General features: G+C 43.9%; 1 protein-coding gene across 1 annotated transcript; it reads right to left on the reverse strand.

Annotated features, from left to right (window-relative positions):
- Nucleotides 1–8,269: 8,269 nt before the first annotated feature.
- Nucleotides 8,270–40,293, reverse strand: MYL3 (myosin light chain 3). Its single transcript, XM_009958475.2, has 6 exons — nt 40,171–40,293; nt 16,795–16,822; nt 11,658–11,807; nt 10,350–10,523; nt 9,319–9,396; nt 8,270–8,298 (listed from the first exon to the last, which is right to left on the reverse strand). The coding sequence occupies exons 1-6, from the start codon at nt 40,291–40,293 to the stop codon at nt 8,270–8,272; spliced, it is 582 nt and encodes a 193-aa protein (XP_009956777.1).
- Nucleotides 40,294–72,089: the final 31,796 nt, after the last annotated feature.

Raw genomic sequence — 72,089 nt, forward strand, 5'->3', positions numbered from 1 at the left:
CTGCTTTAGAGAAGCCACAGAGAGATGCTACTGATGTTTTATTTCTGTCAAGCCAGCACGAAATTAGGTGCTAAGTGGTGGGCAAAGATGGTGCCCCATAAGTCTACCTAAACCGAGTGAAGCTCTTCAGAAGTTTTGAGCTGGTTTGAAGACACACAGTGAGTTTACACTGGAGACGTAGTTGGTGTTGCATGACCATGGGGTTTGGGGTTGGTCATCTTTAAAAACAATCTGTTCCTACGCTCCCAAAAGCCTAGGATCACCGAACTAGAAATTTCATTCCAGAAATGTCAAACCACATCTTGAGAGATTCTGTGTGAGTCCGAGTTATCTATGTGTTTGTGTGCTTACCCCAATGCACCCATTGATTCTTGCTGGTGGGAACAGTAGCACAGCTTCGAATGCTATTGCTGTCCCAAATGACACACGGTTGTTTCAATTCAGTATAGGTCTACCTACTCACACACATACTTTTCTTTCTTCATTTCTGCTGTCTTTTATCTTTGGCATGCATCGTAACTTTCCTCTGGCACTTTTATTACAGGAAAGTGAAGGAATTCACAGAAAGCTAGTTCAGAAACACAGGCACTTTCGGATTTATAAATGAAGACATTCATTTTGCTGTCCTGCTGAGCTTTTGACATATTTCAACAACCTCACCAGATAAATGGGAGAAGAAGGATAGATGGACACAGGCTACATAAGAAATTTTAAAGAATCCCAAGAATGTCTATGTTAAATAAAACTGAGAAAAAATAACTATGCTGAATCACAAGGTGTTCGGTGAATTCATAGCTCACATTGTCTACACCATGCAGCGTGGTTACATCTCTGCATAAACACTCGTCGGTATTTAAGATCGGTATCATATAATCAGATACTAATTCTACCAGTAAACATGAATTCACAGATATTTTCACATCATTACTCCTCCAAAAACACTGCTGCTACAACCAGATAAAGGCACTTCTTTTATCTCAGTAGGGCTTTATCTCGGTGGGGAGGAGAAGGGGTGAAGTAGAATGCAGGCAAGGTCTATGAAGCTACAGTCTATGAGCAAATTTGTCATGCTTACAGGTTGAATAAGACAAATCTCATCCATAAAAACTCAAAACAGAAGTTGAAGAAGATGTGCATATTTCTGAGCAGCAACTAGAGCATGGGGCAATAGCCTAGAGCACTGCAAGTGACAAGGCACACCACTGTTTAGGTCACTGAATTGAGTTAAAATAACCTATTCCTGAAGAAGTCGTTTAGGGTCATTTTATTCTCAGTGGTGGGAAAAACAGTGTTTCTAAGGGGCAATTAAGCTCGTCATAAGAGCAAAAGCTATGAAAAACCAAATGGGTCAGCTAAGAAAAATTAATCCTCAAACCAGTTCTGGGAAAAATTGCAGATTCTCTAGGGAATGGCATTATGGAGGAAATTCATGCTTAAAATCAGGTGTAATTTTGACAACAGGTTTGGCTGAAAAAAAAAAAAAATCTGCTCATAGAAGAAAACATTGAAAATATAAAAGTGTTTCATTTCAAAATGATGCAGATGGATGCATTTTGATTTTTCACTCCAAAGCCGTAATTAATTATTTGAGATTAAAAAAAAATAGCTTTTAGAGTGATGAATAAGTAAAAAAAATGAGCTGGAACATGCCACTAGGAGGCAAAGTATTTTTAATTGACCTCCAGATTAAATTATTCATGTATTTACTTGTTTATTTGCTTGTGGACATCACTGAAAAAATATTACAGTATTCACTTTCCTTTTGGCTTCCGGATCAAAAAAAAAATCCACGCTTCAACCCCTGCTCTAATGCAGGCTTGGGTGGGTTTAAGGAGAGGGTAAGGAAATGCCAGCCAATATCCTTGCTCCATCTGAAACCCCTTCTGCACGACTGGGTGTCGCAATGAAAGTTACTGCTGGAATGTACTATGTAATTCTGGCAAGAAGTCAATAGGGCTCGAACGCCGCAAATAACCGAAGCGTGGTACTAAGAAACCAGTGGAGCAGGCAGCAGCCCAGACAGCCAGTCCATTAGCAGCTTAACCACAGCAGATGTAAAGTCACCAGCAAAACTCCCTACGGAGTCTCCCAAAGAGCCAGATGCTACTGCTATAAAAAGAACTTCTAGAAACTTGGCATGTCTCCCGCCCACATCTTTTTTTTAAAGAAACATTCTTTAGATAGGAGGTTGTGTTTTGGTGTTTTTTTTTTTAATTTAGGGTTAGGGGTAAGGGAGAGGAGGAGGGGAAGGGAAGGAGGAGATATTGCTTATTTATTCTGGTTTGCTTGTGAGTGAATGTTGTGCTCGTGAAAACAAAATTCAGCGATAGCACGTCCTGAGACACGGAAGACAACAGGCACAGTTCCAGCCTTCTCCCACACACAGCTTTGCTTATCCACCTCGGGCTGACCTGAGGATCCTTCCTCCAGGAGCCCTGCCAATGCCCTTGGGGTGAAACACCGGCTGTCGTTTTGTTCTGCCCCGCTTCACTGAGCCACTGGTGAGCCCGGCTCGCCCTGTGTGCTGCTCGTTGGCAGTCCTCTTGCCTTGCACGCTTGGCTGGTGCCCATCAACTCAGGGGGTTGTGTTTGGCCTGTTGGTCTCTGCCTCTCATGTTGCTCTACCAAAGGACTTGCCTGCTCACTTGCAGCACTACCAGCCCTTCAGGTTTTCCTGAAATAGGTGTGAGCCTCGTGTTAAGTCCCAACGGCCGGATTCATGTGACGAGTGTGTTTCAACTGCGAGTTTTAGTAACAGCAATGACAAAACCAGTAAGAAAACCAGTAATAATGTGTAATCCTCATGGTACAAATGCCATCTATGCTAGTAAGAACTGAAGCCTGGGACAGATGAAGACATCAACTCTAGAGGTATCTGCACTTAGATGGGTGAATGCCACCCACGTGCCCAGATGAAAGGCTCACCTTTACGAGTCCTAGAGCTCAAGGGGTCTTTAAACTAGAGATACTGTTTTAAGAGTATCACAGAAGACATTCCCAAGTGATTTGTTGCACCAGCAGGAAAGGGGGAAAGAGCTGCATTTTCCAATACTGTACACTTTTTATTCAAACCAGGATTAAGCTGTCATTTAGACAAGGGTCTAAATATATATTTACAAGATGGTGAAGGCAAGATGCCTGTGAAATGGTGTTTGCTCCAAGACAAACTAGGCCCTAGGAAATCACAGGAAGCAATGTTGGGAGTGGAAGTGGATGCCCACAAAAGGAACCCTGAGGAAGAGACGGACCACTGGTGGTGGCTACCTCTGGTGTCTGTCTCTGGCATGTTAGAGCAGGCCTGGTTGCTAATCTCATGGCCTTGTCAATGGCCTGCTCAGCGCATGGCTCTGTTCAGGACTGGTGCTTCAGAGGTGGTTTCTTCAAGGGCAGTGACTCATGGGGACGATTTGTTTTGCCACTTACTTGCACCTTTGTGTACAGTCAGCTCCAGCTGGATATAAGATGTTCCTGTCATTATTAACGTCTTTCTACCCCTCCCTCTGCACTTAGCTTTTTGAATTTCCTTTAACATTTTCTTGTTATTGCCATCAGCACGATGCTGCCTTTAGCTCTCTAACTGCTGATTTTCTATTACGATTATTCAACGGCACATTTTGTTACAGCTCGTATATTCATGTAATTTGATAGTTTGTGTTCTCTTGTTTATAGTGATTTTTCTCTGTGGGGATGACCTATTCAGTCATCGCTATGCAGTTTGTATCCTGGTATTCCAATGTTCCGCTGACTATCTTTCCTCCACTCACCATATTTCCAAACTGTCTGTTTTAACAGTACCTCTTGCTTAAACGGAGTGTTGCATATTCAGATTTTTTGGTATTTCCTAACAAGCTGTACCAGCCTCTAGCTTCTCCTTTTTCCTCCCCCAAAGGATATATCTTTTTTTTTTTTTTTCTACTTTTAAAATTATTATTCACCAGAAAACGAGCCAACTTAGTCCACGTGCTTTTTCACGCTTCTTAACTTTTCTTTGCCTCTACTGAGGTTTATCCCAAGAGCATTTATTTCCCATTTCTCCTTCCCTCACACAGACACAGAAACGATGATGAAACCAGGTGACAAAGACTCCCATGTTTTACTGCAAAAAGCTACAGGACCAAGATATGTGTATTAGAGCAATTTCCAGTTTGCTTGTTCCGTAGGTCAGACTGTCAGAATGGGAAGTAATCCTTGTGGAGAAGAGATGCATTTTAGCAAACACTATATATGCTTCTGTTTTGCTTTGTGGTTTTTTTTTTTTTCTTTTACAACTTATATGTTAATGGTGATATCTTCCAAAGCTGAGAAACCCGTGAAGAGAGTTGTGTTTGCTGAGCGTTCTACTTTCACTGTTTTTCTATAAAGACTAAGAGTATTCCTTGCATACATGAGATTTACACAACTGGTTTCGTTTCTTTTCTCTCTTACTCTCTTACAGCTATATTTTTACAAATGCAATGAAGGCAAAGGGAAACGTTCAGTTGTTTCGGAAGGAAGAACAAAGGTGAGGGGAGGCTATGGCTAAACGACAAATACATTTTTGATTGATTTAGTCATGAGAAAAATTACTCCCTTTTTCTCCCCTCTCATTTAACAATTTTGTATTACTGTTTATATTCTGTATCAGAAAAAAAAATGACAATGCCCAGGTATTCATAGCTCAGATTCCAGTTTCTTCAGTTTCCTGAGTGTATTGAAGCTCCAGAAAGGCCACCCTTTTCCCATGAAGAAACAAGACAAAACAAACAACAAAAAAAAACATTTATCCAAATAACTTCAGGAACAGCACGTTTTGTAGCTCTGTAATGGGAATTTGGGCTGAAAAATGAGAGGACATTCCATTACATCGAAATCCAAGGCCAGCATCTGTGGTTCTCGGCGCCTATCTTGTCCTAAAAGTAAAGTTATTTTTAAGCATTAGAGGAAGAAGAGGAAAAAAAAACCACAACACCACCAGGAATCAGCCTCAGTCATCCTCATGCATCTGCTCTCAGCTTATTGGCAGCGAGGCCTGCAGCTGAGTGTCTCTGCACTATGTAGACGCCAACTGACATCAAGGATCAATTGCACAACATGATAAAATATCCTTAGTCAGTCCCAACCCCACAATCTTACACTCAGTGTGTAAATGGTGGACAAACCATGGGGAGCAATGATATGAAGAGGCAATATAGTCTCCCATCAGCAACGTTTTAGCACAAGGATTTATCTTAGCTAACGTCTAGATTTCAGGCAGGATTCAGTTCCTGAGCTATAAGCATCCCATGCGATTTGAGAGCCCCAAGTCATTTAGAATATTCCCATAGAGATGGCAACTATGACGTAGTGTTCATAGGAGATTTGTCCTTCTCAGCGTTAGCAGCTGGACTCACTGCATCTATGTCCCTTCTTCAGAGGTGAATCACTCTCCATGCTCTGCCCAACTGGACTTCCTTTAGGTCTGGAAACAGAGATACCCTGCTTTCATGTACACACCTACTCATACCCATCTTGAACTGATGGGAACTGGGGAAGACTATGTCAGCCGGTCAAATACTGGTGGCATGTTCTAGGATTTCACCTACAGTCACATAAATTCAAGCCAGAGGGTTCAATTCTCTTCCCCAGGACCTAAAGCCATTTGAGATGTCCTAGAGTACCCTGCCTGGTTGCCAACTGCCAGAAAGCACTAGTCTGCCATGGGCTCTGCATCTCGTCTGTGGGGCCATGGATATATGAGACACCCGGAGCATCTCAAACACCATGAACCTACCTGTGGGACACTGAATTCAGCCTCTGCGTACACACTATGGACTGTATCTCCAGCTCTACTGCTCTACTGCTTGAGCTTATCTGTTTAAAATAGGGTGGTTTTGTAACACAAGGTTTGTGTTAAAGAAGTAGGCATCTGAACAGCTCTGACAGCATCCAGCTTGCTCCCAAAGATGTTCTTTCCCAGCATTTTGAGCCGTTTGATCAGCTCCCATGAATGGACATGCATCCAAGAGATACGCCGTGAGATAAGGTTGACTCTGCTCATCACACATTCAGTCACATGGCAAGGGGGAGTTGTGTGCATTGTCTTCACAGGGCGTCCGTGTAGTCCACTGCACACATCCCACTGCTCTGCTTCACTCTGCAGTGGTCACTGGACCACAAGTAGGGTATAGTTCTTTTTAGCTATGTGATAAAGCTTGATGTCTCATGTCTTTCCCACTGAATAGTGTCAGGAGTAGATGCGTAGCCGATCTAGAAGTGTTTTCTACAGTGATGTCTACTGTGAAGGAAGACTAGTTGCCTACAATCCTGCAGAATGCTTGACCTGGGGAGGTCTGAAAAACCAGTGGAAGAGTCACTAATTGAAGAGTTAATTGATTACTCTGATATAAATAGTATGTAGCACTTGAGGACAAGCCAGTGGAGAGGCTGTGTGTAAGAAAAGTCAATACAGAGTAGTCACAACAATGACGCTCAGAAAATAAAGAGAAAAGGAAAGACACAGTTCAGTTCTCACACTGGGATACAGCTCTAGCTCTACTCCAGCATATGGGAATGGCCAAGAAACACGAGTCACTACTTTAGTTTTGGACTCAGATCCAGATTCCCACTGAGTTCAAATTCAGTGTTTTGGGATTCGTTTGTTATATGCTCTATGGCAATGGGCCATCACCCTTTCAAGGGAAGACTGCATTTGTCTTTCCCTAAACATGCCATCAGCAACACAGCAGGGAGTGGGAGATGCCACCACTGAATGACGCCCATCATGGCTCACCAGCAAATCAGTGGCACATTGGTTCTCTGTGAGTCAGGAGCTCTCAGCTCCCTTTCCAAATCCATCGTAAGCAAAGACACTCTTGCTGGTCCCTGTGCTGCAGCTCCCAGCCTTGTGCCAGCTTTACAGCTTACCACTGCTCACTTGTCTTCTTCAGTGGCTGTTTCTTTAGATGACTAGGAAGACTTTTGGTGTGGGCGTGAAATTTCTCATGGCAGTGGGTTTAGGATAAGATTAAGGATTGAAAACATCCCTGAACAACAAGTAAGGATCTTGCTAGCTGTGGGGTTCCCACTATGGCTGTGGGCCAGTCCAGATCTTTGGAATTGAAAACTGGGAGCCAGGGTTGGAAAACGGAGTGTATGTTCAGAGAAGATAAATACTTTTAAGAAAGAAAACTGGAGTATAATAAGAAAAGAAATCCAGTCATCTTTTTTTCAGTCAGTGTACACTTTGTTCAACTATGTCTTGAAAAAAAAGTTCCCAAAACCTGGATGTGACTCCTACTTAACTTCCTCCCTGGCATGCCAGTGAACATAATCAAAAGTCACCATGCAACAGACAGGTCTTGGTGGGCTGGGATAATGTTATCTCCAAAAGCAAAACAAAGCCAAGCCTGGTCAGGACAGGGTAGAAAAATAAACCAAAGCGGAAGAGAAAAAAAACACAACAAATTCAACCAAGCAAAACCCCAAACAACCAGAACAATTCTGAAAGAAGCCAGTGCTTTTCCCAGTTTATCAGATACTTTGCAGAATAGATGCAGCTGGTTACATCTCAGGTCAGATCTTCCCCAGGAGCTGAACAGAGATAAATAATGGTGAATGCCAGCTGAAAACAGCAGGCACCTTTTCCAGGAATACAAAAATAAACAATGACCATGAAATACTAGAAATAAAGTTCAGCTCATTTGCAATGGCGAGACACAGACACCCTTAATGGTACTGTGGTTTGAAGAATACTGCTGAATAAAGCCAGAACCAGAAGATGTGCTGGACAAAGCTCACGTCTTTTCCTGGAAAACCAGCCCGTTTTCCAGGAGAAATTCAGAGACAGATTTATGGACGGCCAATAAATATCCTCCTAGTGACATAAGCATGTATTACTCCTTCTTATCTGCTTTTCCTTGTACTTTTTGCCCACTCTTTCTCCAGACAGCTCAGCTCTGTCTCCTTGCCTGTTTAGTAGCAGGGACTTGTAAGTGGACATGAAAAATATGCATCCTTTGAAGGTTCCAGTCGATCATAAAGGAATGAACACTTGTTCCTTGGAAATCAAATCCTTTTAGTATATATTATGTGGGACTTCTAAAATAAAGGCATCCAGATCTACTAGACAGTTGCAGAAAGGTCATCAAGCTTCTGTGCACTTGATAAGATGAACATAACATTTTACTCGTTCTTGTGTTACTTCCTTGTATAGTCACTGTCTTAGTTACTTACACATTCTTCAAGCCTATCTCAGATGCCAAAACCGAAATAAAAGCGTATGCAAGGAGGACAGAATAGACTCACCTGGTGTTCAGTTAGCCATAATGTGTTTCACAAAAGCTGGAAACAAGAAAAAAAGAAGAGTCATTTATCAATTCCTTTCACTGAACGTGGTAAAGAACTCGGCACCTTAGCTTCATTGTTATTTAAATTCACTCTTCTTGCTTCTTCTGACGCAAAGAAGACCATACTACTTTGTAAATACGATTCCAGGTGCTAAATGTGGGGGTTTTTTTCCTTCCCAATATTTCCCCCATGCTATGAATTTCTCTGAATTCAGCGTAAGTTGGCTAAATCTACAGATTTCTACCAATACACCACTCGTGAGAAATGCTTCCTTGAGCTCAGATCACTGGTGTTTGTAAATAGAAGGAGACCACTGACCCAAATATTCATAAAAGGCTCAATGAATATAACAGACTAGCTACATCACCAAGGTGAACAGTGGTCAGTCACCAGTTAACGTTAAAGGCTCAGCTGCATACAAAAGCGTGTGTTTATGATCCCTATCAGAATACGGTGGATTCGTTGAACAGCCTGGAGAATGTAGGCTTGCAAGATGCAGGAGAGAACCACGGTCCACATACTTAGGGCTAAATCCTTTTATTCTGGCTTTCTACAATAGCAATGAAATAAAATGGAAAGTCTTTGGAGGATCTTGTAGGATTCTTAGGACACCAAAGGGGATGCTAAGCATAACATTGCTTTGCTGAGTATTTGAAGGAAAATTTAGCGATTTTTTCTAAGGAAGTCTCAGAAGGGATGTGTACCTCTTTTTGAGAGGACAAGGAACTGTCGGAGAAGGCAGAAAAATAATGTAAAAATTGAAAATAATGGCAAACAAAATAAGAATATACTGCCCCACTTCCTGAAAGGGCCATGGTCATTTACCTGCGGAAATTACAAGTGACCTTCAACAGGTAGGATATATGGGATGAATTACAGAATCTGAATTGGTCTAAAATTTGGAAAAGCACACATCCTGCCTCAGATCTTCCACAAATTTAAACTTTGTCAGGACAATTGCAACAAAGCCTTCAAGCACATGAGGACTGCTCAGACCAGAGTGCTCATACCTACCTTCATAGTTGATACAGCCATTGGCGTCTTCCTGACCAGCCATTAGCTTATCAACTTCCTCTTCAGTCAACCTCTCACCTGGGTGGAAAACAAAAAGTCTGTTCAGTACCCAGGCCCTTTTTTTTTAAGAATTTATGAAGCACAGATCAAAGAACCAAAGAATACAGATAGAGTGGGAGAGAAGAGGGTGATATTTTCTCTTCTGTTTAATTTGTGGTGCTGACTGCTAGGAAAGCTACTTTTGTACTTGCAAACTGAGAAAATTTGATCTGAAAACCAGAAAGAGAGAATAAATATGGAAACCACATGATATCATGTTCACATACTCATTCTTCTAAGAATAAGCTCTCTCTAAGTGCCAAATCTCAAAGGCTTCAGCCACTTTTTAACCAAGTCCTCACTAAGCAAACTCTTAGTAGAATCACCATATGGTTTGCCTCTGAGTTTGAGGTTCAAAAAGATTCCAGTGTCAAACTTCGGACCAGTGGATGCATTCCATTTAATTCAATTATCTAAATATTAGGTGCCTATTTGCCTGTAAGGCTTCATTTTGGTTAAGCAGGTCAACTTGCTTGGTCAACCCGCTTGGTCGACCCAATCCATTGCCTTATTCTGATGGAAGGAAGGAAGGAAGGAAGGAAGGAAGGAAGGAAGGAAGGAAGGAAGGAAGGAAGGAAGGACGGACGGACGGAAGGAAGGAAGGAAGGAAGGAAGGAAGGAAGGAAGGAAGGAAGGAAGGAAGGAAGGAAGGACGGAAGGAAGGAAGGACGGACGGAAGGACGGACGGACGGACGGAAGGAAGGAAGGAAGGAAGGAAGGAAGGAAGGAAGGAAGGAAGACAAATACTTGAGCTGTCAGTCAGTGATTTTTAGCTTCATTGTTAAAGAACTCTTTTTAGTCTTTATAACCAAGGACAACGTGATAGCTGAAATTTTGCCCAGTCATCTTCTCCATAAAGGTTACCCATAATGATACAATCTGTATGGGAAAGACCTCAGCGATGAAACTGCATGAGGAAAGGTTCACCTTACCCAGCGTAGCCAAAACATGGCGGAGTTCAGCCCCCATCACCGTTCCGTTTCCCTCCTTGTCGAACACGCGCAGACCCTCCACGAAGTCCTCGTAGGTGCCTGTGTCTTTCGTCTTGGCAATATGCTGGAGCATGGGCAGGAAGGTCTCAAAGTCGATCATTTTGGAGTTCATGTCTACAAAGACACAGATGGAAATGAAAGTTTTAGTGGATTCTGGGAGAGCTGAGGACTAACCATGGGGCTTCCACTGTGGGTAGGTGATGAAGGCAGAGCTGTGTCAATAAAGGCCAGCTAAAGGGGAGAGAAGAGCATAAAAACATCGTAATTACAGATGGAAGAATGGACAGAGTGAGAAAGAGGTCTGGCAAAGAAAGAAATATGAATTTTTAACAGATAAATACATAAATATCTCCTAGTACCTGACATACAAACATCAAGGAAAAAAACCTACCGTTAGATTTCCAAGGCTGTTTCATGCAACATAAAAGAATGAAACTAAGCAGAAGACAGTAAAAGAAGCTCATTCCCAATACAAAATCAGCTTTGCTTTGCAGCCCTGTAATGCAGGGGTGTTTAAAACCATACTGGGAAAGGAGCTTCAGAGCAAACAGGTAGGACCAGGGCTCTGTATCCCGTTTTCCGGATTCTTTGCCTTTCAAGAGCATTAGAGGACATTTTGTTCCCGTATGACTCCTTGTCCTACCTACCACTCTGGCACTGCCGTATCCTGACATATCGTGGTTGTTGAATGAGGGCCTCATTGTCGGTTCCACCTTAGTGGAGGGAAAGGGGAGAGAAGTAAGCTAGAAAACACCTACATTTAGATATGATCTGAGAGAGGTTTCCTTTGTTCTGAAGACATATTCAGTGTATGGGGAGTGCTGAAGGGAGATATTACTGCGATCATTACAGGCCTTCTAACACACACTTTTGTAGAATAATCTGTGTCCTCACAATCAGTCTGCCCCTTTGTTTCTTTGGATGTCTTCAAAATGTCTGCGTTTTTGCTAAACACATGTGAATGCCTGTCATCAAAGCAATTTTAAAAGGCAAAAACTTGTCGTTGTAAAACACATTGACGCACAGGGCCATGAAATTAATTCATTCTCCTAATTTTGAGACAATCATATTGACTGCAAAATCAGGTTTTTTCCTCATTTACTTTTCTGCTAGTGATTTGCAGAGGCTGTTTCATATCCTTTGTTATTTCACAATTAATCTTTCCATCAGAAAATGGAGACCTCATTTGCTTCACGAATAATTCTTGGAGCAATCTTTTTCAAAACCAACACAGAGGATGACACCAACCTTCTGGTTTGGGTCTACCAAGCACTTTCATGACCTCAGCCTGGGTTGGATTCTGCCCCAAAGCTCTCAAGACATCGCCGCATTGTGCATATGTGATTTTCATCTCAGATTTAGGAGTCCGGTCAAAGAGTGAGAACGCTTCCTTGAATTCTGGAAGACAAAAATATGAAAAGAAAGGCATGACATGTTCCCTCAGATAACGCCAAAGCAAGCCTAGACCTTCGCCCTAACTAACTCTGCCTAACCTTTTTATTTTGCAGTTTGGGAAAAAGTTTGACGAGCTTTGTTGTTGCTGTTATCTGCAATGTTTGTGTTCCTCCTCCCCTGCATTTTCCGGTTCAATCAGGGAATGGAATCGGAGAGGTCAAATGCTCTTCTCATGGTATTTCTGTCTCAGCTAACATCAGGAAACGCGGAAAACCTTATAGAAATGATTGGCCTTAAGAGCTTTCCAGCTCATCTGGAGCACTCAGGATTCAATAGCAGTTCTGCTCATTAGCTAACTGGATATTGTATTCAGCATTATATGCTTAGAGAGCACTGACAGCCCACTGAGGTAAAAGAGCACCTCTATTAGCAGGCAACAAGATATGCCATCATCACCTACTGGAGTAATCACACAACAAACAGTCTAATGGTGGGGGAGGCTGAAGATGTACAGAAAACCTTATAACAGATCAATTGTTATATTTGACAGTGTCACGGAGCAGATCTAGAAGAATCCTCTGATTTTGCTTTTTTTCTAGCACCCAATCCAACTGTATCTGGAGAAGTCAGGTTTGGTATGCCGTCGGCTACCGACGCCAGGCCAGATCGTGGAGATGCAATCGTTCCCTCCAGTGGTTTCACATCTGCCTGCTTTCCCCTGTGCACCCTCGCAGAGCCCTTCCCCTTGCAAGAAAGACATCTCCCCTCCACTACATCCTTGTGAACAGATCCTCATGTCCTCTTTTTCCTTCTGGCCAAAGAGGGAATCTCTTACAACTGCGAGCAGCAATACCTTGACAAGCATTCCTGTTGGAAAGGATCCCTGTTCTACCACTAATTAACCGGAGCCAGTGTAGGATCCCCAGGGACACTTCCCCAGACACTACTTGCTCGGGTTCCCTTCTCCTTACTGGAGTTGCAGACGTGCTGCAGAGACAGAGGAGCATGTCAGGGCACCTGCAACAGTCAGAGGTTGTTACCCTTTACTGAACACCCCGCATAGTGCACGGTCTACGAGTGATCACAAATATCCCTTTGGCTTTAAAGCTGTGAATCCCTGAATCTGCCTCTTGTCCTGCTGTTCCTTTTCTGTATACATTTCACTCCCACTCTCCAAACACAGAAAAGCTATCTTTTTTTTCCCCCTAGATCGTGACTTATTCACCCATTCAGCCATGCACTCTACGTGCCAGATTTTCTCCATCTTTCCCTTCTCAGTTCCTTCTCCTCCTCATTATGCCCCCTCCCTTTATTTTCTTTCTTCTCCTTTGCTTATTTCCCTCTCTCCTTCCTTTCCCCAGTGTTGCTGGGTTTGTCTCTCCTCCTTTCTCCCTCCCTTTTCATTTTTGTCATTCCACTCATACCTTACTCATTTCCTTCCTCATCCAACACTTTCAAACAATGATGCATTTTCTCATTTAGGATTAATTAACCCTCCCCTTGCTTTCTTCTTTGCATCCTCCACTTTGCTCCCTCTTTCTTTCTCTCCCTCCCTTTGTCTCCTGGATCTTTGCCTCCTCTGTCACCGTCCGGAGCCCAGGTCCCATTGGCAGCCCTCACTCCAGCAGAGGGCAATAGTGGATTTTCATGGGCTCCGCTGCCAGTGGAAGGGGGCCAGAGCCCCATTCCCAGCTCTGTCCTTTCCTGGGGGTCCCGGCAGCTGAGGTGGGTGAGAAACACACCTACCTCCCTGAGCTACTCGTGTGCCTGAAGCTTATCGACTCCCTGAGACCAACTGCTAGAGCACCCTTCACATCACATCCTAAAGGTTCAAAATTTGTCGTAGTTGCTGACAGCTCACATTTCTCTTTATTTACCTTTTTCTTTTTTTTTTTTTTAATTTTAAAGCAGATGTAACTGCCTCTCATCAGAGCATTGGCCTGTGGGTTTGGTAACCCCATTTCTGTCATTATACAGGAGCAACCTTATTTTTTTTTTTTAATTTGCATTTTCATTTGCTGGCTTAAAGCAAATTTCCATCAAAGCAATGAAACCAGCATGGCTATGGTCTCCTTTGTCCTCCTGCTAGCCATTAAACCACCAGCAGGAGCAGTGTATATTTTCATATGCCTAATTGCTACCTATCTTCTCATCTTGAATAGCTCATATTCTTCTCCTTTCAGCATTTTAGGGGGCTGAAGAGGCCAGAAACCCAGTTTCATAAATACACATAACCACAACCGATGAATTGCACTCGCAGTTGAGGCAGGAGGACATGTAAAGATGGTCATGTTTCACATGGCTTCACCCACAGACCATTCTTCTCCTTTTGAGAGTAACATTTTGGGAGCTAACATAATAATGAATCCTCGCAAAGAAGCAAGCCTGGTACAGCAAAGTCTTTTCCTTAGCAAGAGGAAAAGATTCAGAGTGTCCTTGAAGATAGGGCTGGAAAAGACCATGAGATGCTGGATTGTCTGTTTCTCCTCCAACAACTCAATTCAGAATCAGCTGCCAGAAAACCAGTCAGGGTCAACGGTTTAATATCTAACACATAGGAGGGACTTCTTATTGATCTAGTTTCAGCTGACAAATGGGGAAGCATCTAGTCCCACTGAGACACCTAGGTACTCATCTGGTCAACAGAAAGAGGGAGAGGTGATTATTATACACGAGAGAGCTATTTAAAAAAAAAAAAAAACAACACATGTAAAGGTATGACAAGTGACTATGACCTCCCAGTGACTCCCTGAAAGAGGAAATTTGACAAAATTAACAGTGCAGCACTGAGCAGAAAATGAACTCAGAACAAAACAAGAGTGACTGAAACCCAGAGGAAAGGGAGAGCTGGCAACCTTGGAAGATTCAGAGAGTGAGGAGAGAATGGGAAGAAGAAAACAAATCAAAAAGTTGTGTTCTAGAGCTCCCATGAGTCCCAGCTCTCAAGGCATGCCAACAGCAAGTGTAACAGCTATAAATCATGACAAGTGTTGCTTGCTTTCTATCCTGTGACTTCAATACATAATAAAGCAGTCCTAAGCACTGGAATACTGATTGTCCACATTCTTAAACTGGTAGCACACTTCTTGGCAAGGTTTTGACGTGTACAAACTAGCATAGAGGACAGCGCACGCCAAGGACAATCCAGGGACAACTGTGGACTGTGCTGTAGATAGAATTCTACATCTGAAGCATCTAAGCCCTACCTAGGAGTAAATATCTATCTAGCAGCTATCAATATGTCTGCCTACTCACCTAAGAACCTTCTAAGGGTCAGGTGAAGGAGAAAAAAAAACAACCAGAAAAGGCCAGGAGGAAAGGAACTGATGAACTGACTGCTGAGCAGTGATCAGTCCCCAGGTAATGTTCAGGCCACTGGACACTCCTTCCAAAGCAACTCATGGCAGAACCTATAAACCAACTGTGGGATTAACCTTGAGTGGGTTCAGTGTTTCTCCCCAGTCTCTGTTCCACTGTTGTAGCTGACATGGAGAGGTCTCATAGCCTTTCTCACACAGATGATGTTGTCTGCTTCCTGCCCCACGGCTTTCCCCTGGATATTTCAAGGACATCCTATTCACAGGTCCTGGATTCAAAGCTTTGAGTTGTCTATGCAGTGAGCACAGCTAGACCAGAAGGGAGTAGTCTGCTATAAAGAAGATGGAACTTTCTGTTTCTAGGAACGGTCTACACCTGCTCTAGACATGTTGCCTTTTATGGCAGCACTATAGGTGCTCCAAATTTGCCATTTCCTAGCCATTCCAACAGGCTGATGGCCAGGCAAGATCCCATTCTTTCTGAATAGGCCCTTTGATACAGTCACTAGAGCCAGTTCTCCTCAGGGAGAGAGGAAACAAGGCATAGAAACTAGGTGGGCCCTATCCCATCCCCAAAACATAAGCTGATGAGAGATCCAGTTGTTGTGTGCTGCTGTAATAGTTCAAAGGTTCGTGGCTCAGAATTGTTCCTCTTATATAGCTCCCCCATGACTTTGGGACTGGAAAAGGGGCAGGTTTCCAGAAATTAGCAGTTGCCTCCAATCATATGTTACTTTTGATCTGTTGTTAGACAATAGAAACTAAACCATTAAGGGGGCCTTGAAAATCTGAAGGTAATGTTGGAAGTCTGTGGCAAAGCCTCAATCACTGAGGCATTATCGCATTTTGTTCCAGTTTAGGAAATCCTTCTTTCTGTATCTCTCCTCTCTGAATCAGCCTGGCTGAATAGGCTGTGATTTTTTTTTTTCATCTAATTAACCCATTTTCTGATACCATCTCTCATAGGCTCTACCAAGTTCTGCCAAGTGTTTAAAGACCAAAGCAAAATTCTGCCAGATGTTTGACTCCAACTGTCAATTATCCCTTTAAGTAAAAAGCAAGCTGGTATTTGAAGAAAAAAGGGACAGCTGCAGTGGTAGCATTCCCAGGACTTCATGCATGAGGTTTCAGTATCGTTTTCCTGGGCTGGGATAAGGGTTTCAGAAACTAATGCTGATAGTTTTCTTTTGAAGAAGAAAACACCATCACTGTCATTATTTGCTGGTTTCTGGAGAGCTGTCACAAAACTGTAACACGTTAAATTCTGATTGAATACAGGGAAACATTCCCGAAAGCAGAGTTGGGAGACTTGCTCTTGAAAGGATTAGTATTTTGTTACCGGATTTTCTTAAAGAAAGAATATGTGTTTGGACTTAGGATTTGGGGGGGTGGGGTTTTTTTTAATTTTCTTTTTTTGGTTTTGCCTCATTGGCAGTGGAGCTGATGTTTTCTTTAACAAAATCAGTACTTGCACAGGGCATGACTTTCCCCCTTTTCTCTTTATCAACTCAACAGAGGATTTGGAGGAGGGATGGAGCAGGAGCAAACCCACGAATTGAAGCAGAGCCTTCTCAAGGGAGCCCAAATACCACACCCACGTTCACCCCAACACTTGCCAGCACCTTCCAGGGATGATATTTACTATGCACAGAAAAGAAACACATCTTCCTCACCTTCAATCTGATCAGGGGTGAATTCAACCTGGAAGAGACAAAAAATAAAAACCAGATAAAAACAGAAAACTGGAGCAAATAAGAAGAGCACTGGGTTAGTCTGTCTGTTACGATCCTGGGTACTTGTGAGGTCCATGAAAGAGACTGGCTCATAAATCCAAGAAAATAATTTTATAGAGCCTATAGGTTCTTCATTCCTCCTCTGCCTTCCCTTATCAACCAGTCCCACCTTTAGGACCTCTGCCCCCACCACACGGCTACAGATGCCCTTTGTCCGTTCGTCTGCTGCTCCTTTGTTCCTGCTGCAGTCTTTTCTCCTTACCCCAAGGGACTCCCCTGAGGGAGGAAGATGTCCTCTCCAGAGATGGTTATGGTAGCACAGTGGTAGATCCCAGGCTGCTTCACTTGAAGGGTTTTATCTGTAGACAGATGGCGATCTACTCTCCATAGCCTTTTCCAGCAGAACTAGGGGATATCAAGTGAAGCTGGTGTGAATCAGGCCCAAAGGAAAGTGAAGGAAGGGATTCTTTGCTCTCACAGCTGAATTGTGGAAAGCCAGCCATGGGATACTGTGGCTGCTCACAGTCTACATGTGTGTAAAGGGTCACAGGACCCCTTCATGGGAGAGAAATGGGTTTCTGCACATTACCAAAGGTACAGAAATACTTAGCATAGGAAGTCTCTCCTTGAGGTTAAGGAGAGTGTTTCAGGGGAGTTTTGCCCATTTCTTGTGCCTTTTCCTAAAGCATCCTCTAATAACCATGGCTGCACTGTATTGGACAACTCTGGACCTTGCTCTAAGTGTCAACTGTCTCTTGTTTTCTCATCACTTTATATTTCCTCCTACGTTTTAGGGTTGTCCCAATCCCTACTTCTACATGGTGCTGCCCTCTGGGTTCCAAAAATGCTCCAAGATGCCGACAGGCTGCTGCTGAGCTCGAAAGCAAAAGAAGGAAACACAATGTGCGAATGGGAAGGCCAAGCTTCTGAATGAGCAGGCGCAGGTCAGCGATGTGAATTGTCACCAGAATTTACACCCGCCTCTCAGGGGAAACCAACAGGTTGGGTGTCTCTGCTGATAGGGGCATTCCTGCAGTGCAGGAGGACTGGCAGAGTGCCCTTAAGGTGAATTCATAAACAAAGAGAAACCTTATTTTGATATGCATAAACATGCAAATGCACACGTGCGAAGCATACACTTGAGACAGACCTAACAGTATATAAAAACACACCATGGGAAATATTCTTCTGCAGACATACACAACCCTTTTCCCCTGAATACATGAACAACCCCACATATTTTGGGTTAAATTTTCCTTATGAAGCTGACCATCTGTCATTACTTAATATCATATTTTGCCCCTTGGCAGCAAAATAACCAAGTGGAGAAAAAGCGTAGGGGGAACATCAAACACAAACTCCCACTTCCCTCGTTTCAAGGAGAAATGCAACATGATGCATCTCTTCATCATCTAGTTGGGATTTTCATGCTATTAAAGGCTGGAGCTGTTGTAACTGCCCAGCTCTCCAGCCAAGACGGCTGTGACATGGCAGATCACGACAACACCAACCTCTTTCTTCCACCCAGGGGCTGGTGGACAGCTCCCAGACACATTCCTGTCTCCTGGTACCCCAAGCAGCACAAGGAGCTCTAGCATTCATAGGGCACAATGAGAGCCTACAGGGCAGATCAGGACAGTCCAAAATTCGTTCTACTCGTGCTCTTCAGGTGTTTCATTGCAGGCCACCTCCTGGCACAAATTAGCAGTATATCTTGTTGGTCACACCACGTGGCTCCACAGTACCCTGCAAATTCATTCCAGGGTCCCTCTCTTGACAACGTAGATGCTCCATGAGAATTTTGGACTTCTCCATCACCTGCCCCTCAAGAAAGTGCCATCTTCTAACCCAAAGCTGTTTGTGCATATTTTAGAGCATTTTGCAATGATAGTCACTACCATCATTGTTCACTTTTTTTTTTTAAAACTGGAAAACAAAGTCATTGAAAGAGGAATTCACTCTCCAGCAGAAAGTTACAGGGCTCATCCTACAGCCTCTTCACAGAACTCTGTTAAGCTTGATAGAACGTCGCTGCACAATGAGTAACACTGCATTGATAGGCATCTCCTTCCAGGCAGCCCTAATTATCTACCATTATTTGTGGCTGAGGATGTCCCTGAGAGAAGGTGATTCCCAGACCCTCTTGCAGGGTATCCTGCATCAACTTCTGCATATAGCTGGGGGCTGGGCAGTCTTGAAGACAGGGTATTTGGTGCAGGTGAATTTACTGGCTTATTCTGCCTTGCTAGAAAACGCCAAAAGACCGTATTATGCAGTTAGGTACCTCATTTGAGCACTGAAACAGCCTTAATCCTTTGGCCCAACCCTTCACCTATACGTATTTCATACCAATGCCCTGCCTATCTCTCCCTACCATAGCATTTCCGACCATCTTCTGGCTTAGGTGAAGGAAGAACCAGAAAAACGTCTGGTGAACTTAGAAGGCAGGAGTCAACGCTAACCCTGCAGTTGTTGAAAATCAGGCCACTATTTTTGTATCTGCCCTGTTCAGTCCTTATCTGAACTAGCTCATTCAGGGGATTACCACTTCGTGGGCAATTCTCGAACATGATTTACAGTGAATGAAATCCAATTAATAAAATAGTTGCCTAAGTGGCAGCCAGGAGGTTGTCTGCAGGGAAGCATTTAAAGAAAGCAAGTAAGGAGCCCCTAAAAGAACAGCAATGTTCTTCCCTTTTCTAACACACGGAGGGGTCCAAGTACATCTTTGTCATGAAGGCTGTAATCATCTAGATTGGGTCCTATCCCAAATCCACATACCTTAGTTTAATTAGAAACAAATAACGCATTTATACAGGTGCATTGTCAGCAGCAGCCTTATGCCCAGCGTGTCTAATTATATCAAGCTTTGAGAATTTGACTGAAGCTAATTGCACATTGAGCTTATACAGGCATCACAGCCAGAGTGGGTGAAATAAGGCCAGAGCTGCTGTCAACTCGTATTTAAGTCACTATGATGGATGGCTCTTGGGGAGAATTCAGCTCAGCTCAGTTTAGATGTAGACACCTAGATGTGTCAGCGACCCCACGTTCGCTTTATACCAGCAGAAGGGAACAGGCACTTCCAGGGTGTAATTTGACTTGTTTTAGGCCTATACTTGAGGAGAAGATGAGTTATGTTCTCCTTTTCACTGGGTCGATCCATCAGTTCTACAATGATGATGAAAAGAGTGTAGGCTACTTGTACAGATGTAAATATCCTTTTCCAATCTGCTGAGTCCCACCCAGAAAGGGTGAGCTAGCCCTTTGGCAGACTGCAGGCCAGGGGAAACTGTGCCAGAGCGAAAAAGGATGACTGCAAATTCCCACGGAAGGATCAAAGGGAAGGTTTGAGCTGAAGGGCTGAGCCTGCCTGACCTCTAATCATGGCCCCTATAAAAACACCACCCAGAGCTGGAGAACCGTGTGTGACAGCTGGCAAAGCGGTGGCAGACGGTTTGACCAGACCTACCACCTGGGCACGGTTTCCTTTCAGGAAAGCTGTAGAGATGTGTGGGTGGCGGCTGCTGCTATTTTCTCCCTTCTCAGCACATACCACCGTGGAGTTGCAGGGAAAAGCGAGTCATCATTTGCCCGGCCACAAGGTATCATTGAAGATGGATGAAACACACGCTGGGTTATGTTTAGACTGAAGACGGCTGGGGTTTTGTTTTCCCTCTCCCCTCTCCCTCAGAACGGTGTGGAGCACACAAAACCAAAGCCAACCAGTACCAAGAGCAAGGGTGCAGCTGTCCATAAGGACAACAGGGTCACTGCCCCAGAGAACAGAGGAGGGATCCAGAGGCCAGGCTGTGAAAATGAAGTCAAGCAGCAGGCAAAGGAGTCCCAAGGCATTGCAGCCACAGACAGTGACCCCGTATCCATGCTCTGAGGCAGCTCTGCCTCACAGCTCTGCTGCAAAGAGCATCCAAGGGTTTGAAAGCCCCCAGTGGTGTCTCTGATGCTCAGGCCCACTCCTGCCTGTACCACCGCTGCACACTAGCGTCACTCCACACCTCCCTGAGCTCAGCCAGCAGAGCAGTCCTCGTTGCCCAAAGCTGGATGCTGCAAACCCTACTCACAGGCTTAATGTGAATTTGCTTTCCCAGATACGGCTTTACATTCTCCAGTTACTTGCAAGTAGACAAGGATGATTTCCCTTGGGGTGTTGTTTGTTTGTTTGTTTGAAATACATGGGCACTTCAGAAGAATTGAGTTTCCCCTGGCATTTTTTTCTGTCAGCAACTGAGGCTTTAAAGCAAGGACATTCCTGTGAAAGCCAAGCATCCACAGCACCGAGGCTCACAGTGCTGGTATTTGGTACAAAGCTGTGTGAGAGACAGAGCTGCTGATGGCTAATCTCTTTCCACTTGTCTCCTGCCCTGATGTGTGAGCTGTGCTGCACGTCCTTTGAGGACACCAGATGCCTGAATTAAATCCTTTCCATAACAAATGGGAAGAGTTATGCCAGCTTCCCTGCTGTTTTAGCAATCTTGGTTTAAGGGGGTCATCACCCGGTCACTGGTGGCATCAGCTGTAGCCATAACACTGCTGTCCTCTTTGCTTAAACAATGGCGTGAAGTTGGTTTTGTCCCAGAGACACCAGGAAGGATGCAGGCACCCCTTGGTGCTGTTAACGTCATTCACAGCTCCCTATCTTAGGGAATTTTTTTATAAACCCACAGTATTCCAATCAAGCACATAACTGTGCAGGATAAGTCAGACATAACTAAGTCTGAAATAAGTCCTATTAATAAAACTGTGGCTAACTAGCAGTCAAAAGGTTATCCGGGGGGAAGCATTTAGACAATGCAAGAAAGGAGCCTCTCCAGAACAGAAACGATATTCTTCTTGTTTCATAGTGTTGTAGGACTCCTAATACAAACAGCAAGGTTTTCACTTAGACATGGCAGGGCTAGTTTTGGAGAAGGAGAAAGGGTTTGGTTTTGTTCTGTTGTTCTGGGTTTTTTTTTTATTGTGCTCTTTGGAGGCTGATTTAGGAGGCAGAAATGGAGCAGATGGAAAGAGGCCCAGAAGGCCATCAAGATCAGTATCGCGGTTTTGAGGTTACATTTGTATTTCACAAGCGTGTGGTATTTTCCACTAAGATCTTTTTAAACTTATTAATACACATCATCCACACCATCCCCTCTCCCATCACTTTCTGCACAGAGAAATTATGATGTACGTAAACTCCTCCGCTGCCCATGGGCAAACCTTGACACATGGTCAACTCTCGTACAGCTCCATCTCTCACTGCTGTTTGATAGTCTCTCCTGATCTCTCACCTCCTCTGCCTTCTGCAACTCTTTTGGTACACCCACATTTAGCTCCCAGGGCTGCCCTACGGACTTTCCTCATGTCCTAAGGACTCAGCTCATGGTCCGATGGGAGGGAAGGCTCGGTACGACATACAGGCACTGGATTAGTGTATGAGCTGTGACACATGACAGTACAAGATGCTCCATCTGGTCTTCATGGGGAACAGCTAAAATATCATAAATCTTTGCAGAATAGAAACCCAACCATAAAACTACTGCTGCTCTGTGTTTTCAGTTTTATGTTTGGTCCACAATGTTTTCAGAAGAAAAATTATTTCAAGTTGGACTGAAATGACAGATCATTTTGGAATGGCAGAAAATATATTGTTTGGGAGTCAGATAGAGAACTGAATTGTTGACCTTTTAAAATGCTTAACTATACTGGTAATGAAAGTGAAGGGAACATAGAAATCAACCATTATTTTCAGCTGAATTGGTGAAGACTTTCATTAATAAGAGTTGTGTTTCAAGATCAGGAAAATGAAGCAAAGTCTTTGTCAAGGTCATGCAGAGGATGCTGCTACATAAGAAAATATACAAGCACTTTTTTCTCCAGCCTGCATTCTTTTCCGCCGGAAGACAGTCACCTTGAATCTTCCTTTTATCTGGGTTTCCCAAGAGCTGAAGCATTACAGCATTATGTCACCACTGCTCCTGCTATAACTTCATCAGAATTTATGGCTTCCATGTCCCTATTTTATTTTGGAATAAGCCTGGATGAGATCTGCCATGTTGTGGCTTTTGATTCACCTGGTCCCTCAAGAAGTGGATGCGAAAGCCTTGTGTGAAGGAGCAGTGTCTGGTTTGAGATGAGGAAGCACTGGTTGGAGTCTCAGGGTCACTCCATGGGATGCTCCCGAGTGGATACAGAGCTGGAGAGGGGGAGAGCTGAGGTGGGTGCATAGCACTAAAGGTCATAGGGTGGTGAAGGACCGAGGAGAGTCATGAGATCAGTGGTGCAGCCAGATTGAGAAACAGATTCAGGGAATCCACGAAGTTGCTACCACAAAGAAAGAAACACAACATAATCCTGAACCTCATTACCTCAGACTAATTCTGCTCAACCACACCGTTTTGCTTGGAATCCCCACTGAGTGAGGAACCACGGCCTGACGTGTCCACAGCACACAGGTTCAGCTTTGCACTTCTCAGGAAGCTTGTCCAAGCACGTGGCAACTCAAAGCACCTTCACCTTCAACGATGATGCTCTGCATCCTCAGCCTGAGCTAGAGCTCTGGGTCGCAGTCCCCTGGCAGGCTTTCACATCCCCTTGCTTCTTGCTTTCTTGTAAATACCTTCTGGGGTTGAAGGAACAATGTGCTTTTCAATCACTCTGCTTTTCCAACTCTGGTAGTAGCCTATGAATCGATAGCTCCCTTTCTTGGATGGGGAATGTGTTGCCACAACTTTCCAGAGTGCAAAGGGAAATTCCAGAGCCTCGACTGGAGAATGACACAGACGCTTTGGAGAACAGAGACGGCTTCTGGCAACAGCCAGCACCAGAAATATAAAACACTTTGTAGACTGACTGTTCTCCCTGTAGCAACATCGGTTTGGAGTCTCCAACCATTTATTGATGGCTGGCTTACCGCTTCTCTGCAACTCCCCCCCTTCACCAGCCCCACCAGCAGATGTTTGCTCAGATGTTTGCAACCATGGAAGAAATTATAAAACCTAAAAAATACCCTCTGATATATCCTGGACAGGAGCCTGGGGTGTAGGAGAGGTCAGATGCTGCCTGTACTGTCTGCTTGAGGTAGACACTAGCTCTGGCTTGGGTCTGTGATGAAGGAGAGAAGAACCCCAAGGATCTGGCAGTTGTGGACCACATTGCAACACATCCTGGGGGTTTCAGGCCCTCAAACCTCCTGGGAAGTGGGTGCTAAGAAGGAAAAAAGTTCCATCTCTCAACCCACATGCATGGGGACAGGTGGACTCCACCATCGCACAGGTAATTGTGAGACAGCATCGCACTTGTGCACCTTGCAATATGATCATCTTGAGATGGACGGGCTCAAAGAGCTCGGGGGAAATTAGTCACCAGATAATACATTTGGTGGATATAATGTGTTGAAAAGTGCCCAGGAAAAGTGAAACCCTTCTGTATTTAATTTGGTAAACAGCTTAAAGCAAGAAAAAAATAAGACTTTATTATTATTACACTTATTATTTTGACATAAAAGCCTTTCCCTTTGTCTTTCATTTCCGAAATCAAATGTTTTGTCTGGTAAATACTGGCAGCTTTTTCTTATCTTTTTTTTTAAATTTTAAATTCAATATTTTCATATTGAAATGGCATATTTAATATAGAATCGACTTAAGAATCCCATTCCTCCACATTAGATCACTCCCAGTCCTACCAAAACAATTCTTTTTGGGCTGAACACATCCATTTTGAATTGCCAAAAAAGAATTTTTGTGGGTTTTTTTTCTGTGTTGCTGAAACCTCCTCCTGAAAATTCAAGCTGGTTTCTTCTAATATTTTAAATCCCCCACCAAGCCTAAAAACAACCACCCTTTGCTGAACTAATTCAGCTCTCAGATGACACAGTTGCGTAACTCCTCTAGGCTGCTGATGGACGTGTCAGTCATGCTCGCAGTGAATGAGACCATGTGAGGCATTTAGTTGGCCTAAGCGAAATGAGTTTGGTGGATCTCAGGCAAGATGCAGCAGAAAGTCATCTGTAAAGCAAAAATCTCCTGGAAGCAAAGGAGTCGTTTCTGGATGTGGAAGCTGAAGCTCTTGCTTGTACACAGCAAGGCCCTCCAAGCAACAAAGTGCCTTGGCAAAATACCTCCACTAACAGCACCAGCCACCATGACCGTCTACCGTGCTTTTCTTCCTCCAAGGTCTACTCTGATGTTGTTTTGCAGCCCAGCAACACACACAAAAGCACTTCGGTGCCCTGAGTAGAAAACATTAAGGTTTTCCCAGACTTAGCCTGACATAACCCCACACCGTGGAGTTCACACAGCGACATGAAGCAAACATCACGCTCTCCCAACTCTGTCCTAAAGGCCACCATTGTCATTGCAGTCATCACCACCCCAAGCCCTCCCAGGGATGGAACGATGCCGATCACCAGCCCCCAGCAAATCCAGTCCCTCCTCGTGCACTTGCAGCTCCTGCAAACTCAAACAGTAGCTGGTCCCCTTTAAAATGTCACACTCCTTTGCCCTGCAACTGTCATGAAAAAAAAACCAACGGAGGATTAAGCTGCCAAAGCGTCACCACGATAACGTGCTGGCAACGGGGAGAGTTCTGCTTTTGTTTCACGAAGCTGGCAGGCGCAGCATACATGCCGCTCCCAAAATAATCACACTATAACCCAGCCCCAGTTTCAAAGGGGCCAAAACTTCCCGGTAGAAAAATCCATGAGCACAAGTTAATGTCTGCCATACTTCATACTCCGGGGGTTGTTTTTGGTTTGTTTTTTTAAAAAATTCTTTTCCGAAGCAGGACGTTATTCGTCGTGAGCTGAAAAACAACGTGCTCCGATCTCGCTGTGTAACCGCAGCGGTACTGGATGTTCCTGCCTGTCCCCAGCATCACCAGGGAGCTCAAGTCCGAAAAGCTGAGCCCCAGCTGGGAGGTTGGTCAAGAGGAGGGAAATTTTAAATCCTGCCCTTTTATCAAAATTTCAAATTGTGGTGGGAAAAAAGAAAAAAAGGAGAAACCCTTTCCCTCTCCCTGCTGCCACCATGAGTTTTTCCTTTCCATTCAACCTGCTGGGATCCTTTGCTTGATTTAGTCGTCTATTTATTTATGTAGAAAGAAGCCAAATCTTCTACAACCACAACTGGAGCTGACATTTCAGAGGTTTGTTTTGGGTTTTTTTCAGTCCGCTTCCAACGATATCAATATCCCAAACTCAACCATATTAACGAGTGATCTGACCCGTGATGGTTTTCTCCAGACTTTGCAGCAGAACCTGCAAGGTGGCACTGAAAAACAAGTTTCTGGAGGCAGATTCAGTTGCCGTGTTTATAAAGTGCTGTGACTAGGCAGCATGGCATTTCATGATACTTAATTCCTAAGACAGAGGGGGATGCATTTTAGGGGGGTGTATGTCTTTTTCCAGTCATTGAATCAAGGAGAGAACATTTTTACCCCCTTCAGGCAGTGACTGTTACCTACTAGTCAGCACTAACCACAAACACTGAAAAGTTTGAGCTATAATCCTTACCACCATTTTACCCTTTTTTTTCTTCATTTTTTTTCTTTTTTTTTTCCCCCAAGCACTCAGCAGTTATTGTCAGGCTGCTCTTAACCATAGCCACGTTCTCAGTGATGCTTCATTTATTTTCTTACTCCCCATTGCTGTTTTTTTTTTAAGACTGGGTGGGTTATAAACTGGATTGTTTTTCTTCACAGGAGCAGATTTCTTGCAGGAGATTTTTCAGCACGTCTGGCCGGTGGTTGCCATGTTCCGCTGCTTCCCAGAAAACACAATCGATGGAGTGTCACTGTTTCTATTCTGGGCTTTGGATGCTCAAGTTTGCTGGAGGAGAGCAGCTTTTGCAGGCTGAAGGCTGGGTTGGCTCTGGCCAGGTCGCAGGCTGAGTGCCACCTTCCTTCCCAGCGCGATCGCGACAGGATGAGCTGGGGAGTTAGGGTCTCCTGCACCTGTTGGAGGGCTGGGAAGGGGGCACTGGTCCCCGGGTCACCCATCCAGGTACCTTGCGCGGGTACAGTGTGTGCTTACACATGCACTGGGCATTTGGATAAAGAAAAACTTCATAGGGGTATGAATGGGTGCAAATGTTTGCTCATCTATGTCTGTATATTGACTCGTATTTACACATGAATACACAAGAATGCAGACTCACGTTTCTTTCCTACATACATGTCTATGCACACATGCAAATACTGTATATTTTTATATATCTATCCATGTCTGTCATATAGAATTATAGAATACCTGCTTAATAACACTTAGTTGTTATTAAGTATTCTTGGCTTCAGTTTGGGTTGGGAGAGACCTTCGAAGACCATCTAGTTCCAAGACCCCTGCCATGAGCAGGGACACCTCCCACCAGACCAGGTCGCTCCCAGCCCCATCCAGCCTGGCCTTGAGCACTGCCAGGGAGGGGGCAGCCACGGCTTCTCTGGGCAGCCTGTGCCAGTGTCTCACCGCCCCCACGGGGAAGAATTTCTTCCTAAAATATATACTATGCGCAACTCACATTGACAACTGTACATGCACATTAACCCCCAAGGCAGCCAGAGAAGCCAGAAGTGAGAGAGGATGGTTTATAAAGGACAAGTACGAATCTGCACTGATCTTTTTAAATCTAGAGGCCAGGACCTTTTGGACTTAGAGCACAGATCTTTGGAAAAGAAGGATGCAGATATTCAGCTGGGCTAGATCAACACAGGAGCATGCGTGGCTGGAGGGGGCTACACTGATTGACTCCCTGTTGGGAATCAGTCCGTGACGTGGACAGTATTCGTGAGCAAAAGCCGCTAAAGCTACCCTGATCCCTGTTATTAGTGGCAGCAACACGCGCTTCCCTGGCTATGCCTGGGATTCTTGGAAGCAGCTGTCTCATCAAAGAGAGCTGGGCTGCAGGATGACCACATACCCTGAGCATAGCACGATGATTTCTGTTGGAAGTTTGGTGAGTTCCTCTCTGCCCGTCTGCTTTTTTAGCATTCAGATTGCAGATATAGGACAGGGGAGGGAACAATGCCATGTAAGACGTATGCTTACAATGAGACACGAAATTAAACTCAAGAAGATTTTCTTGGGAGGGAAAAACCCCAACATTCTGGAGATTATATTGGCATTGCCCCTCTGCTAGTATTACATCCATTTCCTTTCCCATATTTCTTTCCATTTCTTTACACTGGCCAGCAAATTACAATTTTATACATACTTTTGTATATATATGAAATATTGTTAGGAAATATGCTTTAACGTTGCTTTGTTGTTGCTGTTTTTCGTAATGCCTGGGCTTTAACCAATCTTTTTGCCACTTGGAAACCTTACAAGAAAGTCTAAGCAAACAAATCAGTCCTTGGGCTGGGGGAGGAAAGAAGACAGAGATGGAGGAGCTCACGGTTAGTCTAACGTGAAATCCCCATAGTTTGAGGCCATTCAGAGCCACTACAGCTTCAGGAGAGGCTGGGGTGATTTGGGATCCAATGTCCCAGAGCCTGTGCCACGAGGTGGACAGGTCTCATCAGCTGGAGCCATGGGCATAGAGCAGCAGCAGGAGCTCTTCCCATGCTCTGGTCTTGGTGCAGAGCTTACTGGTTACTACCACTTTTGGCCAGTCCAGAGCAGGTACCCGCTGCACGCTTCTGCCTGAAAATCTGTGTAGATACTCTCTGCCTTTTTCTGCTGCCAAGGGGAACTGCTCCATAGTAGCTTTTAGGTATTTATATCAGCTCTACTCAACTCAAAACCCTTCAGGAAAGCCCACCTCAGAGCTATAATTATCACTGCCCCCCATTTTGCTGCTGGAACATGTAGGTGCGGAGATAGGTCTTCACGCAAGGTGACTGCTCCCAAGGTCACAGCTGAGGCTTGCACAGCAAAGCTGAAGGGCTCTTCCACTTGGGAACACTTTTCACACGGAGAGGCGTTGCCCTGGGCCAGCACGGCAAGGACTTAGTGGCAGTTTGGCAACCAGCCTGCCCTTGAGAAGGGATGGGGTGCAGGACCAGGAGGGAAGGCAGCACATCATCCTCTGGCTCTGAGGCACGTCGCCATCCAACTCAACAACCTGTGTGGCTCTGCTCCACGCAGGGAACACCCGCTAGCGCCTTTTTCCATCCTGTCAACGCAGACACCGGGGGAAAGCGCACCCAAACACCTCTGCCTGAACACTAACGCCTTTGCAAAAGTTAAGGGAAACCCAAAGTTTCTGTTTCTACTAAGAACCGCTGTTCCTCTCCACCCCCATCCCTCCTATAGCTACTCTCAACATTTTTTCCCCTTCTCCGAGTTAAGATTTAACTGGTTTACGAGAGGAATAAATACTCTGTCTCTACAGTCCAGCTTTCCAGCAACTTGGGAAAAGTTAGCACTTTGGCCAGGGCCTTCTGCATGCTCTGAGCTGTGCATTTAATTTAAATTTAATAGTTATTGCACGTTACACAAATGGCGATTAAAACCATATTGATTGAGGTTTAGCAGCTATGTGAGAAATGCAGATCTTATTACAGAGCTGCTCCATATCCAGAGTGTGCTTTTAATAACTCCCTGCTCATCAAGGGGCAGACTGGAGAGAGGAAAAGGAAAAGGCAAGGCTGGGAGGCACTGGCTCGAGGGACAACGGTAAGGCTGTGGGTTGAGGAGCTCTCGCTCGCTTCCCACCTCAGGTATACACACCCATAGCCCACGATCTCCATACCGTTACGTTGCTCACTTCCCCATCTATAAATCAAATAAAATCTACCTTATGCATGGCTGCAGGCATGTAAGCAAGCCTACGGAGGCCACATCCACCCCACGTGGTGGAGAAACAGGCGAACACGTTGGCTGAGATCTCCGAACATAAATTTCCATGGCAGGTTGTATTGCCATAAGGGCTTTCTAGGTCAGGACCTGCTGCAGAGCCACTTGAAAACCCCAGAAACTGTCAAAACAGGCTTATTTGTCATTCTCTCATGACCCTCTTTTCAAAAATCTGCAAAGTTTATTCGGTGGCAAAGCAGAAATAAACAACCTCTTGTGTCCTAATTTGTCTGAGATAACAACTGCGAAGAGAAAATGATCTGGGAAAATAATAACTGCACTGAAATCGCCCTGCTGAGAGCAGTGCAAACCCTTTCGGACCAGCTCTTTGCTTTTGCACAATTCTTTGCTTTGTACAGCTTGCACCATTTCTGTGCTCCACGCAGCAGGGAAAAGCAGGCTGGGAAACACTGCAGAGAGACGAGGGATGTATAAATATCAGGGGGGACAGATGAAGATGTGAAACATGCAGGGTACAAGGGGAAATGTAGAGGCAGATGAAAAAACGCCCTAGGCATGCTTGCAGAAAGTCTTACTTTTGATGATTTCAAATGACTCGGTAAAGCTGAGCTACCCTTGGGCAGGGTTTAGCCAGTGTCACAGCTTTTTCTTCTCTACTGGGGAAATAAAGTTGATGGTGTTTAAGACGCTTTACAGAAATCATCTTCTTTCCATGAGAGACTAAGGAAAACCACATTCAGAAAATCCCACTGCACTCCTGGCTCTCAGCAAGCCAAATACAGACTCAGAAAGCGGCACATTTCGCTTTAAATGCTCCAAGGTCTGAGGATTCAGGAAAGCTGCAACCCTGAGTTATTTCAAATCAAAAAGAGCATATGATACTTGACAGGTTTTCATCTCTACCTCCCTCAGACCAAGCTGAGCTGTTTACAGGTTTGGTTTTGTACATCTCTGTGCCACAGACATCAGACATTGCAGAAAAGTTATTTTTTGGCAGCTGCATAATAAAGACTTGGAAGAGGAAACTGCCCAGAAAAGTAATTTTTTTAAAGAAATCATACTACTATGTATTTTAGGGTGCCACTGAGAAACTTCCAAATTTTTTTTGTGGAAAAAGTCATTTTGATTAAGAATGAAAACAGCTTTGGGTTTTGTGTTCTACTTGATGACAGTTTTAGTTGGAAATGAGGGAGAAAAATTGTTCCAGATCGGTCAAAATGTTCTCTTTTCCCAAACTGAAGTAATTTCAACCATTAAAAATTTCTGGGTATTTTTTTTCATATAAGAAGGAAAGAACCCTCCAAAATTAATAGCTGCTTCAGATCAAAAAAAAAAACCTAAACAGGGAATTAACTAAAAAAAAGTTGAAACTGGTAATTTTCTTTATCCTTTTCAGATTTTTTTTGGAAACTTGTTTGCAAAATCTCTGTGTATTTGCAAACCATTCTGGTATCATCAAACTGCACCTTTCAAGTCTCCCCAAAAAGTATTTTTACGAGAAATGTCACCCAGCTCTGCGAACAAGAGAGATATACAAAGATAGCCAGTTTTTCGTTGGCCCAGAAAATTCATCTGGAAAGCTTCAGTTTCCAGTGCTGTTTGGTTTTGGCCCTAAGAATGAGTGGAATATACCACAGAGAAACCCTTTTGCTGTGTTTTAATGCGTGCTTGCTCAACTTCTTACTATTTCTTTGCCACTCTGCATCCTGGTCTGCGTCTCTTGGGTGTCATCCCCTAGCCCTAGGGACTTGAGTCATCCCACATCCCCTCTTCTGATGAAACATTTCACCAGGTCAAAGGCTGCAGGTTGTTTCCTAGGGCTGAAATACCCTTTACGTTTTCAGGTGCTGGTTCATTTTTGTCAAGCAAGCCGCTAAATTCATGTCAGCCCGGGGCTATCTGTCCTGAGGGAAGGGACAAGAGGGAGAAAAGTGCTTTCTCCACTATTAAAAGCTGTTCCCAGCCTGTCTGGGAACATCCTGTGCTTCCAGGGTGACACGGTGTGTGACAAATAAAGGAGAGCATAAAAGAGCAGAGCTGCCTTTAGAAGTGTGATCTGGCAACATGGCATTTTAATTACGCTTATCTCTGGGTTCCATCCAGAAGTACTGAAGCAAATTGCTTATAAGCTCGACCATCACCTGATTTTATGTGCGAGGCCACGTGTCTCAGCCGTTGACTCCCGAGAAAATACCTGAGGTAGTTGCATACAACAGCCTCTCACAGGCGAGGAGGCTTTGGAGAAGGAACAGAGACCTTGCTGACAGCCCTGACAGCATCCTCCAGCTGAGCTTCCCACTGGTATGTGTGTAAGGTGTGTATCGTCACACCTCTGCATCACCTGCTGTGCAGATGGCACAAGACGAGGTGGGAGAAAACACCGTGTATAAAGGGAAAGTGCTACGTTGGATTTTGTCATGAATTTGGAGGGGGATCCCTCCAGAAAGATGCTCCTTTTCCAGCTCCCTCTCAAAGCTATTGCTGCCCACCATGGCCTGAAATCCTCAAGTCAGGGTTTTTCTGAGGACCGCAGGCTACTGAATTTGGATTCCCTCCAGTTTTTTGGGGATGACAGACAGGGAGGATGCAGGATTTTGTTTCAGACACGATAAAGATTGCTCAGGTTCAGGATCCTGTGGCTCTGCTCCGTGGTCAGCCCAGAGACAGGATTTTGGAGTAGGTCCAACATTTCTTTTAGAGTCGGGCCTCAAGCAGAACTGCTAATATTCAGCAGCCAATGTCTGTACGGTGGAAAAGTCCCCAGACTGGTAGAAATCCAAACCAATGGAGCTATACAGCACCGTACAAACCAGATAGTTTTACTGGCTTGCATCCAGGCACAGCCCAGCTCTGGCAGTTCTCTACTGGTGAGCACCAGGTATTTGCAGTCCTCATTAGCTGAGGCACAGACGTGAGATGCCAGAGCTCTTCACTGTGTCCAGATCATGGTTTGAGTGTCCCTGCTCTTCAGTGGGCCCTCTATTCTACCACTGCTTTATTCGATCTACCTTAAACGCTCGTCTTCAGGTGAAATAATGGAACTTCTGAAAGTGCCTGTGTCTCTTTAGCAACTGTAACGGGAGCCTGAAGAGATTAGCTCAGCCTTGAATATCTAACTTGTAGATGCCTGAAATAGAGCAGATGAATTCCATTTTTTTCCTTCCTTTTTTTCTTTCTAATTTGGCCCAAAATGCTTTTTTCTAACCACAATCTTCGGGCTCAGTAGAGCTCGTCTGGGTCAAAATCTGCATATAGGATGTCAGGTTAGGTAATTAGGTAATCACAATTAGGTGATTGTAAGCTCTCCAAAACAAGTACTCACCACACTCAGTGACATGAAATGCTACTGGAGCATGCAGGAGCCTTTGGCCTTCTTCACTCATCCTCATGTTTCTGCCTGGTGTAGGCTGAGCAGGGCAGAGGACCCTGGTTATCCTGGTTATTCCAATGGAATAGAATTTCTCCTGTTTCATTCTTTTCTAGTTCTTCTCCTGTGCCCACAGCGAGGGTATCAGGGCATTTTGGTTAATTATCTTTCTAGTGCAAGAGGGCAGTGGGTCACATGTTAACCAGTTGTGGAAGGTTTTTAACAATGCAATCCAAGCCTCCAGTGACTTTCTGCCCTTACATGGATTGTCGACTAACACCCTGTGCTTGAGATAGTAACTCGAACCTGTGCAGCCAAAGGTTTCAGGGTGGAGCTCCTCTTTCTTCACTATAGCAACCTGAGACAGACATCTCAGCTAAGCTAAACATTTAGGTTCCCTACCTAGAAGCCAGGCTGGGCTTTTTCTACTTTCAAATAAAGATTCATCCCACACTAAGAAAGATATCCGGTATTTAAATTAGATGGCATCTGAAATCTTCCTCTGGAGTTACAGGGGTTTGTACCATTACTATGCTGAAAAGGGAGTTGTCACGATGCATCTGGAGATATTTTGTCAGATCGATGCAACTTTTGAGCACACGCCTAAGAGGCATTCGTCACACGCTAAATTAAAAATAAATCACAATAAGCTTACGGAAGTTCTCACACCTTGCCAGAGCACTTGTCCGTAGCAAGAACGGTGAGTCGGAGGCAAATTCCTTAAAACTCAGAAGGAAACATTTCCTACTGAATCCCACCAGCTTGCAATGGGGTCTCTCGTCTTCTCTAAACTTTCAGTCAGTTTTGCCTGGGGCCTCCTCAAGCCTCACTACTCAAATTTCTCTGTGCTTGAAAGGCTCGGGAAGAAACCGCTAAGAGAGAAAGAGGCCCAGCATGGGCTTGGTTTAGCCTGGCAGGTGTCTGCCCACTTCAGAAACCTGCAAATATGTGAGCGGAGGAGGGAAATTGCTCTCTCAAGCTGTTTCTACTGCGATACACTGCAGGCCAATAATAATAATGGTGATGACAATGGAAATGTGTAGCACCTGGACGGAATGAAACCCAGGGAAAAAATAGGTTGGAGAGAGAAAGATGAGAGGGTGTTGGGAGGCTGAACGCATATGGTGGCCACCTTCAGCTGTCTGGATGCCTGGTCTTGGAGGCTCAGGCATACACGTGTAAAGAGGTGTCCCACATCATTCTCAAGGAAGGCTTGGCCAAACTCTCAACGAGATCTAACATTCTGACAGGTTTCAAAGTGGGCAAAGACCTGCATTGCCCCCCCATATCTTACTAGAACATAACATGAATTCTCCTTGCAAGCTGGATATGATATGCATACACTGCATGGGATATCCAAACAGGCTTTCTTTGAATCAGACAAGCCCTTAGTAGTTGGATGCCTTTAGTATGTCCCAGGACATCACCTACTCAGAGACTCAAAGAAATGGTCCCCACACTGAGTACTGTGCTGCCCTGTGCGTGTGGCTCAGGACAGCTCTGCACTGCCATCTGCCTGGTGCGCTGTTGACAGAGCTGTGCTTTCCTGGTGCAAAGCAGGGGTGAAAACAGGTTGGTGAACGGCTTTGAAGACACCTGCTCCTGTTGTCTCTGCACCAGAGGGAAAGGGTTCTTCAATATGCTGAGATTCAAATCACGCCCACGCTGGGATGTCCTAACCTTGGCCCAGGAAATGGCTTTTTCTGGCAAGAAAAGCCTCCCTCTTTCTGATGCAGCCCGTGTTGTATCATGCTTTCCACGGGTCTATGCTGCCAAGGACCTTACGGTCCTGCCACCAGCCAGCTACAAGGTGATCCGCTTCTGAGCCTCCCACGCCAGAAGAGATGCGTGCCCATGAGTTCATACTCTGGTTCCCTCACACATCCAGATAAAATATTTCTTTTGCACACTCAAAATCTCTCTCAAGTGGGCCAATACCTCAACTTCCTTATTCACAAAGAAGCCTTTTTGCCTACAAAACCCTTCACGCCTACACAACTCCCCCCTCTCTTCTTACAGAATTCAGGGATGTAGCTAAATTCCTCTCTCCAAATAAGAAGTACATTCAAAACTTCCCATGCAGCTCCAAAACTTCAACAAACCAGGGCACACACCCCATGGCTACTGACTGCACACACAAACTCCTAAAAACGTGACTACAAAACCTCTGTCTCACACACAAAGGCACAAAGGCATCACATGCTGCTTCACCCTCTCTTGTACACACATTCGTTACTCCCATAAACTGAATTTCTTTAATACAGCCACATGTTTAACAGAGCATTTTTTTTCCTTTCATGCACACTAATGCAGCACATTTACCCAACAAAAAAAATCCTTGTTATCCACAAAGTAACTGCTTTTTCATTCCCTCATCCAAACCCTTCTCACAGGTATGTCCGCTGTTAACTCATATGCATTTCTCCCACGTCCAAGCTCACTCTGAAATAATCATTTCAGTCACTTCAGCCCAGAATAAATTCTTCAGTAAGGCACCAAAACCTGCATTTGTTGTCAAAATGGGATTTTTCCCCGTGAAAACCAGTCCCTCTCCCCCAAGAGCACTTTGCTTCCCTTCCTCCAGACTGCAGCCACCCCAACCTCCGCTCAGCCCTCCTTCACACGGCGGCCAAGGCTCGCACGAGCTCCCCTGCACGTCTGCCCGGCTGCAACCCTGCCATCGCACTGCAGCGCGCTCGGTGCTTTGGAGCTGAGCAGCTGAGTCCGGCAGGGTCTCATCCTTCCTGGTGCTGCACGATGCCATCATATTGCCCTCGTGGCTGCTCCCATCCCGGATGCTCTTACATCTTTTCTGGCAGAAAAAGGGAAGGGGTTTTTATTTTTTAGTATCCCTGCAGATGTTCAGAAGCCTGCAGGGCTTTTCAGGGAGAACAGGTTTCACATGGCTCCAAGATCACAGTACTCCACGAAAATAAACGATGACTGTTTTTTCCCCAGGCACCTGTATTACTGCATGCTGCTACAATAAGCATATCGAGTGATGACAAGGGAAAATGTGGTTATTGAGGATAACTCTATATGGTAAGCCGTGTCCTTTCCAGATCCTCACACACACCAGCTGTCTCTGCATGGCCTTTTAATACCCAGGACTCACCGGGCTTTGAGCAGACCCCATCTCAGCTAATTTTAGCTGCTGAAATGTTGGCACCCAAATACCTGTCTCATCTCCCTCTATCAACAGCGTCTCCCCAGGGTGATTCAGTCCATCCCGATATAGGTGATGCAAGGGGCAAACCTCCAGAGAGTTTCTCTCTGCTGGTTATAGATGATCTGTTTAAGGTCAATGATCAGCTTTCCAATGGTTAAAGCTAGATGAGCCAAGCCCACTTTCTGTGTCCATTACAATAAAAGACGAATCCTGTTTTGCATCAGCCTTTCGGGAGAGCAGAATATATTTCTGGCAAAATGTGCCCCCCCCGCTAAAAGACAGCGTTCAGGTGGGAATGAATTAGATAGATGGAAAAGACGATCTTCTTGCTACAAAATCTCTTCAGGACAATTTGTTCCCCAAAGTAAAGAAGTTCAGGGGCCATTCTAGAGAAACACTGTCTTGAAAAAGACTTCCTTGCAGACTCAGAGAAACTCTTACAGAAAAACAAACAAACAAACAGACCCCAAACTTCTTTTCTGTGAGTTGCAAACAACACTCAATCGCACCCAATGCACTCAGAAAATTTTTCAGTATTGGATCAAACCCTGCAGGAATCTGTGATACGCGAATAACATTAAAACTTTAGAATAATTGCATTTACTTAAGGGGACGTATCTCACATTTAGGCCACTGTAACTGACATCCCAGTAGAGACCCTAATACAGACTGAGGCCATGAAGCAGCAAGAGAAAGGCAATGGGAAAATCTAATGTGATTCTGGAGTGCAAAATAAGGCTCTTGGACCATTATCATGACAGCAGACTGTAACAGTCAGGAAAATTGAAACAAGAAGTACTTTCCTCCACCACAGAAATATTTCAGTTTTGAGACCTTTTAGTCTCTAAAATAAAGTTTAAAAATTCCAAATACAAAGTTGTGCAATAAGGACTGAGAATAAATATTGATAGTTTGAGACATTCCCATCAAAAGATGCTTTTTGATAATTTATGACATTTTGTTTTGATACAAGGTTGTTTTCCTCGCCTTTTTTTAACCACAGATTATCTTCTGCCTGAAAATAAGAGCCAGTTTCATCCTGGAATGCAGAAATGGGATGTTTGGAGAATTTCAAAACTCATTAAAGCATTTTTTTCAAATGCTGTACAATGATCTAGGGAGGTATTCTGATCTACACCAGATGGCCTGAGCTCCACCAGAGCTAGGTTTATGAAGCAGGAAGCAGTATATTTGCCAGACCCAGCCCCTGTGCACAAACAGCTTCAATTTTGACAAAAGCATTTTTGATGAAAAACATTTAATTGTAAAATTCCCAGGAAAACTTCCCTAGAGAATATCTTCTCCCTTTGCTATGAATTTTGAAAAAAAAAAAAAAAAAAAAAGAATAGCCCAGGCTCAAACCATGCATCTACCAATGCTTTCCCCAGACCAATTTGGTATGTAATAGATAATGGAATATTCTCTGAGAATATTAAGGGATGTTATCACGGGAGTACTGGATTTACTTATTTTTTAGGAACTCAATATGTATTTTTCAGCACTTTAAAAAACAGGATAAGAGTCGGTAACTGCACATTGCACTGGAAGGAAAAATAAGAATTTGCAAAAATGAGTGTGCAGGGTAAGTTTAAAATAAAATTTAAAAAAGACAGCAGAAATTAATTGGTTTCAAATGTTATTTGGATTGAAATGTATTTGGTGATCTTGAAATTGCATTGACTACAAAGATGCTTGTCTGTTTTTTGAGCAGTACCAGTCTGGGGTTTGGGGTTTTTTAAATCACAACTCCTCTCTCTACTGGACTTAGCTGCCCTTCATACCACAATGTCATAGTATCCCAGCTGATTATTACCACAAGGTCATGGTATCCTGGCTGAAGCTGTCTGTGCCCTCAGAGAGAAGTTATTGCAATCGCCCCCTCCTCCTTTTACGGTGCAGGAATGTTAAGCACAGAGATGTTAGCAGAGTGCTGGATCCCACCAGATACTGCTTGCCCAAGGTCACAGTGGAAGGTCATTTCAGAGCACAGCACTAACTCTGGTGTCCCTTGCTTTAAAAACTAGCCCAAAACCAAACTCCTTGTAATTCAACTTCTTCTTGATATAGTTACAAATGATTGTGCTTTTTTCACCAGTATTTAAACCTAAAGATTTTCAAGGTCTTTATGATTCAAGGAAGAATTAATTCACTTTCAGTGCTTGCTTTGTTGGAAATCCCCAGCTGCAGGAGTCAGCTCCACGTGGAAGAAGCAAAAGGTTTCAGCAGCCTGTGATTTACAAGCTACCCATGAGACCCATAGCGGAATGCTTAGGAGACATGCTGGAGAGAGAGTAACATATTCCCTTTCTCACATAGTTTCTATGTTTTCCTGAGGGAGAAACTTTCTCTTTTCAGCTAACAAGAGAGGGTCCCAGAGACATTCCTCCCTCATCTCACTCTGAGAGGCTGGTGCCATGGATGGCAGTGGAGCTCTGTCCGTTTTCTTCTTCGGCATTATCTAGTCTGGTCTCCTGTCCTCTGGCTCACCATAAATGCAGGTGATCACCAGGACTCCTCTGTTGGTCACCCAGTTTCTTGCAAGAAACAGGAAAGAATCAGGCTGCTTTAAACTAATCAACAAATTAATGCTGATTTACGCCCAGTCATTGCCTGTCCCAAATCCCCATGAGAAAGAAAAGATGCTGCAAAGCTCCTCTTTTTTTCCCCAAGGGCAATGCCTTTTCCCAAAGGAGAATTCCCAGAGGACAATGCCTTGCAAATAACTCCTGCTATATCCTGCGATGTCTCTCCATCTTGGGGTATTTACTGTGCAAGCAATATGGGAAAGCTGTTCCTAATGACGTGTGCAGGGGTCTCTGACATTGCTTGTGAATGCATGTGGTGCATAGGGAGCAAAGGGGAACTAGTCATTTTGAGACCTTTATCTGCTTATTGCATTTTTCTAAGTCAAGAGGTCACTCTTTGATAGTCCATTTCATGGTCATTTCCACAGGAATATATAATTTCCTTCTTCTTATCATTCTCTGAGAGAAATTTCTTTTGAAATAAAAGAAAAAATCTGCTGAAGGGCCAATTGCCATGGAAGAAAAGCACATCATTTCACTCAAATCACCTACTTCACGGCTTTAAAACCTTGAGTGTTTCCTAGACACTGGCAGTTTCCTGTCAATGAGGTTATTCACTGAAAGGGCGATGTGATGCCAATTAAGCAGCTCAGGATTAGAGTAGTGACCCCAAATTCTCTCAAAACCAATTTCTGAAATGGCCTTGGGAACATAATCTTGTCCTTACACATTTGGGAAAGACTTCAGCAAACTCTTCTGAGATTAGCAGTGACTCTTTCCAGCAGAGACTTCTCTAAAGGAGAAGGAGGAAGGGAAGGCTCATGCCCTTTGGAGGAATCCTTGGGGTAGAACCTGAAAGCAGCAGGTCATTCAGGAGATCTGGATTTTTGCCCAAGTTTCTCCCTGCCTTCCAAGACACACATATAAGCACATAGTTCCTTTGCCGTTCAGCTGGGCTTTTTTGGAAAACCACAGGACATGTCACTGGCTCACTTTAAGGAAGTCCCAGGCTGGTGATGTCTACTGAAGTGATGCATTCCCAGCAGAGAGAAATGAATTCAACCCATGGTGCGAGCCCCCTCCAAACCTACAGTCTAGCCTTGGCTGTTGGTTAGCCCGTGGTCAGCCCTGAGTACGGTCAAGCCTTCCTGGCTTCTACCTGCAATATCGCCTGCAGAGGAGCAATAACTTTCCCACTGAGGTCAGCGAAGCTTGCGTGAGAGAAAGTTTGCTACTTGGGGGATAAGAGGGGACAAACAGGTCTGAACATCCTCAGATAAAATAGGATTCAGCTTTTATCTTCTCTGTTTAGCAGAGTCCCCAGTGACTTTGCTCCCACTCTTACTCTGCCTGTGGCAAATGCCTTTGCTGCTCAACTTCTGCTCAAAACCAAGAGCTACTTTGGGACAATGTCATCTCACAGCATTGAATACACCGTCACCAGAACCACCACCAACCCGAGCCCCGTCAGCCTGGCACCTCCCATGCCAGGTTAAAAGATACGTACTTTGATAGAAGCTGGGTTAAATTCAACTTCTTTTTTGGGTTCTGGTTCTGCTGGTTTAGGTGCTGGCTTGGGTTCTTCCTTCTTAGGTTCAGCCTTCTTAGGTTCGGGCTTCTTTGGAGGCATGTTGGTTTGCTGGTGGGCTGCTTTGGAAAGGGAGAGAAGGAGACAGACAGACAGACAGGAAAGAGGTGGCTGCTGCAGGATAGATCACCAGCACACACAGGTCTTTATTCCTGTCCAGTCTCTTGAAGTCACACATTGTGTCACTCTCAGACCTGTCACATGCCGGAGCTTACAATAGGGCCGCTGCTATAAAAGGACAAAACATTCACCCAGCTATTTTAGAGCCATCGGATATGGCATTGTTACGAATTAGCACTTAAATGGAAAGAGAGTTTGGGGGGTTTTAGGGCTGAGGCTGGCACTGGGTCAAACATTTTTGGTGTGCACGTGCATGTGCATGCGTGTGCGTGTACGAGGAGGGGGTTGGGTTACCACCCAGGTCCCATCGATGGGTTTTATCCTCCCCAGGGCCAGGCTGGCCCTTCCCTTCCCAGCTCACTGGCTGCAGAGTGTCTCCCTTTCAGGCTGGATGGCACGCCTGGCCTTTGTTGTGCTGCGGTTCATTAAAAGCCAAGCACAGATTTATATTTAGACATGAGGATGGAACTATGTGGGAGGTTGACCATGAGCATATCAGCAGAGGCAGGGGAGAATTCACGCGTCAGATCACACACTGGTCTTCTCCTGGGGAAGTGCAAAGAACCTTGTAGCAGAACGCATCTAACGAGCAGGAAAACACACACACGTGGTCTGGGATAGAATTATAAGTACATCCTCATGGCTGAGATTTTCCCGATCATTTTGGAGATTTGAATGCCAAATTCCTGTTAAAATAACTAAGATAAGGGTACCCATTTGAAGCTTTTCTAATCCCAGCCTCACTTTGATTTAAATAAACCCCCTTCAAAGCATAACAGAGTTAACAATTTTCAGATCTGCATTTGAAAACTGTCGTTTTTCTAAATCAGGAGGTCGCTGAGGCGCGGTTGCTGCCACATGGCATAGATTACTTTTTTTTTTCCCCAAAAAAATCATGCCCTGTCACAAGACAACCACCCACCAAATCACAATGTATTTGAAAAGGGGATCTACACCAGCATTTCAAATAAATACCAGTTGAATCATAAATCTCCCTGTTTTACTTACTATGTCACCCTGATAATCTACTGTTCAAATCCCTTTGCGACCTGCTTTTCCCAACACTGCTGTCAGCCTGACCCCCCAGCGCCTGCCTCTGCACTCCTCGCTTCCCTGGGTGGCTTTGCTGGAAAAACACTTGTGCTTTATCCTGCCCAGCTGCCCCCAAATCACAGCACAGCCATTGCTGGCAGCTCTGAAGGGCAACATGGGTATTATACAGAAAGTTGGCCACCCCTGTTCAGTGTCTGTCTCCACTATGGTTTCAGCAAGTGAAAACAGTTGGGGATCCTGGAGAGACTGGAGGGGGAACGGAGAAGGGCTGAGCTTTGTGTCTGTATACCATAGTGTGCAGCTCCAGGTCCCACTTGCTTTCTGATTCCAGGTTTGAGGCAATGCCACAGTATTTTCTGCAATAATAAATACATCACTGCCACAGTGTGATTATCACAGTAACAGTCATTTGTGCTTTTTGGATAATGGGAAGGAAATCTCATTCCTCTAATCACTTCGAGAACATCATCTATGACAGGAGCTCTGAGCTGCTCCTGGCCAAGCTGGTGAGGTAGTTTGGTTTTTCATGGAAAGCCTGGAGAACAGGGTATTTCCCTGCCATGTGTCACCTTCCAAGAAACTAGATTCTGATCAAAGCAGGTAGCAGAGAAAGGTTGTCTCCATAAGAAGCTGTGCAGAGATCTGTCCACTCGCTCTGCCCAGACTAGGCGCTAGGCCTGCCAATTCTCTTCAGTTCACAAAAGCCACAAGACCTGCTCTGATGGAGCCCACCAGTCCCAATCCACATTTGAATTGTGACCTGGAGAAGACGTTTCTGACAGCAGCTTACTAATTTATTGTTCTGCTCCCTATAACCCGTGCAGCCAGAGCAGCAGTTGAGCTTCCCTAAAGTAGAAACCTACATTTGGTCCCTGGGTTATAGAGTGGGATTTGTTTGCATTGGAGATGCTACAGAAACGCCCTGGATGTTCCCACCTGGCCGTCAGCTGCTGCTGCAGAAGGGCCTCAGTCTCCCATGGGGTCTGTGCCATAACTGCGTACCTGTCAGTCCCGTACATATCTCAGATACCATAGGGTATCAGAAATAAGAAAACACTTATGTAGGCATATAAATCTCATCTCCTGTGAATTATTGAACTGCAGGACACCCACACAGTTCTGGAGAGGCCGTTGTAGGCAGAGGCGTCCCAAGTGACACCAGATACTTGCATTTAAGCAACTGAGTGAAGCTATAGCTACCTGCAACTGAGAGAGATGCATCACCCTCACACTGAATATATGCAGCAGATCTCTGTTGACTGTGGTGGGAGCAGAGCCACATAGTTCACATAAAGATGTTTACATTGCAGACACGTAAATGAAGTGAGATGAACCCTACCCAGGCTGAATTCCATCTTCTGAGATTTCCTTTATACTGCAAAGCCCATGAGTAGAGGTTTTTCTGTAGGTTTCTGTTTCTCATTTGGCCATTTTCTGTCCTGGGCAAACACGAATTAAGTGTGGCAAGTGTCTGGTGTCCCCTTCTGATCAGAACAAGTGATCCCTGCAAATTTTGCAAGCTGTAGTTATTTCTGCAAAGAAATAACAGAAATCATGCACTGTTTCCATGCCCTGTGAAAAGTTTTGCAGCACTGATTTCTGCATTGAAATGAGTCATGTCTGGAGAATTGTAAGAGCAGACCCAAAGAAATACTAGGGAGCAATTTCACTGTGTTCTCCCACTACAGACCTCTCGATTGTCACCGCAGGAACCAGCTCAGACCCAGGAAATTCTGGGTTCTGCTAATTCAAAGCAGCAAATCTGCTGTGCAAATTAGCGTGCTTTCTGCGAGCAGCCGTAACCACAAGGACGGCATCTGAGGAGGCACCAGCCTAAGCACATAAATATGTTTTACACAACATTTGAAAAAATCACCAGGTCTTATTCCTGAACTGAAAACAGCACTGGGAAACATCAGGCAGTTAAGATGCCAGCAGCAGCTCAACAGCAGCTTGAGATCACGTCACCTCCACCTCTGCAAGATAAGAAGAGACCATAATAACAAGGAGAGTTGTATTTCACTTTCTCTTCTGAATTCCACAAATGAGACACGGTTGTGGGGTTTGTTGGTATTTTATTGTGGTGGGTTTTTTTTTCCCCTCAGCTGTTCTCTAATAAAAAGGTATTAGAGAAATAATAGCAAAGACGATCCAGAAAGGTGGTTGAAAGCTCACCTCGATCTGATTCTCGGTCAAAAGTTGGTAGTCATGCTGCCATACAAAGATTATCTCAACATGCATTTTTGTATAGTCATGATAAAGTACATTCACGACACAGCTGGCTTGACACAGTTCACAGAAAAGATCCTTTGCAATTCTGTCAGAATTAAAATGGTTGCAGCATCCTGCCACTTTCTGTAAATTGTCAGTTCTTCTTGGGGGGGAGGTATCTGGCAATGTCAAAAAATCCCAGTTAAATACTTTGGGATTTTATTCAGTCTCCTACCTGTCCATTCCTCTTCTAGACCCATGGCCCATCCCCTCCTGACTTCTGTTTAGTTTATTTGTGTAGACCTATTGATGACCAAAATACCCTAACAGATCAGCCCTTTCTCACAGCTTCAGGTGGTTCTTCACTTTGCTTTTTCACCACGATGTAGCATAGATGGCAGGCAATAGCCCCATCTACGTGATTACTGCATATATGTATCCTTATCTTTGTTTAAATATACAATATCAAGGCAAAACATGGAGGCACATTATGAGTTTTAAGTACCTGCAGGGCTGGCTAACCACTGCTGGGTGGATGTCCTGGACCAATTCCATGGATTAAAGATACTCCAATGCCCTGTAAATCCTTCTGCAAACAGCGAAATCAATGCAGCTAATCTTGCCCTAAATCCCCCATTCATCTCTTTCATGAGGATCCTTAGAGTCCCAGCAGCTGCAAAAAAAAAAACCCTGACCAAAAATCCCTCTTCCTATTAATAGGTTTTGAAGGGCAGGGGGCGGGGGAAAGTGCTCTTCAATTTTTCAGTCATGCTTGCAACAGATGTTAGCAGCAGACCTCTGTGCCAAAAAGCTATTCCAGAGTTACCCTAGAGTCCTACACGAGAGGCTGGGCTAGCCATGAGTTTTCTAAAATTCTCTTGATCGTCAGGGTATGATAAGTTTCTCCCGAGAGATGGACCGGGATCATCTTCAAAGAGAACAGAGCTCATCAAGACATTTCCCACAGAAAAAAAAAAAAAGGACTTAAGAACCAGAAAAATAGAATATAAGTGAAAACAAAATATTCTGGCCAAAATCAGAATCGTTTTAGTTTGGGAACACTGACGCAGTTCCTTATGATTCTCTGGTCCCGGACAAGTCTGTCTGTCCAGTTTTACTGGAATCAGAGAACAGCCCAGGTTGGAAGGGACCTCAAAGATCCTCTGGTCCAACTTTTCATAGGAAAAGGGATCTTAGATGAGATTGTCTGGCAATCTTACCCCATTTACTGCAATTTGCCACACACCCCCTCAGACCAAGCAGAGGAGATTGCACAGAGAATGTGAATTGCCTCTTTCCGAGGAAAATGAGTACCTGAGAAAAGTTAACATTTTTTAAGTGATATTGTTGTGGGGTATTTGAATTGGACTATTTGGGGCCAAAAAGTATCAGTTTTCACTTATTTGACTTCTCAACAGAATAACATCCTCCTGTTCCCAAGTAGGTTGGAGTTCTCTTTTTTTTATGTTAAAAATAAAACTAAAATTAATCTTTGAGTTTAAACTTCAATTCTCTTTTTAAAGACAACCATTGGTGGAAACTCTCCAGACATCTTTAAATAAGAGGTAGAGAGCACGTCAAAGATGTTCTCTCTGCAACTGAAAGTTGTGCAACTTTTCCCAGTGAGGAATGTTGTCATTAGAGTTGTAAGATGGCTGCAGCTTGAGCGTCTTCCCCAGAGAAGAGAGAAAAAGTGGTTTTAGAAGATTTGCAACCAGAAGACTATTTATTTTTCTGCTTCTTCAGTCCCCAGCACAGCAGATGTCTTGTCAGCTGTTGGATGAAGAAAGCAAGCTCCAAACCACATCTGCTCATATGCTACTCAACCTCTGTGCTTTAATATAACCAAGTTATAAACAGAAAGTCAGATATTTTCAAATGGCAATGGCATTTCAAAGATAGTTAATGAAAACAAAAAAGAAAAAAGGAAAAAAAAAAAAAAAAAGAAAACCAGACAGAGAACTTCCAACAAATTTCGATTTCTCTCCCTATTTTTCATTGACTATAGAGTTTGTCAGCTTTTCCATCCATGTCTTAACACCCGAGTGGTTGAAACAAGACAAGAAGATGCTGGAAGGAAGAACAGAAGGGGTTGTACCCACAGAGAGAGAGAGGGATGTGGTGGGGCAGCTCAGGGGGTGCTTATCTGATGGGAAGCTGCTGTGAGCAAAGGTGGAGGAGGGCAGAAATAAAGGTAAAAATTAGAATTTTCTCTAAGATTACTGCTGCTGCTCCCACTTTCCATAGGGTGAGTTGGCTGACCAGTATTACTGCTGCTCCCTATAGGAACATCAGCTCGAAAGAAGAGCAAACGCCTGCCTTTGGACCAACTCTTCAGCTGTTATAGATCAATGAGTTCCACTGACTTCAAGGGAACTATGCTGATTTATACCAGCTGTGGATATGGACCAGAATAGTACATTATCTGGCAGTAACCATCATCTACTTTCTGACTGTTGGGATCAGGAGAACACATGTTTGCTGTTCATCGGGCTGGAGCAGGGGACGGGGAGAAAAAAAAAATTAAAAAAAAGAAAACACTGAATCTATATAGAAAACGTAGCACTGAAGATACCAAGCAGCAAAGCAGCGCTGGTGACACAAAACTCAGTGGAAATGTGCTCTTGCTCTTGCTACATGTGGAATTTAGTCAAAAATTAGTATATAATGAATAGTGAGACTATGTAGGTATCGTGTGATGAGGAACAGAAATGAAATGCTTTGTGCGTTACAGCCTCAGCAAACGTCTAAAGTCCTGCTGCAAAGCCAGTAGAAGTCTGCAAAAATCAACAGGATCCTTTAGGGGGCTGTAGAAAGGATAAAGTGTTAGATGTCAATTAAAAGGTCTAATTGACAGCTATTTTGCAGAGTTCATAATAGCCCACTTCTTTTAAGTATAGACTTTTATTTTCTTCAGAAAATCATCTAGTTCCTATTAGAGACATTAGGGGACAGTGATGTCATTTAACCTTGGCATCTATAAAATGTCTAGCTTTTAGATGAGTGATCGGCTATGCCTTTTCTCTGTCAAAATGAAGAAACTCACAGAGGATGATTCTTTCCAACTTTTGGTCTTTGTACCAGGGAGAACGAATATCCTTCTAGACTTTTCTTTCACTACATATATTGGCAAAGGAAGTCCCAGCCGTTCGCATTCGAGGCTTAACTTTCAGGTGCTTGAAGTCAGGAAATGCCGAAAAAATCCATACAGCCCATTTCATCCTCATTAGGATATTTCAATTTTCTTTTGAGGAAAGGAAAAAAATAACACATTATTTTATTTCCAGAAGGAGTATACCTACCCCCAGCCTCTGTTCATCACAGGTTTTTTTGCCTTTGTCTCAGGAATTCAACAGAGTCTGAGAACTCTTCTTATGGGCTACAAGCAAGTCAACTCATGATCTTCTCAGGGACAAAGAGAAACGATCAGCCTCTGCAACTGACAGGTTGATGACAGGTTGATAACAGTTTATTACCCACACCCTGACCACCGGTTACTCAGCAGACAAGTAAAAACTTCTTTTCAGGGTGACCTTGCAGATCCTAGAGCAGATGCTGAAGGCAAAAGTGGTTGATCCAAGTTGATTTATCCAGAAGTTCCTGCTGCCATCACTATTTCATCATTACCTCACGTTTTCAACTTTATAAAGCCCATTACAAGGAAAATGAGATACACACCGCTGATTTCAACTGGCCTGTGACATTTTGCTCTCCTCCTTTCTGCTTCTTCTCTCTCTCTCTCTTTTTTGGTACGGCATGAGCTCAGCAGCTCATATGGCACTGCGACTATTTTTACAGCCTTTGGCTGTCCCCACTTGTACTGCAATGTGGCTGCTGTAGATTTGAAAGCTGAGCATTTCGTGTTGTTACTAAACCACTGCCAGAGACAGCTGCAATGCAAGGGATGGGCAAAGGTGGATTTCTTCCTTTCTTCCAAGCTGTGTTGTTTCAGTGGGATTAAGTGAAAAGCAATCCCAGGGACTGTAAGTAACAGCTGCCCTCTTCTAGCAACCTGAAGCGAACTCACAGTGATCTAGCTCTATATCAGGGAAATGACCCAAAAGGGGCCACTAATGACGCAGGGGAAAAAAGAAAAAAAGACAGCAAGTTAACTGGATTCGCATTAAAGTCTGAGAAGACGACATCTCAGGAGACTTCTCTGACCTGGTACTGGACACAGGAGATAATTAATCATACAGCCTCCTTAATTGGATTATCTATAAAAAGTTGAACATCCCTCTCCTCTCTGCACATTCACATGCAAGCAAATCTGTAGCATAAATTCTTGCCACTTAAATTAAACCAGTGTATCAAACACGGGAGGGAATGAGGTAGGTATTTCGGGAAGCATCTTCGCCCAGGCCCATCGTCAAACACTGATTGTTTTCTGTCCTTAAGCAGGTGAATCACAGTGGCAGATCAGACATCCCAAAGCAAAGTTTGTTCTGAAATCCTCCAGAAACAGAAGTTTTCCAGTCACGTCCAGAGTCTGAACACTGGCCGCTGTTAAATACCTCATGTAACACAGACTCTTGCTTTCAACCACACACACAAAAATCTTCAGGCAGGGCCTGCAATTGAATTATTTGAAGACACCAAAAGGCAGCACATTAATGTGAAAGCCAAGTTTGCTTCCACACTGGATCTACAAGTCATCCTTCCCTTTTTCCTCCCTCCCCCAGAATACCCTATTTTTTTGTGTCATTGTCCATTCAGGTTCTGTTTTAGGAACTAATAGAAAAAAAAAAAAAACCATGGAAAAAGGGCAATTTGTTGCATTCTCTTGGAAATCTGTCTTACTTGCTTTTCAAAGGCATCTATATCAATCCACTTACCAGACAAGAAGCCTGGAAGACTGATCAGGATGGCTAGTTATACGAAATGAGCTCCAGCCAAAAAAAACCCCTGTATTTCAAACTGTGAAGTTGCTGTAACTGCTGCGGCACTGCAACTTCGGAGTTACCAGAGGTCCCAGGCTGAGTCTGAGACATCTACTTGTCCATTCCATTGCTCTCAGAGTGATGCGCAGGACACATTCATGAATTTTCTAGGGAGCTGCCTCTGCTGCGGTCACTACCAAAGCCCAGGCCCAGGGTCCATCAGAGCAAGTTCCCAGGACGCACAAAACCGTCGCATTAGGCAGAGCTTTGGGAAGCTCAGTGCTTATGTTGTCTCCTGATGTGATGGGAGATGAAGGCGGAAATCCCACATCACAAGAAACAGCCCCCAACAAGTCAGGCCTCTGTTGGAATTTTCAGTTCAACGACAAAAATAGATTTACTCGGCTTATCTCGTTTCTGCTTCCTGTAGGCCAAATCTTACTTGGAGATGAGCACTAACAACTTCAAATGAACCATAAAGGCTCATGATCTGGCCTTGTTACTCATTTCTCTACTCATTTTTTTATTACCAGAGATATCTAAAATTCTGGGCCGTTACCATAAAAAGGCAACTTTTGCAGTGATATCAAAGTAGTTTACACCTTGCTATCACTTGTCATTATCATTTGAGTCACAGGACTATCTTGAGGTCCCAGCAAGTTCCAGCTTGCTAGCTACAGACATTAGGGAAAAAAAAAAATTAAAAATTTGTGTAAAACATAGAAATAAAAATCTAAAAATTTAGAATACACGTGTACGTGAAGGAGGAGGAAAAGGGAGTGGGGAGTGTTATGCTATACCTCTTTTTTTGTAGTGGCAGGATAGATTATTTGACCAAAGTCAAACAGGGAGTCTAGGACAGAATTAGGAAATAAATAGATTTCTCATGATGTTTCCACACTGTGCTATGCATCCTGGGAGCTGCAATTCCTGCAGAAGGTCTTGGTGTTGATGCCCTTTTTTCTCTTTTTTTTTTGAGGGTGGGTGTGGGTGGAGTGTGTGTTTTGTTTTAATAAGTAGAGGGGATATCAAAAGGGAACATGGAGTCTTTTCTTGTGATGTCACAAGTGTAACATTAATGTCACTCCCCAAAATACTCATCTTCCTTTTTCATGCAGTGGAATTTCTGGCCTGGTTGTGAAACTCAACCCGCCTGTGAAGGGCTGTAACCCAATCTGAATCAACGGGTTGGGAACAATAGTCACATCGAGTCGGCTGGCAGAGAATGCCAGGAATGTCCCGGGCTGAAGGACTCAAGGGTTACCTCCACTCCACGCTCCTGAAACACTGGGGACCCTCCACCAGGCCCTGCTAGGCTGAAGAAGCCACAGAGGTGTGAAAAGAGAGCTGAGCTCTGGCAGCCAAGTGAGCGTTCAAGTATGTGCAAAGCACGTGGAGATCTAGATCTGCCTGTGGGTCAGCGACAATTCAGCCTAGGAACAAGGAATACGATCTCATGCTAACCCCTCAGCGTTCATACCCAGGGCTTGCCCTTGGGTGTATTTCTAGTTACATTTCTTGCTCTGCCTTAGCCATCACCTTATCCTCTTATTTCTTGTTTCTTTCTTGATCAGCTGGCACATTTCTGAAGAAGCTTGAGATCTTTTTTAAAAAGGTGTCCACCAACCATGTATTCTTGGGTCTTCATCTAATTGAACTGTCATTATTCTTCAAAAATTACCCATTTCCCCTTTTTTGTTGTACTCTTCCCTCTCCTTCCCCTAGCTTTTTAGTTGTGCCAAGAGACATTTCCCACATACAGACTCAAGAAGCTGGAATAAGATTTGGACAGATATCTAGTGACTAAAGACTGCACGAGCTCTAGGGTTGGTCAGCTGATCCACTGATAGCCTTCACTGAATGTCATTTGAGATAAGAGAGGAACAGACTTTGGGACTTGGAAAGCTGTTTGTCGTGAGTCAGTTTGATTGAATGTGCATTTTTCACTGGGGAAGCCAGGACAAATCACTGACCTCTCGAGTGCTACTTTAGGCTGATTTTTTTTTTTCCTTTGACATTGTGCTCTGCTCATCACAGAAAGGGCGAACGATGGATACCCTTCTGCATGGAGAATACATCTACAAGACTCTTTTCCCCTTTCACTCTGGTCCTCAAACGCTTGTCCAAAATGGCTTGAGTATGTCGACCTACCAGACATCTGCCAAGCCTGCCTATCTGACTTTGCTAAAGGGACCAAAATGACACTACTTTGCAGCGGGAAGACAAGTGTAGGTGTATTGTTTGTGCTATGACTGGGTTATTAGAAGGCATGTGGGAAGGAGGATTGACGTTCTAGTCTTAGGTTTTCTTAACTCCTTCAGCTTTCTGCTTAAAGAGGTGCCCAGTTTCACTTACACAAGTTTCTCCAGAGATGATGTTGAACAGAAGAAGGTCAAAAGGCATTTTGAGGTAAGGACTTGGGAAATACGACGTTGAACCTGCACTCTGCCAAGCGTCCTCTGTGCTGTGATACCCACGGGGGATATCAGCCTACTAACAGAAGCAACTAATGAGTCACGTCCCGTGAGAGCTGTCTGCAGGATATCCTTCACACAGAAAAGCAATCCCTTCTGGCCCCCAAAATAGCAATTTATTACCAGCTATTTATTAGCACTTGACAGCAGTCGAAGAAGCGCTGGGTATCCCTTTCAAGATCCCAAAGGGATGTCTGAGAGCACATCAACACTTAACCTACGCTTGGTCTAAGCTCGCTAGTGGACCTTGGACTCCAGCTCATGGGATAAGAGACATGTGATCCCCAGTAGCTCAGGCCAGTCACATCTTGGTTTTACAGCACACTGCAAGGACGTCGAAGAAGATGACAGTTTTAATTCTTTCCTGTAAAGAATTACTCCAATTTATACTTGTTGACATCAACAAACCAGATCTGCTTGACTGTTTTAAAGTATTTCCCAAAACCCAAAAGTGGTTCTGTAAGAATGTTCTGAGGTTCTGATATCAAAGCATATTTGCTGACTCTCTGGCTTGTTACACTGGCTTCTCTGGAGCAGAAATACGTATTTATTTGTGTGTTTGCATTGCCACATGCATGACTCGGAATTTGTGTAGGTTACTGTATAAATACATAAACATATAGCAGGAAGTAAAAAATACAACGTATTTCAATGAATCTGTCAAGGAAATTTTGCACTTATGAAGAAACATATATATGAATTTGTGTGGATCACACTTATACAATCATCATATGTGTATGATCAATAGGAAAGCATTAATAACATTGTCATTAAACACCCCCCCCCATTCAAAATCTGCCTGTTAATTTTGCTCTTGAGTGACCACAGGGTTTTATGCTGCTTCCATATTTTCTGACAGGAACACTGGATAGACACAAGATTCCTGAAACTCCTGGCACAGAAAACACGGTAGAGGAAAGTCTCCAGTCCTTCTGGCATGACAAAGAGGACCTGGGACTTGGTAAGGGAGAATCAAAATAATACAGAGATTTCTTGGTTATCTGAGGGTGATGACGATAATTTTTTAGTGTCTGGCTCAGACCCAGGCTGTCAACCTTGCAGATGATCCTGTACAGGGCAGGGAGAGGCCTATATGGTGAACAAGTCTCAGTCCCACAGGCAGGAGTGAAGAGATGGATGTTGCTATTTGTTCAGATCTCCTGCATTAAATGTGCAGGCAGGATAAATCGCCCAAAGTATCTTCAAAAGATACGTAACTATGATTGTTTTCTGGGATTCACCTCACCGTGGGAAGCAAACCTAATGAAATGAATACAGAGCACAATATTGAAGTGGACCTTGCTACATCCCATTTCCCATCCTCAGCAGTAAAAGCATCTGTAGAGAAAGAGAACCACCCACAACTGCTTATGGATATGAATTTTATGAACATTTTTTCAGCCAATGTCAGCCTGCTGGGCATCTTTCCCCGTACACAGCCGCTCGGTGCAGGAAAACTACAGAAAAAGAGTTTTGAGAAGACTAAACGGATCAGACAGAGGACCTGCCAGGTGGGTTTTCCAAGTCTTGTAGAGTTTGGTTTTGGCTTATTTGTGTCACATTGAATGACAGCTGCAGAGAGAACAGTCATATTCACAGCCGTGCTGCACAGTCTGAAACAAAGCAGCACGTCAACCTCACTTACATCTGGACTGCCAAGAGGGAAAGATTAAGTGCAATCTGATGACAGCATTGTTCTCCCCATTCTCATAAAAAGCGGAGTCTACTAGATTTTCCCTTCTGGTTCATCAGCTGTGAAATGCATGGTTTCACAAAACATCAGATTCCCCAGCCACCACTCACAAGGTGTTAGATGAAGCGGTGGGCCTTGCTCGGATCCCAGGGTAATAGAAGCCATATGACCATCTGCCTTGTTACAGCACTAGCTCAGGAGCTGATTCAAAGAGAGGGAGGAAGGGAAGGGGCTTCCAGTTGCATAAATCCTCATCCGATGAGTTCTGGTTGGTAAGGGGCGAGCGCCTACTCTTGTGAAGTGGGGATGGCCACATGCTATGCAGCCCACCCGTCTCACCCGAATGGCAACCCATCAAATCCCGTAGACAGATAGACAGAGACACAGAACTGGGTTTGTTGTTTGTATGGGGAGGGGAAGGTGGGCTTCCCCCAGAAGCTGCCAAACAACACAGATCCAAATAATACGGATTATGAGGACAGTCTGAATGAACTGGGATTGTTGGGGCTAAAGAGGAATGGAGGAGAGGGGAAGAGAAGGCAAGAACTTGATAACCTTCAAGAACACGAAAAAAACGCTTCAGAGCGTACAAAACTGCTCTGTTCTCAATGTCTGCCATAATCAAGAGCCTAAACTGCAGGATGGTTAATCTTTCTGCTTAAGTATTAGGAGGAATTCTTTGTTGGGATGAATGTTGTGTGCTGGAAACTCTCTTACGGAAAACTTTCGCCTTCTGGAAGGCTCTAAGGTGAGTTTAAATAGACTGCTGTCAGGAAAAGTATGGATGCTCTTGCTTGGGACTGAAAGGTCCTTCAGGGTCGGCCAGGATGCTGGAATTCCCACTAGGAATCAGGACTAATCCCACCCTCTCAATCACACAGGCGTGACAATTAACTGCTTTAGTTTCCAGTCACGACCCTACAACAAATAAAGCTCAACAGCTCTATTGTCTACAGTCAGTTCATTCGTATGTTGTGCCTTTCAGTTGAGTTTGCCATTCCCTTTTATCCAGCTCTTGTTCTCATTAGTCGATCAACAACATGGTTGCTCTTACTTGTTTAGAAATTCTTTACAGCCATATGGATTAAACAAAAGAAAAAAAAGAAGCGTCAAAACCCAAATAAATATCACTAAATATAGTTAAGGCCAGCTGGTTTTAATTACAATTGTCTCAAGGCAGCCATGTCAAAAGCAATCCGAGCAGTCTTATGGCATGATCTGTTGATCTGCCAACATCTTTCAGGGGTTTACTGTATCCCCTGCAGTGAAATCGCGCCCCTGTGTAATACAATGACGGTGCATTCCAGACATGGTTTTCTGCTGAGAGGCAGTGTTTTGGATGCAGCAAGAGCAATTGCTGTCATCTGATCCTTGGGCTCTGCTTTGTGTCGAAGGCATCACACTGAAACCTAGATGGGCTCAGTAACCAAGGTGACCTCATGGGAAGGGGACATCGCCATGGAGGGTCCCCCAATGTGATGGTGTGGGGGGGGTGAACTAATTTTGGGACATGTCTTGAAGCTCTTCCATTTTCGGATCACCCCAGTTATCATGTAGACAACTGGGCCCAGTGTGACAGTACGTGATACCCATTATACAGTCAGGTAGGCTGACAGCAGTCCAGGTTCCCCAGGAAGTTTTCATACAGATGGGATCCACCTCTTCTTGTTGAACAGCCTTCCTGACCAGGGTAGCTATTAATTGCACAGGCTATAAAAACATGACAAGGCCCATGAGCCAGAAAGACCCTGACACCTGCACATCTTCTCTGTCCCAGCAGGGACAAAGGGAGTCAGATGAGTCTAGAGTAGTTTTTTTTCACTAATCACTTGGAAAAGCAGAGGAGGACTGAAAGGAGACGGAATCATCACAGGGCCAGCCAGGCAGATATTAGAGCTTAGACTTTTTGTTACTGGGCTTTGTCTCAGCTTCTTTTGCTGACAGAGAAAGATGGTAGATGGGGAAATGGTCTGCCATACCCTCCACGGGTCCATCATCTCAGAAGACTATTTTCAAGCCTGCCCCATTCTGCCTCGAGGCATGCATCTTGATTTGATTCACCATCAAGATTTCTCCCAGCTCTAATTTGATGTGGTTTTACTGGTGGTTTCTCAGATGGGCCAATCCAAGACCTGCTGAAGTCAAAGGAGTTTTTCTTTGTAAAGCGAAGCACAGAAAGTGGATAGCTGTTATATTTAGGTCACAGAGCTCTGCCTTTCTGAAAGCGATTTGCCATATCTCCATATTCAAAGAGCTGCAAGTCTCACGTTTTATTGCATTTCATCATGGTCCTTCCTACACCGAACAGTTAGTTGTTCATATGCCCATCTCCATTCTTACATTTCATCACACAAACAGCCAGAAAATATCCACCACTAATAGCAAAAAAGAGCACTGGATAGCCATCATGTCCTGGAGATGGACCAGAGGTTCAGCTGTCAGTGGACAGAGGACCTCTTCCAGACCAAGTTCTTCTGGGTAAAAATGTTAGTGCATTCGGTTGTCTGTTTCTAGTCACCAGCTTGAAGTCTTGGGGAGTAATAACCCCATACACCAGTACAGGTTGGGGGTCAACCTGCTTGAGAGCAGTTCTGCAGAGAGAGATCTGGGAGTTTTGGTGGATAACAGGATGACGATGAGCCAGCAATGTGCCCTTGTGGCCAAGAAGGCTAACGGCATCCTGGGTTCCATTAAGAAAAGTGTGGCTAGCAGGCCGAAGGAGGTCATCCTCCCACTCTACTCTGCCCTGGTAAGGCCACACCTGGACTACTGTGTCCAGTTTTGGGCCCCCGAGTCCAAGAAGGACAAGGAGCTACTGGAGAGAGTCCAGCAGAGGGCTACAAAGATGATGAGGGGGATGGAGCATCTCTCCTACGAGGAGAGGCTGAGACCTGGGGCTTTTCAGCCTGGAGAAGACTGAAAGGGGATCTTATCAACACTTATAAATATCTGGAGGGTGGGTGTCAAGCGGATGGGGCCAGGCTCTTCTCAGTGCTGCTCAGTGACAGGACAATGGGCAACGGGCACAAACTGGGGCACAGGAAGTTCCACTTAAACATGAGGAGGAACTTCTTTACCCTGAGGGTGGCAGAGCACTGGAACAGGCTGCCCAGACAGGTTGTGGAGTCTCCTTCCCTGGAGATATTCAAAACCTGGACACATTCCTGTGTGACCTGCTCTAGGCTAACCTGCTTTGGCGGGGGAATTGGACCAGATGATCTCCAGAGGTCCCTTCCAACTCCTACCATCTGTGATTCTGTGATTCCTGCAGCCTGCTAGTGCACAGGACAATGTTGTTATCCGTTATGTACTCCAGGCAAAGTCATCAAGATTTGTTGGTGAAGGCTTGGTTTTATAGATACCCGGTGTGGTTTCAGCCGCCCCACAACATCTGTTCTTCCCTGTCCCCAGAAGAAACCTCAAGCCCTTGCAACCATCCGAACTGGGGTGTGTGGGACGCTCTTTAAGCCACTTCAGCACAACGACAGGTAACCTTGTGGCGAAAGATGACACGCATATAAACTGCTCCAAAGCAAACTGTGAAAACAGTTAACTTCAAAGAAGGATCTGTACCAAACAGCTAGTAGGGGATAGAAGCTGGAAGCTGGTAAAAAACAAGGCATTTTTCAGTCTTCATAGCAGATTGTCAAAGAGAGGCAAATCAGTCTCTGACTCCATCCGTCCTCTCTCCTTGCTCCCATGGAAGCTGCTTTGGCACTGCCCAATTTGTCCTGGGAATTACCCCCTTACATAGTTGCAAAAGCCACTTTCCTCCACTTCTGTGCATCGTTTTGGCTCGTGTTACCTCAGGTCAAAGGCAGATCATTGCACATCCACGAACACAGAAGCCAAAGCGACTGTGTGTAATTAAAATGTGTTTATCAGACCTCATCTTTCCCCCAAAGAGTGACAAAATCAATTTATTCTGTTTAAATTTACCTCAAGCAGCACTTCCTGAGAGTGTTCTTCCAACAGGAAACCCTTTGTTAGCATTGCTTGACATATGAAAACTGGACAGGACCTGTCAAATAGCGAAGCTACTGGAGTCCTCTTTTGCTCCATTAGGCCTGATCCTAATCTTATTTATAAATCTTCATCTTAACAAAGCTTCATTTTCCTGCCTATGCCAAAAAAAGCAAATGCAGAATTAAGAAAACTTTTGCAAAACTAACCCTTTCTCTGCAGTGGCAGATTTGGTTGAAGCCTCAGAAAATCATCTCACTCATGCCTCCTCTGCCAAGACAGGACTGAGTCTACCTGTCATTCCCAGCAGGGATGTGCCTAAAATCTGCAGGGACGGGAAATTCTCTGTATTTCCAAGTAATGCATAGAAGGTTTCCTTCCCCAAGGTCACAGATTTTGGTGGATTTTGTTTGTTTGTTTTTGTAGAGATGCCTAAACTGATTCATCCTTGTTGCAGTTTAACCCTCTGACTATTTGGCCTATCTGGATTGGACACTGAGAACTTGAAAATAACTTTTTAGCCCTTTCTTCACCATGTTATTTTTACACTGCAGATTGTCTTCATATTTTCTTGGGAACTTTCAACTACTTCAAGTTTATACAGCACTAAGCCATATGGAGAATTGCTTCCATTGGTGCAGTACTGTTAATACTACAAAATTTTAATAATAATATTAGTAATTTTTTCATCTACAGATTTGATTAATACTAGTTTGAAGTTGAAAGGGAAGTGCCAGTGAGGAGATTACTGTATTTGCATGTGCTCAAAGTTTTGCTGTGTAAAGCAGAACTGCTCTGCCCAATGCACTGTGCCTGGCATTTGAAATAAATTGATGAGGTCTGTCACAGCTAACTCATTAAGCTGAGATAACCAGACCATTTATAATTGTCCAATCTGATGTCAGAATCACACCTATCAATTTCATAGTAAATGTCCCCAAAGTGGAGGGAGAAAGAAGTGAAGTAAAATAAAAGGAATTTATGCTAGCAGGACGGTGTTCCTCTGCTTCCTCCCACAACTCTGCCCCATGCAGTGCAAATCTCAGATGTGTGTTGAACGCTGATTTTTGAAATGCAGTGGGAACAGGAAAACTCTTCATCTGGTGCATATGAGCAGAGTCAGAAATGGATGTTTGCCATGTAGCCAGAGAGGCAAATTTTGCCCATCATTTTATGCATATGTTTCATAAACAGAAAGGAAGTCTATGTTAGGGTGCTGGGGGAGATGCTATAAAGTTTTTATTGCAACTTGTTTTTGTAGGTCTTGTCTAGCAAATCCATGTGGTTTCCCTCAAATTTTCAGTAATAAACATTTAACAGCATGTTCCACCATCCCACTTATATAGGAAATTTTGTTGGGTGAGTGAAAGAAGTTGCTCAGAAGGAACAAGGATTGCTGTGTTGCAGTGTGACATCTACATACTGCGGAGAGCCCGAGAGTCTCAGGCTTGTTGCCTCTGTGAGATGATCTGGGGATGTGGCATCTCTGCCCTAAGACTGGGAGAAATCCTGGGTTTTTTTCTATAAAGCAATAAGTACTTCTGATCAGTAATGTCAGATGGTTCCGCCTTCTGCCAAATCATGGGCAGGACTGATTTCCTGTGAGTATAAATCCATGGGTTTGGGGTTTACTGGTTAAAAGAAAAATCCAGAAAAATAGTGTATTTTGGCCTCCTTGGGTCAAGCAGAATCTTGAAAGAAGGAGGAAGACCTTTCAGAGGTAATCTTTGTCTCCTGCAAGACCTACATAATAAAATTTCATCTTACTCTTCAACCCCAAGTACTATCTCATGGAATAGTGTTTCCTCTACTGTGTACCCGCTCTTGCTGCAAGAGGTAAAAAAGACACCACAGGTTAATCAGAGACCATGGAAACCATCTTACATCAACACGGCAACACCCTTCCTGTCCACCATGGTTCGAGCTGTGTGGAAAATGGTGAAGTGAAACAGTGGACTGAGCAGTTCAAAGAACAAAGGAGCCCTTCTGTGTATCCCTGGTGGAGACACTCAAAGAGCATCACATGGGAGCACTGCACTGGACATGAGGACCAAACTACCAGTCGATGGCAGCCCATGTGTAGTCTAAAAGATACAATCGGTTCTTTCTGTGAGAAAAAGGAGCATGAAATAGGCTGGTTATATCTGGATCAAGGACACAAAAGGTGAGATCCGTAGGAATTATCTTCAGCTACCTAAATGTATGGAGTAGTAATTCATCTCGTCTCCTGTTGGTTGTGTTCCCCAGATGCCTGAGGAAGAAATAGAAGAGAAATAGGAACTTTGAGGTCACAATGCACCTGGTCTGTAGAAGAGAAAGAAGTTAGGATGAGCTGTGCTGTTCTCTGAAAAATATGCGGGAGAGAAACGGAACCTTTGTGGGGACAGTGTTTCTGGTCTATAGAAGAGAGATTTCAGCATGAGATAGATCGCTTTCTAAAAATGCCCTTTTTTCTACAATGACTGGAGGGAGTCTGTGTGACTAATTCCAGTGTAAACGTCTACATCGCAGTTGTCTAATACGAGGTAAGAACCTCATCCCTCATATCCAGTAACAACTGATCTAGACTCTCTCTAGCCAGCAAAACAGAGAGGTACCTCCAGAGAGTGATTCATTCCACTTGAAGAAAATAAGAACGTAAGAGGAACCACAGTGGGCCAGACCTCTGGTCCATCCAGCACAGCCTTTCTTGGAAACTGGCCGAGAGCAGATGCCTAGGAAGAATATAAGATCAGAAGCAATACACATCCTCAAAATACAGTCTAGAAATTTCTGCCTCAGGAACTTTCTGAACTGGAGTGAGTATCTTTATGCAGTAAACTTCAGGTTATTTATCTGCCGTTAATTTGTTCGTATTTTGAATCTGTGTAAACACCTAACATCAGTAAACACATGTTGACTCAAGTGTTTATTCTGGGTGATTCACTGCCTGAGAGTGCTCTGCCTCTTTAAGTAGCCTAGACGACCTGCACAGACTAAGTGCTTAATTTTCAAATGAGATGAATCCTACCCCCAGCAATCAGGAAAACAGCAAGTATAGCTGTGTTTTGCAGCTGGCTGCATTCATTTACCCGTCTCACAGCAGCTTCCAGAGATTCCCAGTGCCCTGAATACTCGACAGGTTGTGACAGCGTCCCTCGGGTCGGTAACTCCAAAATATCACATTCCCAGAAAAGAAATCCCAGGTCCTCGGCACCAAGAACCAGAGTCTACAAAGAAAAGGAAGAATATTAGGAGGCAGCACAGTCCATAGGCATACAGAGTCAGTAGATGGCTGGGGAGAAGTAGTTTCCTCTAAGAAGTAAGATAGAAATACGTGCAGAAAAATTCATTGTGAAAATCAGCCTGTTGAGCTGGATAAGCAGGTCTCTTAGAGCAGCAATTGATCAATAGCCCGAATCAGCTGGATGTCTTGGCTCACTGTGACTGCCCTTACATTTTGGTTTTAAGATGGGGTGAATCATTTTTTAGAGGTACCTTCTTTTCTTCATGAATTAAGAAGGGAGCTTAGCAATTACAGATGCTTTCTACATGCTCCAATACACAGGGAATGTTTTTGCAGCCCAGAAAATCTGGGGTATATTGAAAGCCTGATCCCTCCCCTCTGCAAACACTTAGTGTTCGGGGGTATTGCATTCATTTGTTCTGCTTTCTGCTGTTAACAGCTGCATGTGGTACGCCCCTGGGCTATTATTACATAGCATGTTTTACTTAAATAAAATCATCCTTTCAGCTTGTGCTTGTCATCTCGGGTAGTCCAAAGCGTTGAGAAACACACATCTTTGCACACAAAAGAATTTCAGATGTGCTAGGCATATTGCACACCCGATAGAAGACCATCAAGCTTGCGTGCTCACCATAACTTTGTTCCGATAGCCAAGGCATGTTTACAAAACACGCCTCCACCAGGATTCCTCTTTTCCATACTGAGAAAGCACTTAGCATAGTATAAATGCCCCAGAATCCAATGGAAGGAAATCCTAGAAGACGAAAAATGGTGAGGTAACATGCAAACCCAGTCAGCCAATGCAATTTGTAGTATCCCCAACTATTACCTCATTAAAACAGAGTAGAAAAATAAACAGTATTTATCTCAAGGTAATTTTTCCAGCATGTTTCCTGCTCTCTTGTTCTTCAGTGTTTTCTTTAGCAGTTTTTGGAAGCGAGCCTCTGATGGGAGCTACTGTAAGCTAGCGAGTGTTTATTTAAAAGGCAGTTAGATTTTATAAGGCGCATTGCTTCCATTGCAGTCAGCGTCAGTTGGGCTCAGAGAAGCTCGTAAGCCCCTTTCAACAGAGCAGGGACATCATGCACCGTAAAAGCAAATGCTGGAAAAAAAAACAGGCAGCTCTAGCAGGACTGGCACTGCCACGAAGCACAAACTTCTCTGGCCCTGATGTAAATCCAGGCAGATGTAGCAGTGACCAAAAACTACTATCTGCTGGATTATCCATCTCCCAGAGGAGAACAACAACAGATGTTAGTTCACACACGCACAAAGTTGTCAGTGGCATCAATGGTTCTGCTCATGGATATCATCTTTTATCTTGCAAGAGCATTTGGACACTGTTGACTCTTATCCTGTTTAAGATCTCCAAGTCTTGATGTGTTTCCAGGTGTAATTTGGCCTGTTCAAACCCGGAAGTTCTTTATTTATGGCAGATTGAGATGCAGGAATCAATAAACAGGTAGCATTAACACTAATGGGGAAAGATTGCTGGAAAGACTGACGAAAATTTGCTGAACTTTACTGCATCATTTGTTTGCCACCTCCCTCAGAAGCTGTGGTGTGTCACACAGCATCATAAGGGGTTTAGGAGGCGTCTGATCTGTGGTTTGGATGCACAGATGAGGCTATGTTGTGAGCTTCGCTAGAATGAATGTTTCAGGAAAACTAATATTCATTTTTGAAAGACTTGAGCAGATGCCTTGGAAGGAGAGATGGAGGGATGAGCAGCATATGAGCGTTTCTGGGTGAAGAGCTTGAACGCTTGTATTGCAAAGTGCCCTTGGCAGGAGTGCCTAAGAGTACAAAGGAGGAAAGGTGAATTCATAAACATTTTGGTGAGCAACAGGGAGAATACTAAAGTGTGAAAAGGTGTATCAGGTTGCTATTCAAGATTCAAAGCAAGGTTTGTATCCAGAGATAGGGCAATCCTGCTGTCCTGTCATAAGATGAGGCTGAGCCAGACTAGTAAGAAAGACAGGAGAATATGTATGAGAGAAAAAGAAGGTCAGAAATGTGGAAATGTGGTTTCTTTTTTACACAGAAGCTAATTTTGCTCCTCAACCTGAGCCAGATCCTTCTGTTGATTTCCATCAGACAATTGTTTGGTCCTATTTATAGAATCATGCATCAGTTTGGGTGGGAAGGGACCTTTCAAGGCCGTCTAGTCCAACCCCCTGCAGTGAGCAGAGACATCTTCAACTAGATCAGGTTGCTCAGAGCCCTGTCCAGCCTGACCTTGAATGTTTCCAGGAATGAGGCATCCACCACCTCTCTGGGCAGCCTGTGCCAGTGTTTCATGACTCTCATCACAAAAAATTTCTTCCTTATATCCAGTCTGAATCTACCCTCTTATTTAAAACCATCACCTCTTGTTCCTTCCCTTCTTTTTCTCATCACTCATCCCAGGCTGAATTCACTCCCTGCAGCTCCAGACTTCAGTTCTGATGACTTTCGCCTCCCTGGTTTGGCTACTTGACTCATCCCATGTCTCCCATTAGCCTGGACTCATCTTCATTGGACTGCTTGATTCCTTCTCCCGCTTCTTCCTTCCTTCCAGCCACAGGTTATGCCAAGTTATGAAGGCCAAGGATAAGCCAGCCTGAATCTTAAAACGACATGTCAGCTGCAAGGGCTTAAAAATACACTACTGATAGCAACTGGAACCTCTTGACTGCATATTTAGCCTGTGATAAAAGTAATTAGCTAGTCTGGGAGTGTAGGAGGGAGAAGCCAGAAGGAAAAAGAAATAGAGAGATGTAAAGAACGTAATGAACTGTTTACAAGGGGATGCTGGCTTCATGTGCTTTATCTCAGGCTGCTGAATAGCTGACACCACCGTGTAGGTCATGCAGTGGTGCTCCGCTCCTGTTGCTATTCACAAAGCTGTTTGCCCCTCAGGGATTAGCCACCCCTTAGTTCCTGTCTGAGGTTTCAGGAAACAAAGCTTGGTGGAGCCACAGGTCAAGGAGAGAATCAGATAGCTGCTCACTAAGATTGGCTTCTGATGAACAACAATCTTGGGGTAAAAGCACAGCTAGGGGAAACATACCTGCAAAGAAGAGGGAACTGGCCCCTGCTTTCACCTTGAATCCTGTCTTCTCTGCCTCAGGGTCCCTCAGTCACCCACCTACTCAGACGCCTACACTTCGGGATAGTGGGGTCAGACGGTATCCCCCCAGGTAGGGATGCCACCTTGTCCAGGATGCTACTCACACAGTTAAAGCAAACCAAAAGAGGAACTGGTGGGGTGGAGGAGAAGCACAAGGATGGAAATAAAGCTCAAAATGTATAGAAATTAGGCCGGCAAAAAATATGCTGCTCAAGCTCTGAGGGCAATTTGCAAGTTGACTGCACTGTTTGTGAGGGAATGGGGAGAGAGGGTCGACTTTTACATTTCATTAAGTTTACCCAGAATTCTCTACAGGTGGGTGCAGATTTTCCTGTAAACATTACAAACTAACCGGCTTGGGACCCAATTTCCTTATCTGTGAAGAAGAGGCAACAGCTCTTTTAATTAAAAGTTGGGGTTTTTTTTTACATTATCATGATGAAAGAACATAGATAACATTGCAATAAGAATTCATGTTCCCATAAGAACAGGGAGAAAGCAAGAAAGCTTTATTTAGTGATCATGTTTCCATATGATAATACAAAGTTCTCAGAGCTGGGGCTGTCCCAGAGGTAAGACAACGTAAGAACTTTATGACCCTCTCCCTTAAACATAATGGAGTGCCTAATTTGTATTGATATAAGCGGGAACCAAAGGGTAAAACCCATTTCAGGTGCTATCTACTAAGGCAGTATTTATGGTGAGGTCACTGTGTCTGTCCTATTGCCACTTTAGGGATCCTCCTCACTCCATGAGGCACCAAATGCTTCCATACGGTGAGACAGATGTAACACCTGAACTCCAAATGCTGATGTGCGAGCACTTTCTTGAGTGGCTATGAAGTCTTGATATGAAAAATTTGGAGAATCTTCACAGCAGATCACCAGCAGCTACCCAGCTTTTGGTTCGTCCTTGCCTTAGAGATATTTACAAGGGACAGTGAAAGGTCAGAGCTGCTTTCTTCCAGTTTCAGTCTTGGCCCAACAATACACTTTAAAGCACAAAATTGCAAATCAATCAGAATCATAGAATCCTAGAACAGTTCGGGTTGGAAGGGACCTTTAAAAGTCATCAGTCCAACCCCCCTGCAGTGAGCAGGGACATCTTCAACATCTTCAACAGGTTGCTCAGAGCCCCGTCCAACCTGACCTTGAATGTTTCCAGGGGTGAGGCTTCTGCCACCTCTCCGGGCAACCGGTTCCAGTGTTTCACCACCCTCATTGTAAAAAATTTCCTCCTTGTATCTTGTCTGAATGTCCCCTCTTTTAGTTTAGAACAACCCCAACTCTCTCAGCCTTTCCCCCCCAGAGAGGTGTTCCATCCCTCTGGTCATTTTTGTGGCTTCCTCTGGACCCTCTTGAGCAGGTCTATGTCCTTCTTACGGCGAAGACCCCAGAGGTGGACGCAGCACTGCAGGTGGGGTCTCACCAGAGCAGAGCAGAGGGGGACAATCCCTTCCCTTGACCTGCTGGCCACCTGTCTTGTGATGCAGCCCAGGATGCCATTGGCTTTCTGGGCTGTGAGTGCACGTTGCCGGCTCACGGCCAGCTTTTCATCCGCTGACAGCAGGGCTGCTTTCCATCCCTTCAACCCCCAGCCTCTATTGATACTGCGGGTTGCCCTGACATGGGTGCAGGACCATGGAAAAGAAAATAGATCCTTGCTAATTCACCGTCATTAACAATGTACACATCCAGTTTAATTAGATACTGGTAAAACTCCCAGTTGAAGCTGTTATTTTCAGACCCACTCCAACAGATGTCAACCAAGTGTTTTTTGCATAACTTCAATTCTTCAGCTTCTTTGGATTTTGATTAATGGATTTCTTTTCTTTCCTGATGTTTGTTTGCTCGCTTATTCCTTTGGCAGATTTGGTGTGAAAAAAGTTGGACATTTTTTGGTTGCCTGGCTGGAACTGAGGGTGGGAAATGAGACCAGTGCTTTAGCCTTTGATGTGATGAAACAAATTCCTTTTCTAGATCATTAGACGGTTTGAATCCGGTGCTAAGAATCTTTCTGCCACACTGAGTTAATTCCTTCCTTTGCCTATTCTGAATAGAAGTCTGAACCCTCAGATCCCACACTATGATTAGGAATCATCTCAGGGAAATTTTGCTTATCTAAAGCATATATCACACAAAATTTGCCTCAGCTAATCCTTCAAATAGCTGAGATTCCAGCTGTCTAACAGTTTGGTGGCTAAATTTAAATAAGATAAACACTATGCTATGTGTCTCGACAGCTGTAAGGCAATAAATATAGCAGGGGACATACTTTCTAGTGACAGATAGAAAAACTTCAATATTAAACTGGTTTCCCCTGCCACTTCATTGACTTTTTTTTATAAGATTGGTCTGCATGCACGCATCTACACAATACTGGTTTTTTAATGTCAAAGGATTGGTCCCGCTCTGGTAGGGGGATTTGGACTAGATGATCTTTCAAGGCTTCTTCCAACCCCTAACATTCTGTGATTCTGTGATGATTACATTGTATTTGGCCAAAAATTTCACTGACATGTTCTTAATGCAAGTGAAATGTATTTACCTGTTAAAATGTAAGGATCTACAAAACTACTGAACCTGCTTTCCACTGTGAATGAGACATTCTGACAGACGAAAACTTGATTTTTTTTGAATAATTTAATATTCCCTGCTTTTGCTCCTCTCTGTAAGAGAAGGTTATTAAGATTAAGGTTAATGTTGGGGGAAAAAGTGGTTGTTTCATTACACCGAAAGAGTAATGTGCAATGGATCCAGAAGGGATACAAACTAAAGTACAGGCAGAGTAGAATACTGAAGTTATGTTGCTGGAAAAGTCAGTACATCCCTTGATGTGTGCAGCTTGGTGAACAGAGATAAGGACTCATGATTTTAAATCCAACATTGGCCAAAACTCAACATTTCCATTTTATGGGAAGTTAACATTAACAAATACGTTCTTTGTTCCAAACATAAACAAGCTTTTGAAGTTTCTCACAAATGGGGAAAATGTCATACTGCCCCATTTTAACACAGGCAGAAGACACTTCAATCCAGAAGAATAAGAATTTTTAGTGAGTACTGAGAAGCATCTGTCTTTGATTGTTTTAAACAACAAATACTGCATTTCAAGCAGCCATAGTGAGGTAGTATTGATGACATTTCATGAAATATTTCAAAATCGAAGGAAAAATTTAGGTGTTCTACACAAGGTTTGCAAAACCTTTTTTTTCCCCCTGTAGTATCTTAACAAAAGTGAAGTTTCTACAAAATACTTTGTCTTAACCAAAAGCAGGGTTTATCTGCAGAAAGATATGCTCCCAGGGCCGTCTTCAAGAAGAGGAGTTAGCCATGAGAGCTAGTACAGCATTTCATGAAAATGCTTCCAGCTTCTGGAATAATGAGGCATTTTCAAACATTATCTGAGAGTATTTTTCACTGTGAGGGTGATGAGGCACTGGCACAGGTTGCCCAGAGCAGCTGTGGCTGCCCCCTCCTTGGAAGTGTTCAAGGCCAGGTTGGATGGGGCTGGGAGCAACCTGGTCTAGTGGAAGGTGTCCCTGCCATGGTAGGGGGTTGGGACTGGCTGATCTTTAAGGTCCCTTCCAACCCAAACCGTTCTGTGATTCTATAAATACCATATTTCCTGTGTCCTAGCTAGGCTTAGAAAGAGATCTCTTCATGTAGTCATGTAATTAAAAAAACCCAACAATCCAACCCTCATCACATCTTTCTGGGGAAGATAAGGACTTCACCATCACAAATGCACTCAGATATACTCCGTCATATGCCACTTTCCTGCACAGAAAACCCCTTATTTCTGTGGGAACTGACACTGATTTCAATGCATTTCCACCTTCTTTTTATTTTATCCTCTACTTTGATCACCTTCCCACCCATGAAAAGAAGCTAAAACTCCAAACTTCTGAGGGTTCAACTAAACATCTCGATTTAATGAAAAAAAAGATAGGGGGCGGGGAGTGGAATAAAAGGCAGGAAAACAATTAAGCAGAGTCTTCTGCTCTGTGCTGCTTTGTGTCACTGAAAGGAGTGCAAGGCCTCTGCTGAGCCTGGGTTTGACTAACCCAAATACAGAACTGTAAAATTACCTGAGGTGAATCCCACCCCAAAAACAATTCATCAGCCTTGCTTGAATGTAAGTTGGCAGCAGCTCCAGCAATATTTCATCTGTATTAGCTGCTAATATCAACATTAGCTCAGTATTCAATCATAGGAAGTCAAACAAATCTCAGAGCCTGATAGAAATATATACAGTGGGCACAAAGACAGGCTCTAGCTTTACTTCTATGTAAATCTGCTTCCTTTCTTGAAGCTGTTTCTGATTTACCATGAGGTATGTGTGTGCAGGATGCGGCCCAAGGAACACATCTGTACGACGATAATTTTCATACCAAAGATATGTTTGGTGCATTACAAATAAAGCCGTAATCCCCTCAATGATCTAGTTCAGACAAGAGCCAAACAGATCAGACGCAAGTATAAATAGCAAACCACAGGCCTGCTGTTCCACAACTGCCAATTTATTATTGCAAGTCTCTCTTTTTCTTTTTCCCCCAATAGTTCCAACTTAAAAATACCGTGCTTCATTAAAAAAAAAAAAAAAAAAAAAAAAAAAACAGAGAGGAGGAAAGTTAGCTACCTTTTATTCCACATTTGTGGGAAACCCCTGAAAATGTGGTATTTTAGCTAAAGACTCCATCAACAGAAGGCAAATATAGGTAAACCTAGTTAGGGATGTGAACCAGGGCTATTTGGAGACCAGCGACCTCAAATACCACGGGAGTGGAACATTTGTGGGTTTGATGTAAAAAATGTCCGTGCCAAAAAATGTAAATAACGTATACACATACAAAAATTCAGAAAAAGAGTTCAAAAGATTCACCAAATCTTTAAAGGCAAAGCAGTGTTTAATAAGCCAGGGATGTGAGCTGGTAAAGATCTCAGGATAAAATCCAGACAGTTTCCCATGGCTGAACCTACATCCACATTATAACCTCCATATTTCATGGCTGCCTGGACTGAGGTTTGACTTTGTTCCCACCTCTAAATGTACTGGATCTGGATATTCTCCTGTCTAACCTCTTTTTTATAGGTGTATATATATTTTTTTTTTTATTTTTTTTTTTTTCCAGGCTTCTCTCAGTGAATTTGCTCTGATCTTGCTTCGGGTAGGAAGGAAATAGCTTCCAACACAGAGATAAGCTTCCTAGCAACAATCTGGTTTAAAGCAACATCTTAAAGCATCAGCATTTTGGCAGATGGCTTTGCCGGCTTCTCTGTCTCCTGCAGGCATGCCCGTGCTCAGGGATGGGGCAAGGGGTGCAGAGGGTGATGCCTGCCTTCCTGAGCTGCTGGGCAGAGCCAGCCAGGGCAGAACTGACAGCAGAGGCAAGCAGTCACACACGATTCATCCTTGACTTCAAATTTGCCTGCATACTGGCCAATTTTGCCAGTTTAATACAACTTTGACTGGTGCTGAGGAGGAAGGTGAAGGTTCTGCACACAGCACTGGTCTGATCAGCATCTGTCCTGTTTCCTTACCCACCATCCAGCTGCTAGACAAAATGTAGGTGTAGGGATTGTGAATGGGAGGGATGGACATGGAGATGTGGATAACAGGTATCAGTATACCGCAGACTCGAGGGAGTGCGTAGGGAGATGTGAGGGAAGATGAGCCTGGGTGACAGATAAGGAAGATGAGGTATTTTGAGAAGTGGAGGGGATGGAGAGAGCGCAGTGATGATGCCATAGGAGGGACAGTGGGGAGCTGGGGAAATTCTTCCAATACTTAAAGGCCGCTTATAAGAAAGATGTAGATGGACTTTTAGCAGGGCCTGTAGCGATAGGTCAAGGGGTAACGGTTTTAAAATAAAAAAGGGGAGATTTAGATACAAGGAAGAATTTTTTTACAAGGACGGTGGTGAAAGACTGGAATCAGTTGCCCAGAGAGGTGGTAGGTGCCCCACTCCTGCAAACATTCAAGGTCAGGCTGGACGGGGCTCTGAGCAACCTGATCTAGTGGAAGATGTCCCTGCTCGCTGCAGCAGGGTTGGACTAGATGGGCTTTAAAGGCCCCTTCCAACCAAACCATTCTATGATTCTATGAATCTATGGTTCTGTATGGTTGGGAGCTGGTTGGGAGGTGGTGTCCATAAGTTCCTCTTCTCATCCGACTGGTCCCAGGGTGAATCATTCAAGTTTCGCAGAACGTGTTGCTCCTTTACGGTTTCTGTACCTTAGCTCATCACTTGCGCCCAGGCAGGGTTGTGGTTTGGAGGCAGGCTCTGCTTCTGGGAGCTTGATGTAGATGGAGAGACCAACAACAGATGGAGTCAGGCTAAAAAAAATAAAGCCAAAGGCCAAGAGAGCACAGATCTGAGGGGTAAAACCCAAGTGCTTCTGAAAAGTCTCGAGCTCCTGTGTAGCACACCCCAGGAGCCAGCCAGCTCTGCTTGGCCGAGATTTCTCCACCCACCCGCTCTGGGCTCCTTTCCCGACATGTCATGGAGACTCTAACAAGAACCAGTTATGAAAGCACAGATCTGGAACCAGTTCTTTCATTTTCATTAAACGCTAGAAAGAATGATACCACAATTTTCTTCATGAACGATAGCATGATGTGAGAAGCATTGTAGACATGCAGGAGGAGAAATGAAGAGGATCTTGGTACTTCGGGGTCTAAAAAGATTGATTTGTCCCTTGAAAGTCTCGAATCACTGCTTTGTTTTCAGCAGTTTCCAGTAGCCCAGCTGGCCTGATGCCCACCCTGCAAGGTTAGCACAAAAAAATACATGAATGATCTTTCATAAGCATTCTACAGGCTGAGCACGAAGCCACCACTGCCATTGAGAACTTTCCTGCTAACATCAATGAACTTTGGACCAGGCCCATAAAATAAGCAGGTCACATTAAAAATATAAATAAACAGGTAAAAAAGACTGAAGACAGATGCGGGTCACTGCATGAGGGTGCTCGCTCTGGGACAATGGTGCTCAGCCTGTGCTTCAGTTCTGTGCTTCTGAGTCCACAACAGCTCTATTGAAAGTAAATTTTCCAAGTGTGAATGAAATCCAACCTTGGCACACGGACAGATGGACTTTCAACATTCATGGGGTCACCAGTCTCCCCATCAACCTGACGTGGGTAGCAGACTTGGTTGATATGGTTTCCTACACATGATCATCAACTTTTTGCTCTTCTTGCCATCAAGGCAGGAGGTAACAGCCTTTTGGGTGGTGGTGCAGTTTTGGTCCTATGGAGACGAATATTCGTGGGCACTTAATCTCCTTGAAATCACGTGTCTAAAAATAGAAAGAAACAAGTCAGAGATTTCTAAAAAAGTCATTCTCTTTTTTTTTTTTTCCCCAGTGTCATTCAAAGAAAAAAGTCCAGAGTTTGGTTTTCACTATAAAATCACTGTACAGATCTCTTGTAATAAAGTTCTTCACACCATCAGGAGATGGAGACGTGGAATCCAACCACAGTTAGGGGGGGGTTTTAGAAGGAAGGGTGGTCTTTCACTCAAGCTGTTTTCTGCTTGCTTTACAACTGTGCCCTAGACAACAGGGCCTTTCACAATAAATACTTGTTCTATTTACACTATTATAAATCTAAACAATGAATAATAAATAATCAACATGGCTTGGATAGTTAATAGAGCAGCATATATCAATGGAAGTTCACACAGATTTCACAAAAGCTTTTTCTTCTAACAGATGGGCCAATGAAAACATTTTAATGTGCTTACAGTTTTGAGGCAGAGAAAGACAATGCCTGTGTATGAGAAGACAAGAGGTTTAGCACGTCTCAAATGACTATTCAGCATTCTCTTTCTTTAGTAACAGCCAGCTGTTCTGGTAAAGAGTTGCCTGAAGCTGTACTGAGAAGTGAGAAGACAATTTGCCTGTGGAGGAAGTACCCATTTTGACCAAAATCTAATCAGTTTTGAGAGACTAATATCTCTGCCAAGGAAGACACTTTTAAAAGAATAGAAATAATGTTCATGCTCATAATTTCCATGCTTATGTCAAATGCAGACAATCATTTAAGCTGGAAAAAAAAAAGGATAAAAACACTTTTTAAAGGATCAAAATAATAAAATATTGGGGAAAGGCAAAACAATGCATTTGTCTTTTCAAATATTAAGTAAAATGTTTTGATGGTTGATTGCAATGTGCCTTTTTTCTTCTTCGAATGCGAAGTTGAAGAGAAGCATTAGCTGTCTTGAGTGCTTCATGAGATGTCTTGTTTCCCATTTACCTCATCTTTTTCCAGTATTTCTTTTTTTGCTAGGATGTCTTTGCCAAAAAGCCCTGAAACCAAAATTTTATTTCAGGTGAAGCCAAAATTAATTCCTTTTTCCCGCCATCCCCACTTTTCTACTTCATCCACCAAGACAAAGAAAACTTATTCCCCCTGCTCCGCTCTTGACTCCATCAATTACAGCTGGCAGATATCCTGCAGTGTGGCGGTTTACGTCCCATCCAAAAGTTTTAAGATTTCAGTATTTACTACTACGATTTGGGAATCTTCTTGCCATCTGTACAAACATTTCATCCCTTTAGATAACTCCTTTTCATTATAAATGATTGGGGTGGGCTTAGTGCCTCTATATAAATAGAGAGGACTTATCTTTAAGCAACGTATCATTACTGCGAGGCAGAGACCATTATTTAACGAATGGGCTCAGTAGCCATTGCAGAAAACGACTGAACTACGGTGCAGAGCTCTGTGCATCTGAATGTACAGATGTGTTCGCCGCGACAATGATGGATGGGTGGATAATTACATCTGTGGAGAGGTTTGTTTCATAGGAACAAGGGGATACCATAGAAATAGGTTCTCATTCTGACTGAAGTCTGGTGTTTCAAAGATGTGCCCAGCTGCACAACCAAAAGTGAATTAAAGGACATGAAATGGAGAAAAAATAGTCCTCATTTTTTCCCAGATGGTTACACCTTTGGGGTCTGGTTTACTTTTTTAGGAGACACCCGTGCAGTAGGATAAAGTATAATGTCTCAGAAATCAGTTTCTTTCTCTCCCAGCTCAAAATTTGACTTTCTCTCTCAAAAATAAATTGGAGGTTTCCAACTGTGAGCCCTTCC

Source organism: Leptosomus discolor, chromosome 6, assembly GCF_034619465.1.
Source record: "Leptosomus discolor isolate bLepDis1 chromosome 6, bLepDis1.hap2, whole genome shotgun sequence".
Taxonomy (NCBI): domain Eukaryota; kingdom Metazoa; phylum Chordata; class Aves; order Leptosomiformes; family Leptosomidae; genus Leptosomus; species Leptosomus discolor.

Coding starts and splice junctions, on each gene's coding strand:
- MYL3 (XM_009958475.2), bottom strand. CDS start 40,293: ATGCCTCCAAAGAAGCCCGAACCTAAGAAGGCTGAACCTAAGAAGGAA. Junction 11,808..16,794: donor CACCCCTGATCAGATTGAAG/GTGAGGAAGATG, acceptor TTTGTCTTCCAG/AATTCAAGGAAGCGTTCTCA. Junction 10,524..11,657: donor TGGTAGACCCAAACCAGAAG/GTTGGTGTCATC, acceptor GTGTCTTTGTAG/ACATGAACTCCAAAATGATC.